This window comes from Taudactylus pleione, unplaced genomic scaffold (genome assembly GCF_031769625.1).
Source record: "Taudactylus pleione unplaced genomic scaffold, aTauple2 ptg000117l, whole genome shotgun sequence".
NCBI lineage: Eukaryota > Metazoa > Chordata > Amphibia > Anura > Myobatrachidae > Taudactylus > Taudactylus pleione.
Window position 1 is genome coordinate 12,943,724 of NW_028284519.1, and position 72,089 is coordinate 13,015,812.

The following is a 72,089-nucleotide window of genomic DNA, read 5'->3' on the forward strand; positions in this document are numbered from 1 at the left end:
ATTTGGATTGGAGGAAGGTAGTTCCGCTCTGCCTGTTTTCTACCTCCATGGCCATTTTGGAGTCTTAAGCTGGCCACACACTAGACAAACTTACATCCAACCATCCAACTAGTTGATTGGTTGGAATGAAAATCTAGTAAGGTATAAAAGCAAATGACAATCAGCAGTTTGCTCCCAAATGCCGGAAAATGGACTAAAAACTGTTGTTTGAACAAATTGTTTAGATCAAACATTTAACAAACTTGTCTGACGATCATTTTCATCTGTTTTCTGGCATTCAGGAGCAAATTGCTGATCATCATTTACTCCCATACATTATCAGATTTTCATTCCAACTAAAGATATTGGAGGTTTGTACTGAAGTGGTGTATTGAGTACACACTTAGTGGTTCTAGTTGCAATGCTGGCACAGGAGATTAGCACTAGGGGAAAGTACTTGGATAATGTACTGAGTACACACTTGATGGCCTCAGATGCAGAGCTGGCACTGGAGAATGATTTAGTAGATGATACTTGAATGATGTACTAAGGGCCTGATTCAGACCCGTTCGCAAGGGCATAGCACTCACAAGCGGGTCGATGGTGGCCCAGTGCACGAGCCCCATAGCAAGTGAAACCTTCACTCGCTCTGGAGCTCGCAGCAAAATGGGGCAGATGTTGATCGACAGCTTGCCACGTTTTGTAGGTGGGTAGGGGGGCTGGCTGAACAAATGGAGGCTTTCCGGAAGAAATGCCTGCCTTTTGTGGGCAGCTTAACTGACATCACTCGTGATGTCAGTAGTGGACTTCCGGCTCTATTAGAGCTGGAAGTCCACTTGGCATTGCGAGTGCTGAGACCCTCACACAAGGGTCTCATCGCAATGCCGATGGTCGTGATAATCGCGACCATTGCCAGATTGCTCGCATAAGCTGTGGGTGGTCACCCACAGCTGTGTGAGCAGCCTGGAGGCCGGAATTAAAAAAATAGGGACGCCCTGATTCAGAGCGAGTGCACGCAAATAGCTTTGAAGACTTCGAAGATGATAAAGAACCTCCCTGACATGTAGGCGATGAGATTGCAGGTTCTCTGAAAACATTAAAATGTCATCCAGGTAAACTACAACTTATTTGTAAAGGACATCTTGGTAGATTTTGTTGACATAACTTTGAAAGACTGCTGGATAATTACACAAGCCAAAAGGCATCACCAAGTATTCATAATGGCACTCTCACATATTAAAAGTGGTTACCTACTCGTCCCCTGTCTTAATACAAATTAAATTGTAGACTCCCCGGAGATCCAATTTTGTGAAAATGGATGCTCCATGAATCTTCTCAAAAAGCTTTGAGATGAGTGGTAAAGGATACCTAATTTTTACGGTGATTTGATTCAGCCCACGGTAGATTATGCAGGATTTGAGACCTCTATCTTTTTTCTCGACAAAGAAAAATCCGGCCCCAGCAGGAGAGGACGATGGTCTTATAAATCCCTCGGCTAGGTTTTCTTTTATGTAGTTGAACATAGCAGCTGTTTCCGGAACAGATAGAGGATAGATAGGGCCACAAGGTGAAAAGATCGATGCCACAGTCCCAGGGCGATGGGGAGGCAATTTTTCCACCACTCGTTCACAAAAAACATCAGCAAAATCTTGGTATGGCTTGGGTAAATGAGAATCTGGTTTGGAAATTAATTGATCAGACATAGGAAGCTACGAGGATGATTTGGTAGTGACTTGTTCGTACTGGAACAACATGAGGAAAACACTGATGAAAACAATGGGATCCACAGGCCAGGACATATATGGTGGACCAGCCCAGTGTGGGGTTTTGGGTTTTCAACCAAGGCAGACCTAAAAATAGAGCATGGAGAGTCTTAGGTAGAACCAGGAATTCTAACTCCTCTTGATGTAGGCAACCTACTCAAAGTGAAACAGGTAGAGTAACTGAAGATATAACATCTCCAAGGATAACCAAAAGAGCCAACTTGTTTGAAAGAGGTAGAACTGGGATTCCTAGTTTGTTTGTCAGAGATTCAGAAATAAAATTTCCAGGGCACCTGAGTCCACCAAGGCCTTAATATTTTTTGTCTGAGTCTTGAAACAAATAGACATTGGTAAAAGACAATCCATCAAATGGGAAGACTTGGTTAACACCCCCAACCGGATGCTCCAAGAGCCAGTTAGAGTCTCCCATTTCCCAAGAGGAGAGGACAAAGTTTAATAATATGATCAGGGGCCGCACAATAAAGGCAAAGCTTGTTCTGGAATCAGCGGTTTCATTCAGCTGGAGTTAACAGAGACTTGTTAATCTGCATAGGTTCCTCTTTAGTTGGTGCAGGAGAGGAAGAATGTGCAGCTGGAAGAAATCGATCCTTGAAATGATCTTCAAGCCCTTTACTAACCTGCCATTCTCACTGGCACAAGTCTGTCTTGATACTTAATGATATTACTGTTGATAAAGATTCAGGAACATCTCAAGAGGCCAATTCATCCTTCATTCTTTCGGATAATCCATGAAGAAATGCTGCCCTAAGTGCCTCATCATTCCACTTCAATTCGGAAGTGATTGTCTGGAATTGAACCACATATTGCCCCATTTTCCGTGTCCCTTGTCGAACTCTAAAGAGATCAGTGGAAGCCGAGGCTGTCTGGCCTGGCTCACTGAAAATTCTTTTGAAAGAGCAAATAAAGTTTTCATACTTAGAGACGAGAGGATCAGCTCGTTCCCATAATGGGGAGACCCAGTCCAAGGAGGTCCCATATAGTAAAGAAATAATGATCTTGGAGTGGGGAAATTCTGGGATAGGCACTCGAACTGTATATCGCACTGATTGTCTGAGGTTTCCATCAAAACTCTCAGGAGAGGCCAACTACAGACAAGATTTTCGAGTTACTGCTACTGGAGGATTTACAGGAGCAGATCCAGAAAGATTAGGAAGTATATTGTCCAGAGTCGACTGAATGGAGAGTAATTGACCGGAAAGTTCCTGGAGATATTGAGCCACCTGGTGTTGTGCTGCCTCCTGATTCTCAATGTGAGAGGTGAGATCTTGCAATTCCCCCAGAACCCTGCGATCCAATGGCTTCCATAGGGCCTGAACAAATTGTAATGATCCTGCTAAGGTCATTCTCTGCCAGGGGATCAGAAGACATGGACCCAGTTTGAGGAGGGAACAGGAGGTGAGCGGCCTGGATTAGTACTGGATGTTGGCGAGACCAGACCAAAGGTGCAGAGTCTAACTTACTGGGAGGTGTTCACCAGTGACCCCTCCAAGCAGGATTTGGACTTAAGCTGCACCCAGCAAGCAGGGCGCGGCCCTTTGGTCAGGTAACCAGCACAAGTGGGAAAATGGAAGAGCACTATCACAGGGAAAGCACAGGAGAAAGATATTGTAGGTTTATACTGAAGTGGTGTATTGAGTACACACTTAGTGGTTCCAGTCGCAATGCTGGCACATGAGATTAGCACTAGGAGAGAGTACTTGGATAATGTACTGAATACACACTCGTTGGCCTCAGAAGTAGAGCTGGCACTGGAGAATGATTTAGTAGATGGTACTTGGATGATGTACTAAGTACGCACACTGTGGCTTCAGACGCAGCACTGACACAGGAGACCGGCATTATGAACTGGCACTTGGACGATGTACTAAGTATGCACACTGTGCCTTCAGACGCAGCACTGACACAGGAGACTGGTATCACGAGAAGTACACACGCTGAGGATTCAGCCACTGAGCTATCATAGAAGATGACTCTAACAGATTGTACTCAGAAGACGTTCTGAGTACACACACCGTGGAAAACACTAGGAACAAGTCACTAGAAGGAACAGAGGGCCTGATTCAGAGCCGGACGCTCTTTCAGAGCTCTCGCTCTGAATCAGTGCCCTCCCTCTCTTTTTTTAGAGCGGCCTCCTGGCCGCTCGCATAGCTATGGGTGACCACCCACAGCTATAGCGAGCGGCCAAAAAGATGGTAGCAATGGTCAAGACCATCGCGACCATCGGGCTTGCAATGAGACCCTTGCGGTAGGGTCTCATCTGCCGAAAGCCCTGGAGTGCTTTTGGCTCAATCAGAGCCAAAAGCACTCCCACTGATATCACTTGTTATGTCAGTGGGGCCAGCCCCAGAAGGTAGGCGTTCCCATGGGAGCACCTCCGTCTGGGCAGCAACGCCCCCAGCATGCCCACCAAAGGGGGCGTGCTGTCACTCAACATCGACAGCACGCCCCCTTTGTAGCGAGACCCATAGCGACGGTGTTGAAGCTGGATAATTGGGTGAGACAAGATCAGTTTAAAATTGGATCGCAGCGACGCCATCTTGTGACTGGCCGCAAGACGCCATCTTAGAAATGAGATCGCAAGACGTCATTTTGCGAATGGCCGCCTAAGCACCATTTTAGATAAACTCACACTTTAGTACATGTGGCGATATTACTATTAGCATCATGCGATTGCATATTTCACCATTTCTCATACACACATTAATACGCACAATTGCGCTGTTAACTAGTCGCATATTAGCGAATGCATAAGACCCTGTATGAAACCGCTGAATATTAGCTCCATGCACATGCATCTGCCCCAAGTTAACTAGCATCTTTACATCAAACCCCACATACTCACACATTACATATTCACATACAAGGTTCCATAAGCTATAAGGTATAAGATTCGAGTATGCACATTTATTATCATTGCTAGGAAATAAAGGTTATTTATACGTGATAAGTAAGCCATGTTTGGTATTGTACTGATGCATACTCTCTCAACAGTATTCCGGTAATATCGATGGAGAGATCGCAACATGCATTCTCAACTTATGGACCGCAGAGACTTCAAGCAACAAAATGTACATTATATGAACAACTGTTAGGATTTGCATGAGGCGGGAAACCAGAGACCACCAGTTGTTGGAGGCTGGGCTGTGTCTATTTGAACCAACCTGTTAAATGCCTTGTAACATATGCCCTCTCCTTTAGGACCAATGGTATTAGCAACAAACTTCTCTATTGTGTTGTTTATTTCTGGGGGGTATAAATATGTGTGCTCTGACCCTGGGTTCCTAGTCTTCGTGCTGAATGCTGATTGACGAGGGGTTTCTTGCTGATGCCTACATCTGGACCAGAGAGCGCTGCGTATGTATAATTGTACTTGGGTCTGTATAATCTCTTTGCACTAAGATTATATGAGGATCATAGCGTGTAACTGCTGTACTTTTACTTGAATAATACTTTGTGTTTTGGAACCACAGGTTTTAGGTCTGGAGTCTTTATTTACTGTATGACTGCGTACGCAAATTAGTGTCATCCTTAAAGGTTTATAGGCAGGATATTAGAAGGTATAGGCAGGGGTATATAGAGGTTCAAAGGCAGTATTGTTAATGGCTTGCCCGTCGTTATGCGGGTCTCATGCATGCGCACAATGGAGTCAGCTCCCTCGTGCGCATGCGCACTTGGCCAACATCGACCCGCTTGCGGGCGCTCAGCGCTCGCGAGCGGGTCTGAATCAGGCCCACAGCTTGGAACCTGGAACGCTGCAACAGCAAGTTTACACTGGAAGTAACAACATTGTACAGGCAACTTCCTGTTATCCAGAGCCCGGTTATATACCCTAAGGTAGCAGTCCTTTGGAGAACACTGTCAGCTGGTAATTACATATTGGGCACTTTTGTGTGATATAATTATATAATGGCCAATTATCTGTAGCATATTATGTTTTGGGGGCACTGATGTGTAGCACATTACTGTCCAGAGTGTACACACAAATGTTGTTTAATACGTTTGTTAAAAGCATGTGAGTGAGGTTTTATCTAGATTGCTGGGGGGAGCAGGGGGGTAAGGTGAATGTTTGCGTAGGGCACCCAGAAAAATTGCACCGGCCCTGCTGCCTGATCTGCATTCGATGTTTCTGAATTTGTGTGAGAGCGGCGAATGTGAGGTGCTTTCAGTGGGGGTCACGAAGAACTGAACAGTGGGTGAATCATTAACATATTTACACAATTGCAATCTGTGAGATATAGCAGCTGCGATGGCATTTAAGTGCAGATCTGAATAAGGCCCAATGTGCTGGACAGAATCAGACAATTATTCTAAGGGAGAAGTGGAAGTTGGGTAAACCTTTCATTTAATGGACATACAGATGTGTCCTCATGGACTATTACTCAAGTAAAGGCAAATAGCCCTGTTTGTCACGCCAGATCCGGACGACTTGACAACGTCTTTTTCAGGGCGGTGAAAGGTTTACAGTCGCCCTAGGCAACATTTCACCAAATGCCCCTGCTCCCTCCAATTCATAATATGCCACGCATCAGTCTCTTCAGTTAAATAACATGCCAACAGCAGTGTCCCAAATTCATAACATATACTATATAGCAGTGTTGGCTAACCTTGACAGTCCAGCTGTTATGGAACTACATAACCCAGCAAGCACTGCTACAGTTTTGCTATTAGGGCATGCTAAAACTGTGTCAGGGCATGCTGGGATATATAGTTCCACAACAGCTGGAGTGTCAAGGTTAGCCAACACTGCTATATAGCATATTACACACAGCAGAGCGCCAAAATCATAATGTACCTCATAACACTGCCACCAATTCATAATATGTCACACAGCTGTGCCACAAATTAATTATATGCCACTCAGCCATGAATTACACTATTCATATTTTTTTGTGAACTCAGTGGCACCCTCCAGTGGCTGGCGCCCTTAGGCAGCTGCCTAAGGTTGACTAATGGTAGCACCAGCCCTGGTCTTTCTTGCTCAAATTGTGTGTCTTATTTGCATAAATAAAACAACTGGGAGTGACAAAAGTACTGCACTGATCAATTTAATGTGCAACATTTGTACATCTGTATGTGACTGACTGGTTAATTCAGCAAGGATCACAATTGCAAAGTTGCACGCAGGGCATCTTTGCAATTGCGATCCTTGCAATAATGCAAATGCAGCAGGATGTGTATGAAACCCACTGATGCATTTGCAATCACTGCACTGCAATGGATTTCGCAGGCTGGGATCACTGTTGCGACCATCAGTGGTCAATGGTCACGATGGTGGACGACGCTGGGTGGCTGGACAGCTGAGTAAGCCTCAGCTTACTCAGGCTGGCCGGCTTGTGAGCCCAGAAGACTGCATACGTCCACGCAGTCTCTGGGCTGGTCACTCGCGGAAAGTGGGGCGGACACACCACGTTTCAGGAATGCCGGCCGACCGTGCCCTTGCACCACCCCTTAAATGCCTCTGCCTGTCAATTAGACAGAGGCATTCAAGGACTTGCGTGCGATAAAGCAAGACCCATTTTGATAATGGCACATTGGGGGGTGAGTAGGGAGAGAGTTTGTCAAGCAGGACATTTGTAAAACAAGGATGGTCCAGTTGATAGCAAACTTAGTAATTTTTCATTCTATGAAGGAAATGGAGGGTAAGTGTTGGTGTTTATATACATTAGTGACATGTTTTCTCTTAAGCTTTGATAATTACAGTGTCAGAATGGGCTCTTTTTGGACAACTTTCTGAAGCACTTTTTTGCAAATCCTAACAAGATGCCTTAAAATGAGGCGTGATCACATAGGCCAATAGGAAACTCTGTGAGTGTGGCTTCATACTGTAGTAGAGCATGTGGCCACACACCTTTCTGTAGTATCAGATACACCTGACTAAACCCCAGGATTCTCTGGGTTTGAAACTGCATGGAGCAGCTCTTGAGGCTTTGATGAGATGTGAGTTCTGCGGACATTGCTATGTGGAGGGTGGGTTTCAGAGAGTTTACAAAGGTGTGCATAGAAAAGGAGAGGTAAAATGAATAATTCTCTTTTTTATTTGATTGGTCTAAGCTTGAATTTAATTAAAGTCTAACTAATCAGGCCATATTATTTCAGTTGTCAGGAAGGTGTTTGTTTCGCTATTACGCCCACACATAGAATCCATTCGCAAAGTGAGTGACAAGTAGTTAGTATTTGGGGGAGGTAATGGGAGGTGATTGGGCAAATGCTGACATGTCTGACCATTTAAATGCCATTTCATGGGCATGCATAAATTAGCTATAGCGATCTACTATGTGGCATGAGAGCCCTCGGTGTGTCATGAGAGCTGTGGTGTCTGTGGCTGGTCAGTCTTACTGCATATGCTGCATGCCTGCCTGATCTACATCGATGTTACCAATGTTTACGCTGTTGTAGATCATCAGACATATATGAGAAGGCAGCAGTGGGCATCCCTATGCTCGGGTAAGCTTTGGAATCATTAGCATATTTAGCATATTGTCGCAGCTGCATTCCGTGGCAAATCGCAGATGTGATTTCTTTAGCGTACATCTCTGAATTAGTAGCTGAGTTCTCTTAGCAGGGAGCAGCAGCGCGTTTCGGACCATTTGAAGCTGTGGCGTTCCCATTATCCTTAGAATTAAATAGTAAAGGTCTCTACGCCATTGGTTAATTGTTTCTGTAAGTTAACACTTTATCATTCACATTGTCCATAGTTAGTGTTAGATCTCATTCGTTATACTAGATGTCACATGTGTAACCACACTGGCGTCTGAAATGCGTTGCTGCTCCCAGCTAAGAGAACTCTGCAACTACTTCAGGCTATTTGTTGGGCTGATGTCTCCTGCTGCTACCCCGCTGTCTTACGCCAGTGTCAATTTAACCAGGAACCCGGGCCTACAGTGCTGTGATACAATGACCAAAGCAGTGAACACATCTCTCACTGACTTTTACAGCGCACGGAGCACCCGGTGTCAGCTGCTGGTGTAACCAGAAACCTCGGCTGACTGTAGGGGATCACACTGATAGCAACAGGTAGCCGATCATCAGATTGGGTATACAATATTAATCATTGTGAATATAGCACATGGAGTAAATTGGCATGTGTTCTTAAAGAATCACTAGTGGCACTTTATTCTTTCTTATAAGAGAACTGAATGCCTACTACAGGTGCATACTCAGGAATAATCATTGCAATCACTGAACCTACATTTACCAATTTAAGAGCCTGATCAGCTCCTTATGCATGATATAGTGCTTTGGGATAAAAGGAGACTGTCACTTTTTTATGCCTACACCTTTAGTACCAGATGTTGAGATATTTTTGTACATGCAAAACCGCTGTGACATCGTACTGTTATATTAATGTGATGTGTTTTCTAATTTAATTTATTGTTTTCCAGTTTTATGCATATTTACTTAATTTTAATAAATATATGAGTTATTACTAAGATTATTTGTTGTCCCAACATTGGCACACTAGCACAGTTATTTTGTTTGTTTTTTAAAAATCCACAAACTGACATTGACGGTATCAGCTACGGCTAGGAAGAGTGTGCTCCAGGCCTGAATACAAACTGCTCCCCCCTCCAAATTTCTATTCTGACAAAAACTGTACTATATTTTCCATATGGACCCTTGTAGAGGTCTCCAACACAGAGAAAAGTTTTCATCACTTGTGAGAGCTTTATAAATATTTGATCTCCTCCAATTACAGAACAAATCTGGACCTTTTCTTTTATTTTAAGAGGACTTGGTGCAAAACTTGTGTATGTGATGAGGACCATCTGATTTCTTTGTGAATATTTATTTAGCTATCTTCTTAAGGTGCCCATACATCTGCGACGGATCGTCGCGATGCAGGGAAGCGATCGGAAATTTCCGATCGGCCATCGGAAACTTCTGAACGCCGCCATCGATGGTCTGCGATCCGTCGCCGGATCGCAGACATTTTCCATGTTAAATGTCGGCGATTTGACGATTGCAATCATTTTTTGATCGCGATCGTCAAATCTGGAAAATCCAGCATGTTGGATTTCTGCAATCCCGCGATGCCGGGTTGCAGCATCGCGGGATCGCGGCAATCCATTGCAGATGGAAAGGGCCCATTAGGTATGGGGAAACCTGGAAACCTCTATTAATTACACCTGGAAACCTGTATCAGTTACAGTATGCCGTTAAGATGTTATTCCATGTCACTGGCTAGTAAGTTGCTCTTTTCTGCTTGTTCTCAAAGTTTGTTTACTGTTCTCTAGAGCCACATTTATTATATGACTCGAGAGGCTCTTGTTCAGATTATATACAATATGTACAATTGTTGCGTACCATCTCTGTATTGGAATTTGTTTTACATGTTTTGACAAATAAAAAAACTAGTATATTGGACCCATCAATTGCCGGGTCTCGAGCAGAAAAGTAGTCTACCTTTGAAAATTCCCAAAAAATCCACATCATATAACCCCAATATTATTATGTGTTAAGTTCTTAGAGTGTGCAATACTAAATGAACTTGCGGGTCTCCTATACACCAGTTCCAGGGCTGCCTATAAATGCATGGTACACATGACTGCAGACATATTATATTCTTGTACTTTTTATTTTCTAATGCGTAGTTTTAGAGATGTGCGGTTCGGTTCCTCAGCAATCCGAATCCACCCGAATTTCATGAATCCGGGTAAATCGGAGTTGCGGTTCTAATCTCCTGAGGAGATCCGGGTAAATACGGATCGCGGTTCTGATCTTTTTGCAGTTCGGAATTTGGATTTTAAATCCAAATTTCAGGTTTTGGATTGCATAAAGTACATGTCTTTAGCTGTTTTTAAAACTTGTTATCTACAGTATTTTTTATTTAAAAGATCCAGATCCAAAACCAAAACACTTGAGAGTGGTTTGCAAAACCAAATCCAAATCCAAAACCTTGAAGGAGATACAGATCCAAAACCAAAACATGGGGTCAGCGCACATCCCCACCTATTTTAATTACTTCGGTGTCCCAGGTAATCACGTATCCAGCCAAAACTACGAAAAAGTGATGAAGTTTGGTGCACCGTTAAATTGACTACACAAGTTGCAATGCTTGCAGTCAGCTGCATAATGATCAGCTTTTAGTTTGGGCACACTAATTCTGGATACAATTTTTCAGTACTCCCTGTCGTGCCGACGCCAATCAGCCATGAAACACAATCGGCAGACATCGATGATCAGCGATCCGTCAGGCAATTGGGGAAATTCAACATGTTAAATTGCCCAACTCACTTATTCTAACGATTTTCGGGTTGGAATCGGAGAATTGAGATGGTTCAAAAGGTTGGATTTTTCCGATCCCCGGAGCCTGACAGCAGCAGAATAGGGAAATGCCCTGATAGAGGCTGGATCCATGGGCCCCATAAGACAGCACAAGTACAAAACATAGGCCCTCATTCAGAGCCGTACGCTCTGAGCAGAGCGCACGCTCTGAATGAGGGCCGGGCTCCATTTTCATGGAGTGTCCTCCTGGACGCTCGTATAGCTGTGGGTCACCACCCACAGGCTATACGAGCGTGCTTTGTGATGGCCGCGATGGTCGAGACCATCGCGACCATCGAAATTGCGAGCCGGAGCCTGCGGTTGAGGTTTTCAACCGCAAGCTCCGGAGTGATTTTGGCTCTATCAGAGCCAAAATCACTCCCACTGACATCACTAGTGATGTCAGTGGGCCGGATTCTGACGGGAGGCGTTCCCGTGGGAACGCCCCCGTCAGGGAGGCACGCCCACCAAAGGGGGCGTGCTGTCAATCAACATTGACAGCACGCCCCCTTTGATCGGACACAACGAGCGAAGGACTTTCCTTCGCTCGTCGCGTCTGGCGCATGCGCACGACGGAGCTCCCTCCGTCGTGCGCATGCTCAGTGCATAACATCGACCCACTTGCGAGCGGACAGCCGCTCGCGAGTGGGTCTGAATCAGGCCCTTAGCCTTGAATGTATGATCACATTAAGTATTAACATCGCTGAATGGGTATACTATGACATATCATAAAATGCTATTGATCAGTTCTTTGAGACAAGTCGCACAGGAAGCATACGGTCTGGTCTTCTGTAATTCATACACAAAATTAAAGCAATGCTGCAAATGAAGCTCCAGGGGAGACATTTTCAAAGGTTAGTTAAGTTAGAGGAAGACAGGAAAGTTCAGCAATTGGCCTTTAACATTTTTCTCAATTACAACTTTTCTGGTTATTTTTAAATGTACTGAGCAGCAAATGTTCTATGGGCAAACTGATCTGCATATCAATCACATCTCATAATTGATGTGAAATCTAAACTCTGGGATTTAAATATATTATTTAAGTTAATCAGGCCCCATGTCGTCCCTCCTGTGTACATTTGGTTTAGCTGAGTATTTTATTTATCAAGTTTAACAGATTAAAAAGTGAAACAGAGTAATTGATTTGATTAACACAACCTTTGATGTCTAGTGATGTATTTTCGATACCCACAACAGTGGCACCTAGGGGCATTTAGCTTCATCCTCTGTTGTTAAGATACATATAGCATCATCCACTGGCATGTTGGACATTGTAGTGCTGCAATAGCTGGAGAATCCTGTATTGCCCGATCTTGATGTTGTGACAGTGAACACCCAGTTTTCAGTTCAAGTGGACAAAATGCAGATCTCTGTTATCTCTTCTTAGCATAGCATACACACATACTGTACAAGAGGGCTATTAATTAACCAGAATAAATGACATAAGCATAGGTCATATTTTGAGGCACCTTGTTGTCTGACACTTACAAAAGCTGCAACTTCTCCGTGTCTCTAAGCTCTAAATTTAAAAGTGCAATGATATATAGTAAAACATGAGCTATGAAAGGCATTGCCATTTTAAACACACCGGGAAGCTTTGAATTTATTTTAAATAAAATACTTTTTATTGGTTCTCATTTGCGTCTCACATAAATCATGGTCAGAGCACACAGTACACTAGACAGTGGTGTAACTAGGGCAGGGTGAGCGGGGTGCGTGCCCTGGGAGATGTGGGACCGGCGGCGCGGTAACGCCCCGCCCGCCCTAGTTAGCCAGTGTAGCGCCGACCGCAATGAGTGCGGTCAGCGCTACACATTTACACAGGACCGGCACTAGGCTTCCAGCGCCGGTCCTGTGCTTCACAGCTGAGCCCGTTCCCTCCACCTGAGCGCTTGCCCAATAGCGCCAGGAGGAGGGCTCAGGCTGTGCATAACACACGCATCGCCGCCAGCGCTGGCAGCGATGCGTGTGTTAAACAGCAGCCAATGAGAGTCAGATAGACTCTCATTGACTGCTGCAGCACCCACTGCAAGAGCCGGGCTTCCGTCCGGCTCCTGCAGTGGGTAATGGGACAGACATCATGACATCATGACGTCTGTCCCATAATGCTGAGCGCGCCAGCCCGGGAGGACTGGCGGGCGGCGGCGGGTGCGGCGGCACGGGGCACAACGGGGGAGGGGGGTGGCTACTACTGGGGGACCTCTACTGGGGATGGGGGCACAACGGGGGAGGGGTGGCTACTACTGGGGGCACCATTATTGGGAGGACCTCTACTGAGGGGGCTACTACTGGGGGCACTTAATCGGGAGGGGAACCTCTACTGGGGACTACTACATGGGGGGGGGACTACCACTGGGGGCATTATAGAAGGGGCCTACTACTAGAGGCACTGCACTCGGGGGACCACTACTGGGGGCAATAATAGGAAGGGCCACTACAGGTGGCAATGGATAGGTGGGATCACTACTGGGTGCCTGCTTAAGGGGACCACTACTGGGAAAACTGCTTGGGGGGGACTACTGCTGGGGGCACTATATAAAGGGCACTGCATAGGGGGGGACTACTACTGGGGGCACCATATAAAGGGCACTGCATAAGGGGATACCGCTACTGGGCGCACTGCATTGTGGGGACTGCTACTGGGGGCACTGCATAAGGGGGAACACTACATGGGGCACTGCATTTGGGGGGGCCACTACTGGGGGTACTGAGTAAGGGGAACTACTATGGGCCTGCATAAGAGGGACCACAACTGCATACTGGGGGTACTGTATAAGGGGTACTACTGGGGTTAAGGTGCATATGGATAGGAATGCTCAGTGTGAAAATAAAGGGGTGTGTCATGTTGACACTCCCCATTTTTAAGTGACCACGCCCATTTTTTTGCCGCACGCGCGCGCACATCAGGGGGGGTGGGGGGCTCCCTTTTCAAATTTGACCTGGGCTCCAAATACCCTAGTTATGCCACTGACACTGGATCTCCATTTTGGTTTAAAAACTTTTTATAAATCTGAAAAAAGTTGATTCAAAACAATTTCTAACAGCCCTGGGTCACATTTTCTGGGCATATTCTGTTTTTTGCTCAGAAATAAATCCAATAATCCACCTGTATGCAGAGTCAGACACATCTGTGCGAAGGAACCATCACCCTCCAGCTGCTAGGGAAAGTAGCTGTCATCTCTATCCCCTTTCTGCCTACATGCCAATGGCATGCTTATATGCCCAGTTGGCACCCAGTTACACCCACTTAGCCGCAGCTGGAAATACGGCTAAGATCCTTACGACTCAAAAACACCCATAATTGCTAAAAGTTGCACATGCAGGCTCCAACCCGTTGTCAGTTACTAAATATCACTAGATCCAACTGCAGACAGACTTGTCTGCAACTCTGAATCATGCCCAATATGTCACTTGAGTGCCAATACTTGGAGAGACTCTGGGGTACATTTAATAAAGGTTGATTTTAATCTATTATAATCGATTTAAAATCAATTAAAATAAATAAATATCGATGTTGTGTTTCTGGGGATAGATCACACATTTAGTAACAGACAATTATTGATTTGTTTTTTTGATTATTAGTAAAAGTGTTATTTAGCCCCAGACTCACAACATTGATGTTGATCGATTTTTATCGATTTTAAATCTACCATAATGGATTAAAATTGATGTTTAATAAATAAACCCCTTGGAGTGTTTGTGTTGACCTTGAGTGTTGTTTTGGAAAAATTAGAACATAAAGAACTATTGCTATTTTAGATAACAGAGTTCTGTGCTATTACATAAATAAAAAGTCTACATATATTAACTATGCAAATTACTTTTAAATCATATTTTTAGCATATGACCATAAGAAAAAGAGTGCGATTAAAAACTATTACTTGTACAGGATGTACAGAACATATAAACACATAACATAAAACAAATACACAAAGATGCAGAGATAAAAGCAATAATTTATAAGGGGGCTGTCTTGTGGTTATCATCCTTCCAAATATTCATACGATTATGCAGAGCAAAAATCTCAGATCCTATTGGGGTGGAGATCAAAGTTAAGATTCTTCAAATGAAGCCTGGATTGCTTTGAACTGACTTTAAACTTTGCAGTTCTCAAGAGACTAGCCACACTGGCACTAAAAGGGTTAAAGTAACCCCTTTTTTTAACAACATATGCAGATTGCCAAATGGTATTCGATAAACTGGAACCAGGGATTTAAACATATGTATCTTTTCCATTCTGAGTGTTATATCGTTAGTAACATCCCATCTTGACTTCGCTGTTTGAAATGTGAGGATAAAGCTTTTGAAATTAAATGAAAAAATAAATAAAATAAAAGTGAATGAAAGGTGGTCGCTGTAATAGATATCTGTATAGAAAGTATTTGCAAGCTTTCGTTGCAGGTCTGTTCTTCTGGCAGATTATAAATAAAGTTAAGATGGCAAGACCATACCGCCCAACTGTCGCTGGGACTGTTCCGCTGTCAACTGATAAGGACATTGCAGTAGGTCGTGGGGAATTTCCGTAAAAAAACCGTCTGCCCTGATCATCGTAAACATCTAGCCCCAGGTAACAGTACAGTTTGAGTGCTAAAAAGACATGAGGAGTATTGAGACACATCTCCTGGTTCAGCGTGCTGTCTCTCATGGCCATCAGTCCTTCTGTTGGTCACCGCACCGCAGACATCCCTGAGTTCCAAATTCTGGCAGATCATTGGTGCTGCCATCTTGGCCAATATCACCTGACTGTCCATCTGCCCACTAGGTTTCACTATCTGCTCACCTGGTCCGCTCAGTCTATCAGGGATCAGGGCATTCTATTTAAAGCAGCTTTGGCAGTACACCCATTGCAAGAACAACTGCTCTCCATAAGACCTGCCTCCTGGTTCCTGGCTCAGTGTGCATTTATCTGTTCCAGTCCAATCCTGGTTTTGCTCTGTGCTGACTCTGGGCTTGATTCAGAGATAGAAGCTAATGTGATTTTCATGCAGATTGAGCGATTATTAGCCATTGCGCATGCGTATAAGCCAGACTGCGGTTGCACGGCGATTGCAGACGTGCAGTGGATCATGAAGTGAGTGACAGGTTGTCAGCGTATGGGGGTGGTAACGGGGAGTGGTCAGAAAAACGCAGGCTTGTCTGTCCGTGTAAACACATGGGGCATACTTGCCTACTTTTGAAAATGACTTTGAGGGAGATTGTAGATGGCTGCAGAATGCGACGCGCCTTTGTGGGGGCGTGGTCTGCTCCACCCAAAGGGCGTGTCTAACTCCACCTATGGGCGTATATATTCCTATAAGCTGACGCCCTAGCTCCCCCACTGACATTAATACATCTCTACCCTGCCATATTGAAATTAATAGATTCCCCCCCAGACGCACACATTCATTTATATGAATAGATTCACACACACACAGACAGTTTCACACACATCACATGAATAGATTCATACACACAGTCACACACACACAGTCTCATACACAGTCACACACAGACAGTCTCAGCACATCCCATGAATAGATTCACACACACACACAGTGTCTCACACACAGACACCCAGTCAGTCACACACATCATATGAAGATTTCACCTCCACACACACACACACACACACACACACACACACACACACACACACACACACACACACACACACACACACACACACACACAATTACATCACATTAGTACACACACACATACATCACATTACTACACACACATACATCACATTACTACACACATACATCACATTACTACACACACACACATCACATTACTACACCCACACATACTGTACTACACACACACATACATCACATTACTACAAACACATCATATTACTACACCCACACATACATCACATTACTACACACATACATACATCACATTACTACACACATACATACATCACATTACTACACACACACATACATCACATTACTACACACACATACATCACATTACTACACCCACACATACTGTACATCACATTACTACACATACAGCACATTACTACACCCACACATACTGTACATCACATTACTACACACACATACATCACATTACTACACACACATACATCACATTACTACACACACACACATCACATTACTACACCCACACATACTGTACATCACATTACTACACACACATACATCACATTACTACACACACATACATCACATTACTACACACACACACATCACATTACTACACCCACACATACTGTACTACACATACATCACATTACTACACACACACACACACATACAATTACACAGTAATAGATCGCCCTCCCTCCCCCACGGCACTGACATGAGTTATACATGTGGCAGGAGCTGCAGTGAGCTCTACACTCACAGTCTCAGGCTCAGGCAGCTCCTCTGTTTTCAGTGTCCTCCGGCGTCGGCTCCTCCCCCCTCTGTCATCACAGGCTGGCCAGGGAATGCTGGGAGCATCAGTCTCTCCCAGCAGCAGTCTGTGAGCAGGGGAAGGCGTGCCCAGGAGACCTCACAGCAGCCACACTCCTGCCTCCCTGCACCCGGTGAGTGCGCCCCTGCGTCTTAAGCTTTGGGCCCCGCCCCCTTTACCTCCGGATTCGCGCATGCGCTGTCCGGATTTTTAGACAGGGCAGAGGGAATGCGGGGGATTCAACCTACTTTACGGGGTAGCGGGAGCTCCCACCTGTATTCGGGAGACTCCCGCGAAAATCGGGAGGGTAGGCAACTCTGACATGGGGGTGCATAAAATAGTCACTGCTATTGCATACACAACTCTGCATGCTAGAAGAGCTCCCAAGGCTGCCGCAGGTCAAACCTGCTGCAAGGGTGATATGGCTGCTGATGTGCTTTGATGTTACCGATATTTACGCAGGTATGCGTCGTCACATGCAGGTAAGGAGGCAGCAGTTGGCGTCTTTATGCTCCAGTGATCCAGTTAGCATATTTTTGCTGTTCCATTACAGATGTAATCGCAGTTACTGTCACATCAAGTTCCAGCATTTATTCCAGGCTGAGCACTATACACAGCAAGTTCCAGCATCTATTCCAGGCTGAGCACTATACACAGCAAGTTCCAGCATCTATTCCAGGCTGAGCACTATACACAGCAAGTTCCAGCATTTATTCCAGGCTGAGGACTATACACAGCAAGTTCCAGCATCTATTCCAGGCTGAGCACTATACCCTGCAAGTTCCAGCATTTATTCCAGGCTGAGGACTATACACAGCAAGTTCCAGCATCTATTCCAGGCTGAGGACTATACACAGCAAGTTCCAGCATCTGTTCCAGGCTGAGCACTATACACAGCAAGCTCCAGCATTTATTCCAGGCTGAGCATTATACACAGTAATTTCCAGCATCTATTCCAGGCTGAACACTATACACATCAAGTTCCAGCATCTATTTCAGGCTGAGCATTATACACAGCAAGTTCCAGCATTTATTCCAGGCTGAGCAATATACACAGCAAGTTCCAGCATCGATTCCAGGCTGAGCAATATACACAGTAATTTCCAGCATCTATTCCAGTCTGAGCACTATACACATCAAGTTCCAGCATCTATTCCAGGCTGAGCATTATACACAGCAAGTTCCAGCATTTATTCCAGGCTGAGGACTATACACAGCAAATTCCAGCATTTATTCCAGGCTGAGCAATATACACAGTAATTTCCAGCATCTATTCCAGGCTGAGCACTATACACATCAAGTTCCAGCATCTATTCCAGGCTGACCACTATGCACAGCAAGTTCCAGCATTTATGCCAGGCTGAGCACTATACACAGCAATTTCCAGCATCTATTCTAGGTTGACCACTATGCACAGCAAGTTCCAGCATGTATTCCAGGCTGAGCAATACACACAGTAAGTTACAGCATTTATTCCAGGCTGAACACTATACACATCAAGTTCCAGCATTTATTCCAGGCTGAGGACTATACACAGCAAGTTCCAGAATTTATTCCAGGCTGAATACTATACACATCAAGTTCCAGCTTTTATTCCAGGCTGAGGACTATACACAGCAAGTTCAAGCATCTATTGGAGGCTGAGCTCCATACATAGCAAGTTCCAGCATCTATTCCATGTTGAGCACCATATGTAGCAAGTCCCAGCATCTATTCCAGGTTGAGCACCATACATAGCAAGTTCCAGCATTTATTCCAGGCTGAGCTCCATACACAGCAAGTTCCAGCATCGATTCCAGGCTGAGCGCCATACTTAGCAAGTTCCAGCATCTATTCCAGGTTGAGCACCATACATAGCAAGTCCCAGCATCTATTCCAGGCTGAGCACTATACATAGCAAGTTCCAGCACCTATTCCAGGTTGAGCACCATACATAGCAAGTCCCAGCATCTATTCCAGACTGAGCACCATACATAGCAAGCTCCAGCCTCTATTCCAGGCTGAGCGCTATACATAGCAAGTTCCAGCATCTATTCCAGGCTGAGCACTATATATAGCAAGTTCCAGCACCTATTCCATTGTGAGCGCCATACATAGCAAGTTGCAGCACCTATTCCAGGCTGAGCGCCATATATAGAAAGTTCCAGCATCTATTGCAGACTGAGCTCTCAGTATTTCCCTAATGTGTATCACATCTTCATGCATTGTTTATCCCACCCATTAAAACCTATGTAGTGCCCCCAAAATGGCTGCTTCACTTGATACTTTCATGAGAGGGATGAGCAATCCATGGATCTGACAGTTTCTTTATTTATCTCATTGTTTGTTTTTTATACTTTGTGTGCATTGTATCTTGTATATATTTTATATTTAAACCTCACCATATTACTTATCTTGTCCATTGTAACCGATGTAGTGCACCCAATATGGCTGCCTTGCCTGGTACTTTTGTAGGTAGGATCATACATGCCTATTCTCCCTGGATGGCCGGGAGTCTCCCTAAAATCGGGTGGCACTCCCGGCAGTATGGGTAGGATGAGCAATCGTGGAACTGATAATTCTGTTTGTGTACTGTTGGTCGTATTTTGTATTTTTCTCCAGTACTTTGTATCTCCACATATTTCTGTGTATTGCTTAACCATCCATTGTAACCTATGTAGTGTGGCCAAAATAGCTGCCTCACCTGGTACTTTCATGACTAAGATGAACAATTTCCGTCTGTATTTTGCACTTTTCATATTTTTTATATTTCACCCACTGTAACCATTTATCTAATATGATATTTTCCTGCAAATGTACAGTGCTTTGAGTCCTCTTGGAGAAAGTCGCTATAGAAATAAATGTTGCTGTCATTACTGGCATTATTATCATTATTGACAATATTAATATTGTCCCACTTTGGGTAAGAAAGTCAGTCCCGCCTTTTGGGACTGTTCTACCCTCCCACCTGCAGGGGGGGGAGTTGTGGGCAGTGCTCTATGCAGAGCAATGGGTGAATAGAATGCATGTGCGCCAGAGCCTAGGGGCAGCTCAGCATCTCTGATAGAGAGCTACGCACACCACCAGAGTGATGAAAACAAAGGCTATATCCCCTTCCCCCATGAGGCCACACTACTTTTTTATTGTGCGGTTTTGATGTCCACAAGGAGTCACTCTAGTCCCATACAAAACCAAACACACACACATACGTGCAAAAAGTCACACACTTATACAAATACTGTACATACATACATACAGTAAATAAATACTGTCACACACATAATCATACACATTTACAGTCACACACATATACACATACAGGGCCTGATTCAGACCCGCTCACAAGTGGGTCGATGGTGGCCCAGTCGGCTCCGTCGTGCGCATGTGCGAGACCCGGATAGCGATGGGCAAGCCGTCGCACCGGGTCTTGTACCAAAGGGGGCGTGCTGTCAATGTTGAGTGACAGCACGCCCTCTTTGGTGGGCGGGCCAGGGGCGTGGCTGCCCAGACGGAGGCGTTCCCATGGGAACGCCTACCGTGTGGGGCCAGCCCCACTGACATCACATCTGTTATAGCCGAAAGCGCTCTAGGACCACAAGGGTCTCGTCGCAAGCCCAATGGTCACGATGGTCTTGACCATCGTGACCATCTTCCTGGCCGCTCGCTATAGCTGTGGGTGTTTACCCACAGCTATGCGAGTGGCCAGGAGGCCGCTCTAAAAAAACAGAAGGCCAGCCCTGATTCAGAGTGAGCACTCTGTCAGAGCGTCCGACTCTGAATCAGGCCCACAGTCTAACACATGCACACATAAATACAGTAATACACCTATACACATACATACAGTATACACAGTCACACATTCACATACATCATAGTCACACACTTATACACATGCATACATACAGACTCCTTGAGTCTCTCTTACTTTATAGTCTGGCTGCAGGATATAATCCTCATCACCCTGGTCCCTGCTGGAATCCACCATTACAGGTGCCTCTTTAATTTTTGGATGTAATTGGTGTTAAATGTGTTCCACGTGGAATTTGTAGTTCATTTTGATGAACATCATCTTTTCCACATTTTGAGTAAGTAGCCTCCTACACTGATTGCTGACAAGGTTCCCTGAGTACACACTGGAGGGTGGGCAGCTAAAGTTAAGGAAGGCCAGTTTGTGCAAGGGCCTCTAAAATGCCTTTTTTTTTACCAGTAGTCAAACGGACTGTCTCACATGCCTATTTGGATGCTAACATTAAAATAGTCCTCAACCATTCTTTGAATGATGACCACATCAGATGGATTCACGGTAGAGGTCTCATTAATTGTAGGCAATTCTTTTATACCCAAAGACCAGTGGGTCTTTTGCGAAAGTTAAATTTTTACTGGCAGCCACACTTGCTGGAGAAACTGAAGGAGGAGCCATCACTGCATCACATGCCACTTGAGCTGACAATTTGCTTACCAACAGATCTTTGCATCTCTTCAGATCTGCATCTGCTGGGAAGAAAGACATGACATATGACTTAAACCTAGGATCGAGAATGGTCACCAAAATGTATTAATCCGATTGGAAGGTCCTGAAAACTCTTGGATCCTGGTGAAGCCAATACAGGACTTGATCTACAAGTCTGACATACTTAGCAGCTTAGTTCAGCTCCTCCTTCAGTTTCTCAAGCTGCTTTTCCAACAGTCTAATTAGGGGAATTATCTGACTCAAGCTGGCAGTGTCTGAACTCATTTCACAGGTGAATACTTCGAAGGGTTTCAGCATTTTGCACAACATGGATAGTATTTTCCACTGAGCTTGAGTAAGGCACATTCCCCTCATCTTCCTATTTCATAGTTCGTTGTGTAGCTTTGGATGGCATTTTGCTGTTCCTCCACCCGCTGAAGCATTTAAAGGGTGGATTTCCAGCTTCAGCTGGTGGTAGGGCAAATTCTACATTTCTTGCAGGTGCTGCAATCTTCTACATGCGCCTGCTGAATGGCGAAAATGTCCAGAAATTTTTAAGTCCACAGAGAGCATCTCCTGCACAGCCCTGTCATTTTTAAAAAAATTTGGCACCATCAAGTTGATTGTGTGAGAAAAACATGGGATGTATTGGAATTCACCCACCTGTAATGCTCTCATAAATTTGGTGGTGTCAGAAATCACAAATTCCGTGGAGAATCCAAATGGGGTAAGCCATTTTGCAATGACTTCCCTGAGGTCAGTGGTAAGCCTCTTAGTGAAACCGGTGAAACACAGAGTAGCCTGCCTCTGAATGAGCTGCTGTTTCTTTGATGCTGCTTCTGTTGGTGCCGCTAAAGGCAATACACCCACAAAGTGGGCTGTTACAGTCATGTAATCTTGGGTTTGCCCTGTCCCGATTGCTACAACAGAATTTTAGAGGACACTAATTAAGTTTTTTTTAATGTCCCTGTACAAGCTGGGAATTTCTTTTCTAATGAAGTGGAATCTAGATGGGATTTGGTAGCAGGGACACAGGACCTCAATTAACTGTCTAAACCCACTGCATTAATGATGAATATTGGTTGCACATCTAATACCAGCATAGATGTTATGGCATCAGTGATCCGCTGTGCAACTGGGTGACTGCTGTCATCCTTGCTCCCCCTTGCAAAGGATTGTTTAACAGTCAATTGTTTTTTTAACTACTACTAGTAGTCTTCCTGGTCCTTTTCTGGGATGAAGATTCACTCCCAGCAGTAGCAGACGTAGCACTCAAGTATTATTATGAGGAATCCTGGATGCAGTACTACTTACGATCATGATTGAGGATATTGTTGATGAAGGTGTTGGTGGTGTAGATGGCAGGTGCTTGGATCTAGCAGAGAGAAGAGAGCGAGCTGATGCTGGACTGCTTGTTGTTACTGTTTTAGCCAAAGTCTCTGAATTTGGTAAACACTTTGGATGGATGCGCTGCAGATAAAATAACAGGGAGGAGGTTCCTAGATGGTTCAGGTCCTTACCTCTGCTTACTCTGGCTTTACAAATTCTATAGATGGCTTTACAATTGTTGTCTGAATTTGAATAGAAATAATTCCACACATAAGAAGTGGATTTTTTAGTCTTATGCCCAGACATGACAATGGGCAACAACTGTTTCCACTGGTGCCTGATTTACACAAACAAATCCTCATCAACAACATCCTCATCATTAACATCCTTATTAGCGTAAGCTACACAAATATCCTCCTCATCCTGGTGCACTTCCACAGCAGCATCCTCAATTTCTATGTCAGTATGTTGACTTGTGCTGCTTATCCCCACATTTGCAGAAGGTGCACAAATGGTGGAATAAGGCTCCTCTTTGAGTACAGTATTTGAAAGGTCAGGCTCAAACATGGCACCTGCCGACACACTTAGGGGTAAATTTACTAAAGTGAGAGTTTTAGAAGTGAGTTTTAGAAGAGATGTTGCCAATAGCAACCAAACAGATTCTACTTAACATTTAACTAGCACCTTCTAGAAGATAATAGCTAGAATCTGATTGGCTGCTATGCAAGATCTCTTCTAAAACTCACTTATAAAAAACTCTCACTTTAGTAAATTTACCCCTTAGACTCTCCTAAGGGATTTGTGACATTTCTGAGCACACAGTTGGTTCCAGTGCCTTAATGAACAGGGAGAAGAGCTTACATAATCATAAGAGACAGAACCACCAGTCATAAATAAAGGTCAAGGCTTTTGCCTTTCCTTGCCACTTTGTGTGGTGATTGGCTAATTACCATTTTTATGTCTTTCTGCAACTAACTTTCCCTTTGATCTTTTTTTCTTTACCACTGTAAAAGATTGGTTCTTTGATTTTAGATGCTCTGACTAAAGCTCTCTATGCCCTTTGGCATTGGCTTTGGTAGATGATGTTGACGGACTATTATTGTCATGACTGGTGGCAGGAGCTCCAGCACTAGTATGTGGTTCCTGCTCTCCTCTCATCTGATCATTCTCCATATCAATAAACACGAACAAATTGGGTACAGCACTCACCGCAATTTGTACCAAAAATGTTTATTTTTAACTTTAACTTTATTTTACTTTGTTCACAAATGACACTGCGGAGTCACACCGCTTATGTGAATGCACTGGGGTAGAACCTACAGCGTCGAATACTTGTATGAACATTACACTGCAGTATGAATAACTACAGCATCACAATACTTGTATAAATATTACACTGTAGTATGGATGGCAGCGTCACAATATTTTTATGAATAATACACTGCAGTATGGCCAGTAGCGTCATGGTGATTATATGGATACACTGGGGGGCTACGCCATACAGTGTCACAGTGCTTATATAGTTACACTGGGTTACACCACAAAAAAAATAATTTTTACTTTTTTCTAACTTATTATTTATTTATTTATTTTTACTTTTAGTTACTTGTTTTTATTTACAGCCAATGGACGGACAGCACACACCCGGCTGGATCGGACACACAGCCTCCTGCTGGACGGAGCACAGCACACTGCTGGATGGGCAACACAGTCCCCCTTGGACAGAGCACAGCACACCCCTGTTTTGGACAACAGCCCCCTGGACAGAGCACAGTGACAGCACACCCCTGGATTGGACACACAGCCCCTCCCCAGAGGAGGCACAGCACACCCCTGTATGGGCAACACATCTTCCCCCCCTGACAGAGCACAGCACATCCCTGTTTTGGACAACAGCCCCCTGGTCAGAGCACAGTGACAGCACACCCCTGGATTGGACAACAGCCCCTGGCCTGGACACACAGCCCCCCTGAAGTGGATGGAGTACAGCACACAGCACAGTGACAGCAGCAGTGCACACCCCTGGATTGGACAACACCCCCCTTGAACACAGCCCCCCTGGAGTGGACGCAGAGCACAGCACAGCCCTGCACAGCCCAGCCAGACAGCACGGGACTCATTCACCATGGGGAGGGATTTATATACAATCCAAAACCCACGAGAATTAGAGTCTGACTCGGATCCATCATATTTGCGTGGGTCCGGCTCTCAGAGAACTCGACTTGCTCATCTCTAGTGATAATACAAATGCATGTATGACTGTAGGCGTATCTGAGGGAATCAAGTGCTTTATTCTAGCTATGTTCCTCTGATGAAAGAATGAGGGTTTGATTGTGGCTGATAACTGATGTTTAAAGGTGCCCACACACATACCGATGTCCTCACGTTACGATTTTATGGCCAATTTCCTCATGAACTTTCACGGGAGCTCCCTTGCCATCGTGATCATGATTTTGGAAAAAAGACACCCAATCTGTCTTACGATCTCACGATCTATCGGATCGTACGCATCGTGAGATTAGCCATAACAAATCGTGAGTTAAAAAAAAAAAAACAGGCTCTTGACTATTGGTGGGAAATTTAAATAGCCATAACAATGGGAGGGGCTATCTAGGGAGTATAAACAGTAGGAACCCTTTAAACTCTGTGTACATTCTGCTCTGCTACTAGATGAGGCTAGGTGTATTCCTGCTGAATCCTGTACATTGCAACTGTGCTCTTTGTATTTGGCTTGCCTTTTACAAAGTTTATTCTACCTGCAAGTGTGTGCTACCTACCTGCATTCTATCCTGTTCCTGAATTCTGTACTGATGCATCCCTATCGGTATAGAGTGTTGGTCACTGAAGCTGGGGTCCGGGAGATTAGGAAGAGGGCCCAGCGAAGAAGGACGAGAGCATGCTGGACCAAGGAGTGGCTGCTACAAAGGGATACCCGCTCTCACATGTCCCTGCTGATGGAGATCAAGGAGAACAATCCGGAGGACTATCGCAACTACCTGCGCATGGATGACGCCAGCTTCTAAGAATTGCTGCATCTGGTGACCCCCCACATCCAGAGACAGATCACAAGGTGGCGGAGGGCAATCCATGCTGAAGACAGACTGGTGGCTACCCTAAGGTACCTGGCTACAGGAAGGTCACTGGAAGACCTAAAGTTTGGGACACTCATCTCACCTCAGTCCTTGGGCGTCATCATTCCGAAGACCTGCAAAGCCATCGTAAAAGTGCTACAGTACCAGTATTACAAGGTAAGTTAAAAAAAAAGACCACGCATTGGTTTCTTGTGCAAAGAAAAATTTTTATTTTTATTTTTTACTCAACATAAAGCAAAAAATTGCCTTCTTTTAGTACAATGTGCACTGACCTGCAGGCAACTGAAAGTGTGCAATAAACTGTGTGCAATATACTTTTTTTGTAACAAGTTCACAAATGAACATTATCACCAAATTTTATGACTCCCAATAGGTAGCCGGCTGTATGTGATAGGGTGGGTCAGACGCCAGTTTGAACAGGCCAATACACACATGGCGCAAGTATACATTGTGCGGCTTCCAGCAATGTGTACTTGTGCCATGTGCGTAGTGACCTTGTCCAAATGGCGTCATCACCACCCTATCCCATGCAGCAAGCACCTATTAGAATTCATAAAATTTGGTGACATTAAAAGCAAGACAGAAAAACAACCAAATTAAATATCAAATAAATTTACATCTCTGTATATTGGGGCGACTCATCTGCTGCATCCAGCAGAGCATTATACAAGGTCATGCTGGTGCTTGGGGTGCTTGGTGGGGGAGTAATATCTAACTGGGCAGGGGGGGGGGGACGGACATACCTATTTGGGGCAGGGGAAAATAGCATTGGATCTGCAATGTATGTAGAATTTGTGAGATTTTTGCACATACAGTGACTCAATAGGTCGTGGGTTAACCTTAGAAAATTTCTTTGGATATCTGTATCCAGATTCTCAATGTGCTGTTCACATGAGCTGTGAAATCAACTATTGCATCTGGGGGTTTCTGCAGTAGCCATTCTGCGTTTTGTAAAAAATGGTCCTCACGTTCAGTAAGATTCTCCTTTCTCCCTTTTTTTTTTTCTTTTTTTGGGGTTGTTGAGAAGATGAGGGTCCAGTTGGAAGTGGAGTTTCCACTTGTGTGCTATTCTCTGGATCACTGTCACCACCGAGCAGACTGAGGTCCGGTGTGGATGCTAAATCAGGGTCTTGGGTGGGAGTCTATATAGGGAAAAAAGATATAAAAAAAAATTATAGTCATGTTTTAACCCCTTTTTTACAATTTTTACAGTTTCCTAACACCGTGGAGGAGTGGACCAGCATAGCAGAAGATTTTGAACAACGTTGGAATTTCCCTAACTGCGGAGGAGCCATCGATGGGAAACACATCCGCATCAACCCACCTGCCAACACCGGATCATACTACTACAACTACAAAGGATTCTTTAGCATCGTTCTCATGGCAGTGGTGAATGCCAACTATGAATTTCTGTTTGTGGATGTCGGCAAGAATGGCAGTGCTTCGGATGGTGGGTCCTTCAAAAAGACGGCTTTCTACCAGAGACTCGCCAACAAAACCCTCAACTTGCCCTCACTGGACCAGACAAAGCACGGCCTAAATTACGTTTTTGTTGCAGACGAGGCTTTTGCATTACATGAACATGTGATGAAGCCATTTGCACACAGGGGCCTGACCAGAGAGAAAAGGATCTACAACTACCGTCTATCCCGGGCACGGCGCATTGTGGAAAATGTGTTTGGAATAATGAGCAACCGCTTCCGCATTTTCCACACCACCATCAATCTACATGTGGAGAAGATAGACTGGGTCGTGATGGCGTGCTGTGTGCTGCACAACTTTCTGCAAAGAAAATCTACTCAACGAGGACCTGTCCCAGCTAGACCAGAAGATGTAGAACCCCTGGAGGACATTGAACATTTGACATCTGTGTCTGCACCACCAATTACAACAACATCCACCGCACGTGCCAAAGAAGTGAAGGAGGAGTACATGACCTATTTCAATGACCAGGTGCTGTACCATGGCAGAGAGGACTGTCTGTGAACTACTGACTACTTGGACATTTGGGATTTAACAACAAAAACATTAAGGATTTTGGTTTAAACAGTGTCACTACTTACCAAGACTTCTGCAACCTCCTCATCTCCCTCACGCTCAGACATCAAGATGATTGATTCCTTTTGAGGCTCTTGTTCACTGATGAATGACATCATTTGGTAGTACCACAGCGCAGGACTATATATTTCATCTGTGCCCGCTCCTGATGTTTTGGAGTCATCCACCTTCTTTTTTTCTTTCATGTACACTGTCCTGAGATTTTGAATCTTTTGCCGTACAGTTTTCAGGTCTGCATCAGATATGTATTTTTTCGTATACACCAAAAGTTGCTCTAGTGCGGCCAACTTGTGCGACTTATTGTGGTACTTCCGAGAACTGATCTTCCACAGACACTCTTTCAAGTGCAGGATTTCAATGAATCCTGTAACGAATTCACGTTCAGAATCCATGGACATTATCTATGAATAAGAAAAAAAGGACATTTAAATATTTGTGTATATAGTTTTGTTAAATGTAATGTTGTTATAGTTCACATTTTTAATGTTTTAATATTTTCTTTTTTACAGGTTTTTAAAGGTTTGTTATGGTATTCTAATCATGTTTTCTTTTACAGGAATGTTATGTGTTTATTGCTTGGTAATATAATGTTTTTCTTTGTTTGACAGTATGGGTTTTCCACCTTTGGGCCTGTCGTTGTGGTAGAACTACAGATCCCAGGATGCCCTAAAAACAGTTTCAAAGGTGGGTGGCAGGTCATCCTGGGATCTGTAGTTCCACAACAGCTGGAGACCGAAAGGTAGAAGACCCCCAGCTTTAAATAATGTGTGTTTTTAAATGTAATGTATGGTGATTTTTTGTAAAATATGTGTTTATTTATTTATTTTTTGTTATATTACACACATTGGTGGGCAGTGGGGGAGCTTAATGCATGACCCAGCCACCACCTGCCTCAATACAGTGGGCGGTGGCTGGGTCATGCATTTATTACCTGGGGGCACACATTGGTGGGCAGTGGGAGCTTAATGCATGACCCAGCCACTGCCCGCCTCAATACGGCGGGCGGTGGCTGGGTCATGCATTTATTAACTGGGGGCACACATTGGTGGGCAGTGGGAGCTTAATGCATGACCCAGCCACCGCCCGCCTCAATACGGCAGGTGGTGGCTGGGTCATGCATTTATTACCTGGGGTCACACATTGGTGGGCAGTGGGAGCTTAATGCATGACCCAGCCACCGCCCGCCTCAATACGGCGGGCGGTGGCTGGGTCATGCATTTATTACCTGGGGGCACACATTGGTGGGCAGTGGGGAGCACATATTGGTGGTCAGTGTGGTTACATTTAAGCTGTACAAATACTCACCAAATATCCAACAAAATAAGACGTCAGTGTGCAGGCTCCCAAAGTGCGACTGTCTTGCTCCATACACGATGCTGCACAAGATGGCGATGGGGCGTGTCCAGGCTTCTGTCAGTCAAATTCCGCATTGTGTGATGAATCGTACGATTCATCATGAGGGAAAAGACCCTCACAATCCGCTTCCATCGTGTTCATGGTTGGCTAATCTGCCCTACAGCACGGCATATCAGAAGATGCAATATACGACGAGCGGGGACGCGCATCGGCATCGTGCTCGTGAGTATAAACTCACGATTTGTACTTTTTTCACCTGATTCATCATCACAATTCGTCGAAATTGGCCAGATCGTGTAAAATGTCGCTATGTGTGTCAAACCACTATCCAGGACAGCATCAAGATTCTTCACATGTTTTGTGTTTTGTAATTCTGAACCCCCAATCGTAAGTCCAGTTGGTAGTCCATAATATGGCAAAAGCAGCAGAGATAAACAACAAGACATTATTATTATAGGAACTCATCATCAGTCATTTGGCGAATCTTACAAAAACTGTATCATTTCATTCAAGTGCAGTGGCAAAAACTATAATGCACTCTGATGAGGATCACCAAAGGAAAGGCAGGCCAAGAGTTACCAGTGCTGAATGGTTCATTTTTATTTAGATGGTTGGATGAAAGTCCCTTTATGGGGCCTATCCATTAGCAGATCTTATTGAAAGACAAAAGACAAAAGATTTATCTATTGAAAATTCATGGGGCTGCTGTGATAGATATCTGTCATGTACATGACTCATTTTTGCAAACGATGACGAACGATATTGCGTGACATCATGTTGGGAGTGGATTTTTTTTAATGCTTCTATTCATTTTCATTAAAAAATCATTCGTCGTTCGTCTTTTACCGCAACAGATATTTCTAATATCTAACAGCAATAAACAATAATAGACCAACATGTTGGAGAGATAAAAAACCCAATTTGTCGCCAGCAGGAGTGCGCATTTTTATCGTTCAGAGCCTATCAATGAGCAGATAAATTGAACTACTGAAAGATAAAGCGTTCATCGTTCAAATTTATCTGCTAATGGATAGGCCACTTAACTGTTTGTGAAAGTGAATAATGTCAAATTCAATACCACTCCATATACTCAGAATACCATCAACACTATAGCTGAAGTTTCTTAGAGGACCTGGTGGCACGAAGAGTTTATATTGTGCACTCAAGTTGTCGCCTAACAACTCATCGTGTTATGTTTCCTCGTCAAGTTATATGATCCCATCAAATGGAATGGGTATGAAATACCGCCGGCCGCAGGTTCGACTCCGGTCAGCGGCAGCCCGACAAGAGCAGAGTTAGAAGCAGCGGAAGCCCGACAGCGCTGGAAATCCCGATCGTGGATAGGTAAGTATCTACTAACCTAACCCCCCTAACCCTAACCCTCCTTAGGGGTGCCTAACCCTAACTTCCCCCCCAAGTGCCTAACCCTAATCCCCCCTCTAAGTGCCTAACCCTAACCACCCCCTTCCCCGCTGCCTAAACCTAAGTCCCCCGGGGGGGTGCCTAACCCTAAGTCCCCCCCGGGGGTGCCTAACCGTCCCTCCCCCTAGCCTAACCCTAACCCTCCCGGGGGGTGCCTACCCCTAAGTCCCCCCCGGGGGGTGCCTACCCCTAAGTCCCCCCTGGGAGCCCTAAACCAAACTCTCCCCCCCGTGGCTGTCCGCTCGCGGCGCCCGGCATCACTACGATCAGGATGCCAGGAGCCGGTCTCCCGGCGTCGGGGAAATGCGGGCGTCTACATCTAGACGCCCGGCATTTCACCCTTGCCGGGATATGACAGTCGGGAAGCCGGCTGCCGGTATTTAGGCAGTCGGCTTCCCGATTGCTTCCCCATCAAATGTGTGCACTCTTCTGTATTCTCCCCCTATGTTTTTCCTTTTGCATTTTAAATGGTGCATGATCTGTGGATAATATGACATAACAAGACATAAAACCGATTCTACAACTCCCCACAGAGCAATTAAAAAGCAAAAGCACAATTGGTATTATTAAACCGAAATTTACATGTATTATAAAATGCAATGCACTGGAGTACAATATCAAGTGATCAAAAAGAACACAGACAGAATAAAATGAAAGATAAAAACAATATTTTCCATGTACTGTAGCTGTATAGTTATTCTTCAATTTAGAGGTACAGCTTTCAAGAAATATCTAATTTTAAGAAATGAGTTACTTATAGCAATGTCAGTGTATGCAATTGAAATATATATTCAGCCAAACTGTACCATGATCGGGGAATCGGTATGAAATACAGACAGTCTGGATACTGGCAGTCAGAATCCTGACACCGGGATCCCGACACAGTTAACATACCAACACTTGTCGGTCAGTATGCTAACCCTCCCCCTCTCCCTACCTTAACCCTCCCTCATTGGTGCCTAACTCTAACCTCCCCCCCCAAGTGCAAGAACCTAACCTCCCCCTCCCCGCACCCTAAACCTAACCATCCCCCCTCTCTCAATGTTGCAACTGTACAGCTTGTATAGTTCAATTAATAGACACATCACAAGAAATCTAAAGGGCAGTTATGTATATGTGCAGTGTTAATCTATCTTAACACAAATTACAGAATATGATGTTAGCCAATAATTGCGCTATCTAAGCTGCTAAAGAAGTGGTATATATCTCCCTGATGTTACCCTCACCAGAAAATAGAATGCAAAGAAAGAAAAATTGGAGAATACCACTTCGCGCTTTAAATATAATAATATGATGTTACTTATCTTATAAGATATCCCAATATATGAAAACTGGAGAACCTCTTCACAATAGATCCTCAATGTGATAAATGGGAGGTATATACTCCGGTGATAATGAACATGTAAAGATGAAAAACAAAAAATTTGAGTGCAGACACTTCAACACATTATCTCAAAGCATATAGTCTATTGAAATATAAATGTCCGTGATGGTATATAACAGAATGTCACAGTTGGACTCAAAGTGATTTCCAAACAAGGAATATTTTTAATGAATATTTTCCAAATAGTAAGATCCTCAAAGTCAAGTACACATAACAATTTCCATAGCTGGTACATCCAGAAATAATTTAAAAATGATGAAGGTGGAATCCTACCAGAATCCAGTGATTATTGTGCATGTAGAGATTTTTAATGGATGGTCTCACTGCCCACAGTAGTCCTCCAAGCTCACAGATGGAAACAGCACCTTCCTCCCTTGGTCTGGTCAGAAACACCCTTGTCTTTGTCGCCAACGCGTTTCAATCAGCACTCTGATCTTCCTCAAGGCTTCAATGTTCATAGTTCCCCCACTGGGTATTTACACCCAGTGAAATTCAGTACACCTGATTGCTGGGAGGAGCCACCCTCATTAACAATCATATAAAACACATAAAAAACAAATACAAAATGACCTCTTTCTAATAAATATTAACATTGTTATGTCTTATGGAGAAAAAAAGACAAACACAAGCTTATAACCTTTATTAAAAGACATAAGTGACCACTTTCAGTCCGGCTATTACTTCCGGTCCGGCTAATAAATATATCCCTCCGTAGATGCATTACTGTGGTTCCCCCTTCATTATCATGCATGCAGTGCATGTTCTCAATAGCACTGACGTGGAAGACATTCAACATCCGGTCCGGCTTTCATATCCGGTCTGCTACGAAAACCGTCCCCGAGTCCTCCTATCACATCCGGTCCCATCAAGGAAAAGTTTCCCGCATTACCTTAATAATAAGGTTCCTACCTTATTTGTAGGTCATTAACCACATCTAATTGCGGGGAATCTAAACATCCGCCCCGGCTCTTCTGGTTTGGATGAATCAATAGTCCTCGCAAAAAACCTCCAACATTAGAGTTCCTCCATATGAAATGGAGGATATGTATACACAACAGGGATAATTATTAACATCTCCATAAAACCGTGTTATAAGGTTTTGCCACAGGTAACTGATCGCTTACATAAAGAGTTCAATAGGAGCCATTTTGGATCCTGGCAACCCAATCTTAACAAATCTAAAAATTACATATAAGGCATTAATAAATAATACATACATAATATTATGAATACAGAATACAATTTCATAAAAGAACATAAATCATAAATTCTAAAATTATTGAAAATAATGAAGAATAGACATTCTTTTTCTTCCATGATTGACAGTAAATCTTCTATATGTATAATGACCCTTTTATAAAAAAGAAAAGAAAACAAAACAATGTATAAGAGTTAGGTATCAAATATCTCTATAGAAAGGGACCTTTCTTAATAAAAATAAAAAATATACTCAAATTCTTAAACATAAAATGGACCACTATCATAAACTTTTGAACTATCATTAATCTAGGAACCAGTTAATCTCAAAATCTTTATTAAAACCATTTGGAGTTAAACTTTTCAGTGAATATATATATTCCATTTCTGTCTTAGCCAAGATTCTCGCTGTATTATTACATCTCCAACTTCCTTTTACTAATTTTAATGCCCCAAAGGCTGTTATTTTTTTCTGATTTCCCTTATGGTGTTCCTTAAAATGTAGGGAAAGGGCATGGGTTTCTAAACCATTTTTTATATTCCGCAAATCTTCCCCGAATCTCACTTTGAGGCTCCTGGAAGTTCTTCCCACATAGTATTTGTCACAACTACATTTTAAAAAATACACAACATTTTTGGAGTTAAAAGTTATAAAATCCTCTATTTTCCGAGTGTGGCCATTTACTGTTACGTCAACACATTTACTGATTCCCTTAGTGTATTTACACATACAGCATACACCGCATCTAAAGAAACGTCTAGATAAAATAGTAGTCTCCATTTTGCGTGGAATCATCGCGCCCTTTACTATATTATCTTTTATATTTTTGGCCTTCCTATATATGAATTTCGGTTTATTTGAAATATTTTTTTTTAATAGAGGGTCCCCCTTTAAAATAGACCAATGTGACCTGAAGATTTTTCTACTTGTTTGAACTGAGTGGTATAACCCGAAATAAATGCTATAGACAAATCCTTTTTGATAGTGTTATCATCTTTATTCACCTTTGGGATCAATAAAAGATCCCTGTCCATGTCATCACATTTCTTTTTTGCTTCCTCCAGATTTTTTTGTTTATAACCACTACCTCTAAATTTCTTTAACATATCTTCCGCTTGGTTCTTATAAACTTTGTCATCTGTGCAATTCCTTTTCAACATTTGTAGTTGGTTCTCTGGAATAGAGTCTAACCAATTACTGTGGTGACAACTAGAAGTATGAATATATGCCCCTGAATTGGTGGGTTTAATGAAATTCCAGGTTTTTAATACACCTTCTTCAACATAAATACTAAGGTCCAGAAAATTAACTCCAATATTACTGATGTCAAAAGTTAATGTTATGTTATAATTATTTGTATTAAGATGGTCACAAAAGGAGGACAGTAATTCCCTGTCCCCCTTCCATATGAAGAGGATATCATCAATGTAGCATGACCAGGATACCAGGCTCGCCCCAAATTGATCGTTCTGCCAAACATATTCTGACTCCCACATACCCATGAACATGTTGGCATAACTTGGGGCAAACCTGGTACCCATAGCCGTCCCCATTTTTTGCAAGTAGAACTGATCTCCAAAATGGAAGTAGTTATTGTATAAAATAAAATGTATACCCTTAATCAAAAAGTCACAGAGTTCTGACTCATAACCACTGTCTTCCAAGAAGGAGACAACTGCTTCCACTCCTAAGTCATGATTTATTATCATGTACAGAGAATTAACATCTGCTGTCACAATATAGTAATTCTCTTCCTAGTGTATTTCTTTTAAAATATTTAAAGCATCCCGTGTATCCTTAAGATAAGATTTAATTTTGACTACCAAGGGTTGCAAATAGTGATCAATGAACTCAGAGAGATTTGCAGTTATTGAATTACACCCTGAGACTATCAGGCGGCCCGGAGGATAACTGGTATACTAGGGTCCTCAGGCATTAAGAACTTCCCTTCTGATTCTGTAATGGTACCATTTCTTACATAGTCAGTAATTAGGGAGTTCAGATTAGTTTGAATCCTTTTAGTTGGGTCTCCCCTTAGTTTTTTATAAACCCTAGTATCATTTAATTGTCTTAAAACTTCTCTTTCATATTTATCTATATCCATAATCACTATTCCCCCCCCCTTGTCGGAGGGTTTTATTATAATGTTTTTATTCAATTTCAGATTTTTTAATGCTTCATTCTCTTTCTTTGTGAGATAAAAATTTTCATACCTGGGTGTTAAAGATTCTATATCCCTACTAACAAGTTGACCAAAGGTTTCCACATAATTCCCCTTCATATATGAGGGATTTAATATTGACTTAGGTCTAAATTGTTTAGTGGAACAAATATCCACATCATCAGACTTTACTTCAGAAGGATTCTTTGTTTCAAAGAACCTTTTTATAGATAATTTTTGCAGAAACTTCTGAAGATGCACATACAAATTAAATTTATTAAATTTTGCTGATGGGGCAAACTTTAAGCCCTTCTCAAGTAAAGATAATTCATGCTCATTTAAAATATGTTGACTGAGATTAAAAATCTTTATTTTTCCTTGTGGATCAGAAGTACCTGCATTATCAATAATTTTTTGCCGTAAAATTATTCTATTCTTTTTATTTTGTTTTTTTCTTTTGTTATTTCGTTTATTTCTCATCCTTTTATCTCCTCCCCTTTTTCCTCTATGGGAGTGCGGTTTTACGTATGATGTTTGTGGTTGTTCCCATAATCTAAAAAATTCTCCTCTAAGGTTTCAAATCGATTATTAGTTCTAACAGTGTTCTAACAGTGTTCTAACATTGTTCCTCTGTCTATCCCAATTCCTTGTTGGTGTTTCTGCTCTCTTCCACTTTTTATTGGTGTAGTCTGCTGTTCTCCAGCTTTGCTGTTGATATCTGGGTGATGAGTCCCTTTACAGCCACTATTAGAATTATAATTCTGTTCTAAATGATTACGGGATTTTTGATGATAATAAGGCCTATAGTCCATTTCCCTCCCTGTAGCCCTAGAGTATCTAGATATTTCCTGATCATTTCTTATAATTTCCCTTTTAGGGGATCTTCTAAACATATCCTGAGGAATTTGATTATTTCTTAGTCTAGAGGTATTTTTATTATTATTATTACCCACATATCGTATAACATAAGTAACATCATATTATTATATTTAAAGCGCAAAGTGGTATTCTCCAATTTTTCTTTCTTTGCATTCTATTTTCTGGTGAGGGTAACATCAGGGAGATATATACCACTTCTTTAGCAGCTTAGATAGTGCAATTATTGGCTAACATCATATTCTGTAATTTGTGTTAAGATATATTAACACTGCACATATACATAACTGCCCTTTAGATTTCTTGTGATGTGTCTATTAATTGAACTATACAAGCTGTACAGTTCCAACATTGAGAGACCACCTGACATCAGAAAATCTTAAAAAATGGATTAAGATATTATTGGTCTCTAACTACTTAGCTGACATTTTGTTTTAATGTTACTATCCGTATATATTTTTATATATATATTTAGCCCTTCTGTTTATTTTTATTACACCTAAAAAAAGAATTGTAGGTTTAACTCATTATTTTGCTACCAGTGTATTCACAAACTATTAGACTTTTCCATTTATACCTAGATTATTTGTAATTCACTGGAAGGTTATTATTGTAGAGAGGGAGACTATAGTAGTCTTTCTACTTATTTTGTAATAATCTGATAATACTTTTCCTTAGGCTACACAACATACTGATTATGTTATGCATTCGGCATCCCGGCGGTCGGAATGCTGACGCTTACATTACCGGCGCCAGAATACCGACGCTGGGGACTTGGGGGTGGGTTAGGGTTAGGCACAAAGGGGGGATGGTTAGGTTTAGGGTGCGGGGAGGGGGAGGTTAGGTTCAGGCACTTGGGGGGGAGGTTAGAGTTAGGCACCAATGAGGGAGGGTTAAGGTAGGGAGAGGGGGAGGGTTAGCATACTGACCGACAAGTGTTGGTATGTTAACTGTGTCGGGATCCCGGTGTCAGGATTCTGACTGCCAGTATCCAGACTGTCTGTATTTCATACCAATTCCCCGATCATGGTACAGTTTGGCTGAATATATATTTCAATTGCATACACTGACATTGCTATAAGTAACTCATTTCTTAAAATTAGATATTTCTTCAAAGCTGTACCTCTAAATTGAAGAATAACTATACAGCTACAGTACATGGAAAATATTGTTTTTATCTTTCATTTTATTCTGTCTGTGTTCTTTTTGATCACTTGATATTGTACTCCAGTGCATTGCATTTTATAATACATGTAAATTTCGGTTTAATAATACCAATTGTGCTTTTGCTTTTTAATTGCTCTGTGGGGAGTTGTAGAATCAGTTTTATGTCTTGTTATGTCATATTATCCACAGATCATGCACCACTTAAAATGTAAAAGGAAAAACATAGGGGGAGAATACAGAAGAGTGCACACATTTGATGGGGAAGCAATCGGGAAGCCGACTGCCTAAATACCGGCAGCCGGCTTCCCGACTGTCATATCCCGGCAAGGGTGAAATGCCGGGCGTCTAGATGTAGACGCCCGCATTTCTCCGATGCCGGGAGACCGGCACCTGGCATCCTGACCGTAGTGATGCCGGGCGCCGCAAGCGGACAGCTGCGGGGGGGAGGGTTAGGTTTAGGGCTCCCGGGGGGGACTTAGGGGTAGGCACCCCCCGGGAGGGTTAGGGTTAGGCTAGGGGGAGGGAGGATTAGGGTTAGGCACCCCCGGGGGGGACTTAGGGTTAGGCACCCCCCCGGGGGACTTAGGTTTAGGCAGCGGGGAAGGGGTGGTTAGGGTTAGGCACTTAGAGGGGGGATTAGGGTTAGGCACTTGGGGGGGAAGTTAGGGTTAGGCACCCCTAAGGAGGGTTAGGGTTAGGGGGGTTAGGTTAGGTTAGTAGATACTTACCTATCCACGATCGGGATTTCCAGCGCTGTCGGGCTTCCGCTGCTTCTAACTCTGCTCTTGTCGGGCTGCCGCTGACCGGAGTCGAACCTGCGGCCGGCGGTATTTCATACCCATTCCATTTGATGGGATCATATAACTTGACGAGGAAACATAACACGATGAGTTGTTAGGCGACAACTTGAGTGCACAATATAAACTCTTCGTGCTACCAGGTCCTCTAAGAAACTTCAGCTATAGTGTTGATGGTATTCTGAGTATATGGAGTGGTATTGAATTTGACATTATTCACTTTCACAAACAGTTAAGGGGCCTATCCATTAGCAGATAAATTTGAACGATGAACGATTTATCATTCAGTAGTTCAATTTATATTTTTAACGATAAAAATGCGCACTCCTGCGGGCGACAAATTGGGTCTTTTGTCTCTCCAACATGTTGGTCTATTATTGTTTATTGCTGTTAGATATTAGAAATATCTGTTGCGGTAAACGACGAACGACGAATGATTTTTTAATGAAAATGAATAGAAACATTAAAAAAAATCCACTCCCAACATGATGTCACGCAATATCGTTCGTCGTCGTTTGCAAAAATCAGTCATGTACATGACAGATATCTATCACAGCAGCCCCATGAATTTTCAATAGATAAATCTTTTGTCTTTTGTCTTTCAATAAGATCTGCTAATGGATAGGCACCTTAAAGGGACTTTCATCCAACCATCTAAATAAAAATGAACCATTCAGCACTGGTAACTCTTGGCCTGCCTTTCCTTTGGTGATCCTCATCAGAGTGCATTATAGTTTTTGCCACTGCACTTGAATGAAATGTTACAGATTTTGTAAGATTCGCCAAATGACTGATGATGAGTTCCTATAATAATAATGGCTTGCTGTTTATCTCTGCTGCTTTTGCCATATTATGGACTACCAACTAGACTTACGATTGGGGGTTCAGAATTACAAAACACAAAACATGTGAAGAATCTTGATGCTGTCCTGGATAGTGGTTTGACACTTAAGGTGCCCACACACATAGCGACATTTTACACGATCTGGCCAATTTCGACGAATCGTGATGATGAATCAGGTGAAAAAAGTACAAATCGTGAGTTTATACTCACGAGCACGATGCCGATGCGCGTCCCCGCTCGTCGTATATTGCATCTTCTGATATGCCGTGCTGTAGGGCAGATTAGCCAACCATGAACACGATGGAAGCGGATTGTGAGGGTCTTTTCCCTCATGATGAATCGTACGATTCATCACACAATGCGGAATTTGACTGACAAAAGCCTGGACACGCCCCATCGCCATCTTGTGCAGCATCGTGTATGGAGCAAGACAGTCGCACTTTGGGAGCCTGCACACTGACGTCTTGTTTTGTTGGATATTTGGTGAGTATTTGTACAGCTTAAATGTAACCACACTGACCACCAATATGTGCTCCCCACTGCCCACCAATGTGTGCCCCCAGGTAATAAATGCATGACCCAGCCACCGCCCGCCGTATTGAGGCGGGCGGTGGCTGGGTCATGCATTAAGCTCCCACTGCCCACCAATGTGTGACCCCAGGTAATAAATGCATGACCCAGCCACCGCCCACAGTATTGAGGCGGGTGGTGGCTGGGTCATGCATTAAGCTCCCCCACTGCCCACCAATGTGTGTAATATAACAAAAAATAAATAAATAAACTAGGGGTGTGCACCGGCCACTTTTCGTGTTTTGTGTTTTGGTTTTGGATCTGGATCTTTCTTCGTGTTTTGGATCTGGATTGGTTTTGCCAAAACCACCCTTCCGTGTTTTGGGTTCTGGGTTTTGTGTTTTGGATCTGTATTTTTTTTAAAAAAAGCATAAAAACAGCTAAAATCACAGAATTTGTTGGTTTCTCTGCTCCTATGCTATTATTAACCTCAATAACCTTAATTTCCACTCATTTCCAGTCTATTCTGAACACCTCACACCTCACAATAGTGTTTTCATGTCCAAAAGGTTGCACCGAGGTAGCTGGATGACTATGCTAAGCGACACGAGTGGGCGGCACAAACACGTGACCCATCTAGGAGTGACACTGCAGTGGCAGACAGGATGGCAGTTAGAAAAACTAGGCCCCAAACTGTACATAATGCAAAGAAAAAAAAGAAGTGCAAGATGGAATTGTCCTTGGGCCCTCCCACCCACCCTTATGTTGTATAAACAGGAGATGCACACTTTAACAAATAAATCATTTCAGCGCCAGGGTCTGCCACACAACTGTGGCTGAAATGATTGGGTGGTTTGGGCCCCCACAAAACATGCTGGCAATTAATGTGTCCCTGCACAAACTGGCTCTACGGAGGCAAGATGTCATCCTCATCCTCCTCATCCACCGATTCCTCACCCTCTTCAGTGTGTACATCCTCATCCTCACAGAGTATTAATTCGTCTCTGCTGGAACCACAGGTCCCTCTGTACGTTCTGGAGGCTGGTCTCCCTGGAAGAGTTGATAATTCATTTTATGAACATCATCTTCTCCACATTTTGTGGAAGCAACCTCCTACGCCTTTCGCTGACAAGGTTCCCGGCTGCACTAAACACTCTTTCGGAGTACACACTGGAGGGGGGGCAACTCAGGTAAAATAGAGCCAGTTTGTACAGGGACCTCCAAATTGCTTCTTTTTCCTGCCAGTACAGGTACGGACTGTCTGACATGCATACTTGGATGCTGTCACCGATGTAATCCTTTAACAGACAGACGCACGCTTGTCGCTGCTGCTTTGAGGATTCAAGTGCGGCTACAGCCCACACAATTCACAAAGACAGAAAAAAAAAAAGAATATTTTTATTGTTTGTGGAGCACACTTTGAGGGTTACACCACCCTTTAACAGACAGACGCACACTTGTCGCTGCTGCTTTGAGGATGCAAGTGCGGCTACAGCACACACAATTCACAAAGACAGAAAAAAGAAGAAGAATATTTTAATTGTTTGTGTAGAACACTTTGAGGTGTCACCACCCTTTAACAGACAGACGCACGCTTGTCGCTGCTGCTTTAAGGATGCAGGTGCGGCTACAGCCCACACATTTCACAAAGACCGAAAAAAAAAAGAACAATATTTTAATTGTTTGTGTAGAACACTTTGAGGTGTCATCACCCTTTAACAGACAGACGCACGCTTGTCGCTGCTGCTTTAAGGATGCAGGTGCGGCTACAGCCCACACAATTCACATAGACAGAAAAAAAAAGAACAATATTTTAATTGTTTCTGTAGCACACTTTGAGGGTGTCACCACCCTTTAACAGACAGACGCATGCTTGTCGCTGCTGCTTTGAGGATGCAAGTGTGGCTACATCGCACACAAGTCACAAACACATTAAAAAAATAGTTTTTTATTTTTTGGAACACTTTGAGAGTTACACCACCCTTTAACAGACAGACGCACGCTTGTCGCTGCTGCTTTAAGGATGCAGGTGCGGCTACAGCCCACACATTTCACAAAGACCGAAAAAAAAGAACAATATTTTAATTGTTTGTGTAGAACACTTTGAGGGTGTCACCACCCTTTAACAGACAGACGCACGCTTGTCGCTGCTGCTTTAAGGATGCAGGTGCGGCTACAGCCCACACATTTCACAAAGACCAAAAAAAAAAGAACAATATTTTAATTGTTTGTGTAGCACACTTTGAGGGTGTCACCACCCTTTAACAGACAGACGCACGCTTGTCGCTGCTGCTTTAAGGATGCAGGTGCGGCTACAGCCCACACAATTCACAAAGACAGAAAAAAGAACAATATTTTAATTGTTTGTGTAGCACACTTTGAGGGTGTCACCACCCTTTAACAGACAGACGCACGCTTGTTGCTGCTGCTTTAAGGATGCAGGTGTGGCTACAGCCCACACATTTCACAAAGACCAAAAAAAAAAGAACAATATTTTAATTGTTTGTGTAGCACACTTTGAGGGTGTCACCACCCTTTAACAGACAGACGCACGCTTGTCGCTGCTGCTTTGAGGATGCAAGTGTGGCTACATCGCACACAAGTCACAAACACATTAAAAAAATAGTTTTTTATTTTTTGGAACACTTTGAGAGTTACACCACCCTTTAACAGACAGACGCACGCTTGTCGCTGCTGCTTTAAGGATGCAGGTGCGGCTACAGCCCACACATTTCACAAAGACCGAAAAAAAAAGAACAATATTTTAATTGTTTGTGTAGAATACTTTGAGGGTGTCACCACCCTTTAACAGACAGACGCACGCTTGTCGCTGCTGCTTTAAGGATGCAGGTGCGGCTACAGCCCACACAATTCACAAAGACAGAAAAAAGAACAATATTTTAAATGTTTGTGTAGCACACTTTGAGGGTGTCACCACCCTTTAACAGACAGACGCACGCTTGTCGCTGCTGCTTTAAGGATGCAGGTGCGGCTACAGCCCACACAATTCACATAGACAGAAAAAAAAAGAACAATATTTTAATTGTTTCTGTAGCACACTTTGAGGGTGTCACCACCCTTTAACAGACAGACGCACGCTTGTCGCTGCTGCTTTGAGGATGCAAGTGTGGCTACATCGCACACAAGTCACAAACACATTAAAAAAATAGTTTTTTATTTTTTGGAACACTTTGAGAGTTACACCACCCTTTAACAGACAGACGCACGCTTGTCGCTGCTGCTTTAAGGATGCAGGTGCGGCTACAGCCCACACATTTCACAAAGACCGAAAAAAAAGAACAATATTTTAATTGTTTGTGTAGAACACTTTGAGGGTGTCACCACCCTTTAACAGACAGACGCACGCTTGTCGCTGCTGCTTTAAGGATGCAGGTGCGGCTACAGCCCACACATTTCACAAAGACCAAAAAAAAAAGAACAATATTTTAATTGTTTGTGTAGCACACTTTGAGGGTGTCACCACCCTTTAACAGACAGACGCACGCTTGTCGCTGCTGCTTTAAGGATGCAGGTGCGGCTACAGCCCACACAATTCACAAAGACAGAAAAAAGAACAATATTTTAATTGTTTGTGTAGCACACTTTGAGGGTGTCACCACCCTTTAACAGACAGACGCACGCTTGTTGCTGCTGCTTTAAGGATGCAGGTGTGGCTACAGCCCACACATTTCACAAAGACCAAAAAAAAAAGAACAATATTTTAATTGTTTGTGTAGCACACTTTGAGGGTGTCACCACCCTTTAACAGACAGACGCACGCTTGTCGCTGCTGCTTTGAGGATGCAAGTGTGGCTACATCGCACACAAGTCACAAACACATTAAAAAAATAGTTTTTTATTTTTTGGAACACTTTGAGAGTTACACCACCCTTTAACAGACAGACGCACGCTTGTCGCTGCTGCTTTAAGGATGCAGGTGCGGCTACAGCCCACACATTTCACAAAGACCGAAAAAAAAAGAACAATATTTTAATTGTTTGTGTAGAATACTTTGAGGGTGTCACCACCCTTTAACAGACAGACGCACGCTTGTCGCTGCTGCTTTAAGGATGCAGGTGCGGCTACAGCCCACACAATTCACAAAGACAGAAAAAAGAACAATATTTTAAATGTTTGTGTAGCACACTTTGAGGGTGTCACCACCCTTTAACAGACAGACGCACGCTTGTCGCTGCTGCTTTAAGGATGCAGGTGCGGCTACAGCCCACACAATTCACATAGACAGAAAAAAAAAGAACAATATTTTAATTGTTTCTGTAGCACACTTTGAGGGTGTCACCACCCTTTAACAGACAGACGCACGCTTGTCGCTGCTGCTTTGAGGATGCAAGTGTGGCTACATCGCACACAAGTCACAAACACATTAAAAAAATAGTTTTTTATTTTTTGGAACACTTTGAGAGTTACACCACCCTTTAACAGACAGACGCACGCTTGTCGCTGCTGCTTTAAGGATGCAGGTGCGGCTACAGCCCACACATTTCACAAAGACCGAAAAAAAAAGAACAATATTTTAATTGTTTGTGTAGAACACTTTGAGGGTGTCACCACCCATTAACAGACAGACGCATGCTTGTCGCTGCTGCTTTAAGGATGCAGGTGCGGCTACAGCCCACACATTTCACAAAGACCAAAAAAAAAAGAACAATATTTTAATTGTTTGTGTAGCACACTTTGAGGGTGTCACCACCCTTTAACAGACAGACGCACGCTTGTCGCTGCTGCTTTAAGGATGCAGGTGCGGCTACAGCCCACACAATTCACAAAGACAGAAAAAAGAACAATATTTTAAATGTTTGTGTAGCACACTTTGAGGGTGTCACCACCCTTTAACAGACAGACGCACGCTTGTCGCTGCTGCTTTAAGGATGCAGGTGTGGCTACAGCCCACACATTTCACAAAGACCAAAAAAAAAAGAACAATATTTTAATTGTTTGTGTAGCACACTTTGAGGGTGTCACCACCCTTTAACAGACAGACGCACGCTTGTCGCTGCTGCTTTGAGGATGCAAGTGTGGCTACATCGCACACAAGTCACAAACACATTAAAAAAATAGTTTTTTATTTTTTGGAACACTTTGAGAGTTACACCACCCTTTAACAGACAGACGCACGCTTGTCGCTGCTGCTTTAAGGATGCAGGTGCGGCTACAGCCCACACATTTCACAAAGACCGAAAAAAAAAGAACAATATTTTAATTGTTTGTGTAGAACACTTTGAGGGTGTCACCACCTTTTAACAGACAGACGCACGCTTGTCGCTGCTGCTTTAAGGATGCAGGTGCGGCTACAGCCCACACAATTCACAAAGACAGAAAAAAGAACAATATTTTAAATGTTTGTGTAGCACACTTTGAGGGTGTCACCACCCTTTAACAGACAGACGCACGCTTGTCGCTGCTGCTTTAAGGATGCAGGTGCGGCTACAGCCCACACAATTCACAAAGACAGAAAAAAGAACAATATTTTAATTGTTTGTGTAGCACACTTTGAGGGTGTCACCACCCTTTAACAGACAGACGCACGCTTGTCGCTGCTGCTTTAAGGATGCAGGTGTGGCTACAGCCCACACATTTCACAAAGACCAAAAAAAAAAGAACAATATTTTAATTGTTTGTGTAGCACACTTTGAGGGTGTCACCACCCTTTAACAGACAGACGCACGCTTGTCGCTGCTGCTTTGAGGATGCAAGTGTGGCTACATCGCACACAAGTCACAAACACATTAAAAAAATAGTTTTTTATTTTTTGGAACACTTTGAGAGTTACACCACCCTTTAACAGACAGACGCACGCTTGTCGCTGCTGCTTTAAGGATGCAGGTGAGGCTACAGCCCACACATTTCACAAAGACCGAAAAAAAAAGAACAATATTTTAATTGTTTGTGTAGAACACTTTGAGGGTGTCACCACCTTTTAACAGACAGACGCACGCTTGTCGCTGCTGCTTTGAGGATGCAGGTGGAATCTAGACGGGATTTGGAACCGAGGACACACTACCTCCATCAATTGTCTAAATCCCACTGCACTAATGTCGGATACCGGACACACGTCTAACACCAACATAGCAGTCAAGGCCTCAGTTATACATTTTGCTTCAGGATGACTGCTGTCGTACTTCATCCTCATCGCTAGGGACTGTTGGAGGGTCAATTGTTTAGTAAAAGTAGTGATGTTCCTACTTCCTCTCTGGGATGATGAACAACTCCCAGCAGCAGCAACAGCACTAGGAGGAAGAAGTTCTTGATCTTTCCCTATTTTATTTTTATCGGAGAAAGTTTGGTCCTCCATTTATGTTATATTGATATATATACGTGCGGCTAAAGCGCACACAAACACAGAAAATATTATTTTATTTTTGCTGGAGAGTAGTGCACTTTGTGGGTTACACCACCCTTTAAGAAATGAGCCAGCCGGCTCTTTACTTATGGGACACAGGCGCACGCTTGGCGCTGCTCCTTTGTTGATGCACGTGCAGCCACAGTGCACACAATTCACAAACACAGAAAATAATTTTTTTTTTGGTTTGGACTGGAGTGTACTTTCGGGGGTTACAGCACCCTTAACGGTCAAGCCAGCCGGCCCTTTACTTATGACACAGGCGCATGCTTGGCACTACTTTGTTGATGCACGTGCGGCTACTGCGCACACAATTCACAAACACAGAAAATAATTTTTTTTTAGGTTTGGACTGGAGTGTACTTTCGGGGGTTACAGCACCCTTAATGGTCAAGCCAGCCGGCCCTTTACTTATGACACAGGCGCACGCTTGGCACTACTTTGTTGATGCACGTGCGGCTACTGCGCACACAATTCACAAACACAGAAAATAATTTTTTTTTTGGTTTGGACTGGAGTGTACTTTCGGGGGTTACAGCACCCTTTAACGGTCAAGCCAGCCGGCCCTTTACTTATGACACAGGCGCACGCTTGGCACTACTTTGTTGATGCACGTGCGGCTACTGCGCACACAATTCACAAACACAGAAAATAATTTTTTTTTAGGTTTGGACTGGAGTGTACTTTCGGGGGTTACAGCACCCTTAACGGTCAAGCCAGCCGGCCCTTTACTTATGACACAGGCGCATGCTTGGCACTACTTTGTTGATGCACGTGCGGCTACTGCGCACACAATTCACAAACACAGAAAATAATTTTTTTTGGTTTGGACTGGAGTGTACTTTTGGGGGTTACAGCACCCTTAACGGTCAAGCCAGCCGGCCCTTTACTTATGACACAGGCGCATGCTTGGCACTACTTTGTTGATGCACGTGCGGCTACTGCGCACACAATTCACAAACACAGAAAATAATTTTTTTTTTGGTTTGGACTGGAGTGTACTTTCGGGGGTTACAGCACCCTTAACGGTCAAGCCAGCCGGCCCTTTACTTATGACACAGGCGCACGCTTGGCACTACTTTGTTGATGCACGTGCGGCTACTGCGCACACAATTCACAAACACAGAAAATAATTTTTTTTTTGGTTTGGACTGGAGTGTACTTTCGGGGGTTACAGCACCCTTAACGGTCAAGCCAGCCGGCCCTTTACTTATGACACAGGCGCACGCTTGGCACTACTTTGTTGATGCACGTGCGGCTACTGCGCACACAATTCACAAACACAGAAAATAATTTTTTTTTTGGTTTGGACTGGAGTGTACTTTCGGGGGTTACAGCACCCTTAACGGTCAAGCCAGCCGGCCCTTTACTTATGACACAGGCGCACGCTTGGCACTACTTTGTTGATGCACGTGCGGCTACTGCGCACACAATTCACAAACACAGAAAATAATTTTTTTTTGGTTTGGACTGGAGTGTACTTTCGGGGGTTACAGCACCCTTTAACGGTCAAGCCAGCCGGCCCTTTACTTATGACACAGGCGCACGCTTGGCACTACTTTGTTGATGCACGTGCGGCTACTGCGCACACAATTCACAAACACAGAAAATATATTATTTTTTTAGCACTTGGGGGGAGCACCCCTGATGGACAGAGCACCCCCTGGACAACACTACAGCACTCCTTTAGGACTGGGACACTGCACAGGACTTTGGAGTGGACACAGCCCCTATGGAGAACTGACTGCACAACACAGTCCAGCCAGCCCCTATGGACTTTGAAGTAGTGGACACAGCCCCTATTAACAACAGCAGCACAGCACAACACAGCCAGCCCCTATGGACTTTGAAGTAGTGGACAACAGCAGCACTACACTACACTACACTACACTACACAGCCCTAACTCCCACCCTCCCTCTTCACTGTCCACAGCCGAGTGAGAAAATGGCGCCGACGCGGGTACCTTATATAGGATCCAAAACCCGCGAGACTCGGAAGGCGGGATGATGACGTTTTGCCTCGATTTCAGATCCGAGTCAGGCGGGAAAAGTCGAGCCTGATTCGGATCGGACTCGGATCGGGGGGGCTCGGGGGGGTTCGGATTTCAGAAATCCGAACCCGCTCACCCCTAAAATAAACACATATTTTACAAAAAATCACCATACATTACATTTAAAAACACACATTATTTAAAGCTGGGGGTCTTCTACCTTTTGGTCTCCAGCTGTTGTGGAACTACAGATCCCAGGATGACCTGCCACCCACCTTTGAAACTGTTTTTAGGGCATCCTGGGATCTGTAGTTCTACCACAATGACAGGCCCAAAGGTGGAAAACCCATACTGTCAAACAAAGAAAAACATTATATTACCAAGCAATAAACACATAACATTCCTGTAAAAGAAAACATGATTAGAATACCATAACAAACCTTTAAAAACCTGTAAAAAAGAAAATATTAAAACATTACAAATGTGAACTATAACAACATTACATTTAACAAAACTATATACACAAATATTTAAATGTCCTTTTTTTCTTATTCATAGATAATGTCCATGGATTCTGAACGTGAATTCGTTACAGGATTCATTGAAATCCTGCACTTGAAAGAGTGTCTGTGGAAGATCAGTTCTCGGAAGTACCACAATAAGTCGCACAAGTTGGCCGCACTAGAGCAACTTTTGGTGTATACGAAAAAATACATATCTGATGCAGACCTGAAAACTGTACGGCAAAAGATTCAAAATCTCAGGACAGTGTACATAAAAGAAAAAAAGAAGGTGGATGACTCCAAAACAACAGGAGCGGGCACAGATGAAATATATAGTCCTGCGCTGTGGTACTACCAAATGATGTCATTCATCAGTGAACAAGAGCCTCAAAGGGAATCAATCATCTTGATGTCTGAGCGTGAGGGAGATGAGGAGGTTGCAGAAGTCTTGGTAAGGAGTGACACTGTTTAAACCAAAATCCTTAATGTTTTTGTTGTTAAATCCCAAATGTCCAAGTAGTCAGTAGTTCACAGACAGTCCTCCTGCCATGGTACAGCACCTGGTCCATTGAAATAGGTCATGTACTCCTCCCTCACTTCTTTGGCACGTGCGGTGGATGTTGTTGTAATTGGTGGTGCAGACACAGATGTCAAATGTTCAATGTCCTCCAGGGGTTCTACATCTTCTGGTCTAGCTGGGACAGGTCCTCGTTGAGTAGATTTTCTTTGCAGAAAGTTGTGCAGCACACAGCACGCCATCACGACGCAGTCTATCTTCTCCACATGTAGATTGATGGTGGTGTGGAAAATGCGGAAGCGGTTGCTCATTATTCCAAACACATTTTCCACAATGCGCCGTGCCCGGGAAAGACGATAGTTGTAGATCCTTTTCTCTCTGGTCAGGCCCCTGTGTGCAAATGGCTTCATCCAATGTTCATGTAATGCAAAAGCCTCGTCTGCAACGAAAACGTAATTTAGGCCGTGCTTTGTCTGGTCCAGTGAGGGCAAGTTGAGGGTTTTGTTGGCGAGTCTCTGGTAGAAAGCCGTCTTTTTGAAGGACCCACCATCTGAAGCACTGCCATTCTTGCCGACATCCACAAACAGAAATTCATAGTTGGCATTCACCACTGCCATGAGAACGATGCTAAAGAATCCTTTGTAGTTGTAGTAGTATGATCCGGTGTTGGCAGGTGGGTTGATGCGGTTGTGTTTCCCATCGATGGCTCCTCCGCAGTTAGGGAAATTCCAACGTTGTTCAAAATCTTCCGCTATGCTGGTCCACTCCTTCACGGTGTTAGGAAACTGTAAAAATTGTAAAAAAGGGGTTAAAACATGACTATAATTTTTTTTTATATCTTTTTTCCCTATATAGACTCCCACCCAAGACCCTGATTTAGCATCCACACCGGACCTCAGTCTGCTCGGTGGTGACAGTGATCCCGAGAATAGCACACAAGTGGAAACTCCACTTCCAACTGGACCCTCATCTTCTCAACAACCCCAAAAAAAGAAAAAAAAAAAGGGAGAAAGGAGAATCTTACTGAACGTGAGGACCATTTTTTACAAAACGCAGAATGGCTGCTGCAGAAACCCCCAGATGCAATAGTTGATTTCACAGCTCATGTGAACAGCACATTGAGAATCTGGATACAGATATCCAAAGAAATTTTCTAAGGTTAACCCACGACCTATTGAGTCACTGTATGAGCAAAAATCTCACAAATTCTACATACATTGCAGATCCAATGCTATTTTCCCCTGCCCCAAATAGGTATGTCCGTCCCCCCCCTGCCCAGTTAGATATTACTCCCCCACCAAGCACCCCAAGCACCAGCATGACCTTGTATAATGCTCTGCTGGATGCAGCAGATGAGTTGCCCCAATATACAGAGATGTAAATTTATTTGATATTTAATTTGGTTGTTTTTCTGTCTTGCTTTTAATGTCACCAAATTTTATGAATTCTAATAGGTGCTTGCTGCATGAGATAGGGTGGTGATGACGCCATTTGGACAAGGTCACTACGCACATGGCACAAGTACACATTGCTGGAAGCCGCACAATGTATACTTGCGCCATGTGTGTATTGGCCTGTTCAAACTGGCGTCTGACCCACCCTATCACATACAGCCGGCTACCTATTGGGAGTCATAAAATTTGGTGATAATGTTCATTTGTGAACTTGTTACAAAAAAAGTATATTGCACACAGTTTATTGCACACTTTCAGTTGCCTGCAGGTCATTGCACATTGTACTAAAAGAAGGCAATTTTTTGCTTTATGTTGAGTAAAAAATAAAAATAAAAATTTTTCTTTGCACAAGAAACCAATGTGTGGTGTTTTTTTTTAACTTACCTTGCAATACTGGTACTGTAGCACTTTTACGATGGCTTTGCAGGTCTTCGGAATGATGACGCCCAAGGACTGAGGTGAGATGAGTGTCCCAAACTTTAGGTCTTCCAGTGACCTTCCTGTAGCCAGGTACCTTAGGGTAGCCACCAGTCTGTCTTCAGCATGGATTGCCCTCCGCCACCTTGTGATCTGTCTCTGGATGTGGGGGGTCACCAGATGCAGCAATTCTTAGAAGCTGGCGTCATCCATGCGCAGGTAGTTGCGATAGTCCTCCGGATTGTTCTCCTTGATCTCCATCAGCAGGGACATGTGAGAGCGGGTATCCCTTTGTAGCAGCCACTCCTTGGTCCAGCATGCTCTCGTCCTTCTTCGCTGGGCCCTCTTCCTAATCTCCCGGACCCCAGCTTCAGTGACCAACACTCTATACCGATAGGGATGCATCAGTACAGAATTCAGGAACAGGATAGAATGCAGGTAGGTAGCACACACTTGCAGGTAGAATAAACTTTGTAAAAGGCAAGCCAAATACAAAGAGCACAGTTGCAATGTACAGGATTCAGCAGGAATACACCAAGCCTCATCTAGTAGCAGAGCAGAATGTACACAGAGTTTAAAGGGTTCCTACTGTTTATACTCCCTAGATAGCCCCTCCCATTGTTATGGCTATTTAAATTTCCCACCAATAGTCAAGAGCCTGTTTTTTTTTTTTTAACTCACGATTTGTTATGGCCAATCTCACGATGCGTACGATCCGATAGATCGTGAGATCGTAAGACAGATTGGGTGTCTTTTTTCCAAAATCATGATCACGATGGCAAGGGAGCTCCCGTGAAAGTTCATGAGGAAATTGGCCATAAAATCGTAACGTGAGGACATCGGTATGTGTGTGGGCACCTTTAAACATCAGTTATCAGCCACAATCAAACCCTCATTCTTTCATCAGAGGAACATAGCTAGAATAAAGCACTTAATTCCCTCAGATACGCCTACAGTCATACATGCATTTGTATTATCACTAGAGATGAGCAAGTCGAGTTCTCTGAGAGCCGGACCCACGCAAATATGATGGATCCGAGTCAGACTCTAATTCTCGCGGGTTTTGGATTGTATATAAATCCCTCCCCATGGTGAATGGTGCCATTTTGTTGCTGAGTCCCGTGCTGTCTGGCTGGGCTGTGCTGTGCTCTGCATCCACTCCAGGGGGGCTGTGTTCAAGGGGGGTGTTGTCCAATCCAGGGGTGTGCACTGCTGCTGTCACTGTGCTGTGTGCTGTGCTCCATCCACTTCAGGGGGGCTGTGTGTCCAGGCCAGGGGCTGTTGTCCAATCCAGGGGTGTGCTGTCACTGTGCTCTGACCAGGGGGCTGTTGTCCAAAACAGGGATGTGCTGTGCTCTGTCAGGGGGGGAAGCTGTGTTGCCCATACAGGGGTGTGCTGTGCCTCCTCTGGGGAGGGGCTGTGTGTCCAATCCAGGGGTGTGCTGTCACTGTGCTCTGTCCAGGGGGCTGTTGTCCAAAACAGGGGTGTGCTGTGCTCTGTCCAAGGGGGACTGTGTTGCCCATCCAGCAGTGTGCTGTGCTCCGTCCAGCAGGAGGCTGTGTGTCCGATCCAGCCGGGTGTGTGCTGTCCGTCCATTGGCTGTAAATAAAAACAAATAACTAAAAAAATAAAAAAAATAATAAGAAAAAAGTAAAAATATTTTTTTTTGTGGTGTAACCCAGTGTAACCATATAAGCACTGTGGCACTGTATGGCGTACCCCCCCAGTGTATCCATATAATCACCGTGACGCTACTGGCCATACTGCAGTGTATTATTCCTAAAAATATTGTGACGCTGCCATCCATACTACAGTGTAATATTTATACAAGTATTGTGATGCTGTAGTTATTCATACTGCAGTATAATGTTCATACAAGTATTCAACGCTGTAGGTTCTACCCCAGTGCATTCACATAAGCGGTGTGACTCCGCAGTGTCATTTGTGAACAAAGTAAAATAAAGTTAAAGTTAAAAATAAAAATTTTTGGTACAAATTGCGGTGAGTGCTGTACCCAATTTGTTCGTGTTTATTGATATGGAGAATGATCAGATGAGAGGAGAGCAGGAACCACATACTAGTGCTGGAGCTCCTTCCACCAGTCATGACAATAATAGTACGTCAACATCATCTACCAAAGCCAATGCCAAAGGGCATAGAGAGCTTTAGTCAGAGCATCTAAAATCAAAGAACCAATCTTTTACAGTGGTAAAGAAAAAAAGATCAAAGGGAAAGTTAGTTGCAGAAAGACATAAAAATGGCAATTAGCCAATCACCACACAAAGTGGCAATATTGAAACTGTTGTAATTCCTACACCGTTCACACGGTTTGGATGAAATTACCCTCAAATTAAATCTGAAAGTCTGCAGATAAAGCACATCTTGTTTGTTTCATTTCAAAATCATAGTGGTGGTGAATAGAGGCCAAAATCTGAAAATTCTGTCAATGTCCCAAATATTTATGGACCTGACTGTATGTTAAAGAAATTTAGAGGTAGTGGTTATAAACAAAAAAATCTGGAGGAAGCAAAAAAGAAATGTGATGACATGGACATGGATCTTTTATTGATCCCGAAGGAGAATAAAGATGATAACACTATCAAAAAGGATTTGTCTATAGCATTTATTTCGGGTTATACCACTCAGTTCAAACAAGTAGAAAAAATCTTCAGGTCACATTGGTCTATTTTAAAGGGGGACCCTCTATTGAAAAATTTTATTTCAAATAAACCGAAATTCATATATAGGAAGGCCAAAAATATAAAAGATAATATAGTAAAGAGCGCGATGATTCCACGTAAAATGGAGACTACTATTTTATCTAGAGGTTTCTTTAGATGCGGTGTATGCTGTATGTGTAAAGACACTAAGGGAATCAGTAAATGTGTTGATGTAACAGTAAATGGCCACACTCGGAAAATAGAGGATTTTATAACTTGTAACTCAAAAAATGTTGTGTATTTTTTAAAATGTAGTTGTGACAAATACTATGTGGGAAGAACTTCCGGGAGCCTCAAAGTGAGATTCGGGGAAGATTTGCGGAATATAAAAAATGGTTTAGAAACCCATGCCCTTTCCCTACATTTTAAGGAACACCATAAGGGAAATCAGAAAGAAATAACAGCCTTTGGGGCATTAAAATTAGTAAAAGGAAGTTGGAGATGTAATAATACAGCGAGAATCTTGGCTAAGACAGAAATGGAATATATATATTCACTGAAAAGTTTAACTCCAAATGGTTTTAATAAAGATTTTGAGATTAAATGGTTCCTAGATTAATGATAGTTCAAAAGTTTATGATAGTGGTTCATTTTATGTTTAAGAATTTGAGTGTATTTTTTATTTTTATTAAGAAAGGTCCCTTTCTATAGAGATATTTGATACCTAACTCTTATACATTGTTTTGTTTTCTTTTCTTTTTTATTAAAGGGTCATTATACATATAGAAGATTTACTGTCAATCATGGAAGAAAAAGAATGTCTATTCTTCATTATTTTCAATAATTTTAGAATTTATGAATTATGTTCTTTTATGAAATTGTATTCTGCATTCATAATATTATGTATGTATTATCTATTAATGCCTTATATGTAATTTTTAGATTTGTTAAGATTGGGTTGCCAGGATCCAAAATGGCTCCTATTGAACTCTTTATGTAAGTGATCAGTTACCTGTGGCAAAACCTTATAACACGGTTTTATGGAGATGTTAATAATTATCCCTGTTGTGTATACATATCCTCCATTTAATATGGAGGAACTCTAATGTTGGAGGTTTTTGCGAGGACTATTGATTCATCCAAACCAGAAGTAAGAGCCGGAGTGGATGTTTAGATTCCCCGCAATTAGATGTGGTTAATGACCTACAAATAAGGTAGGAACCTTATTATTAAGGTAATGCAGGAAACTTTTCCTTGACGGGACTGGATGTGATAGGAGGACTCGGGGACGGTTTTCGTAGCAGACCGGATATTGAATGTCTTCTGCGTCAGTGCTATTGAGAACATGCGCTGCACGCATGATAATGAAGGGGGAACCAAAGTAATGCATCTACGGAGGGATATATTTATTAGCCAGACCGGAAGTACTAGCCGGACCGAAAGTGGTCACTTATGTCTTTTAATAAAGGTTATAAGCTTTTGTTTGTCTTTTTTTCTACATAAGACATAACAATGTTAATATTTATTAGAAAGAGGTCATTTTGTGTTTGTTTTTTATGTGTTTTATATGATTGTAAATGAGGGTGCTCCACCCAGCAATCAGGTGTACTGAATTTCACTGTGTGTAAATACACAGTGGGGGAACTATGAACATTGAAGCCTTGAGGAAGATCAGAGTGCTGATTGAAACGCGATGGCGACAAAGACAAGGGTGTTTCTGACCAGACCAAGGGAGGAAGGTGCTGTTTCCATCTGTGAGCTTGGAGGACTACTGTGGGCAGTGAGACCATCCATTAAAAATCTCTACATGCACAATAATCACTGGATTCTGGTAGGATTCCACCTTCATCATTTTTAAATTATTTCTGGATGTACCAGCTATGGAAATTGTTATGTGTACTTGACTTTGAGGATCTTACTATTTGGAAAATATTCATTAAAAATATTCCTTGTTTGGAAATCACTTTGAGTCCAACTGTGACATTCTGTTATATACCATCACGGACATTTATATTTCAATAGACTATATGCTTTGAGATAATGTGTTGAAGTGTCTGCACTAGAATTTTTTGTTTTTCATCTTTACATGTTCATCATCACCGGAGTATATACTTCCCATCTATTGTGAAGAGGATCTATTGTGAAGAGGTTTTCCAGTTTTCATATATTGGGATATCGTATAAGATAAGTAACATCATATTATTATATTTAAAGCGTGAAGTGATATTCTCCAATTTTCCTTTCTTAACACAAATTTGAATACCATGCTCTATACATATACAGTATCTCATAGATCTTAAAATACATCAAACCTCTCCATATAAGGTAATTCACTTATATATATTATATGTGGGCAACACTCCGTAGTATTTCTTATACTGTCTATAATTTGGGATGAAATAATATATACTGTGTCTACAAACGGGATGCAATCAGGAAGCCGGCTGACATTACAGTCATATACGGCGAGGGTAAAATGACCGGCGTCTAGATGTAGACGCCGCTCATTTCACCAACGCCGGGCGCCGCGAGCGGACAGCCGCACGGGGGGGAGAGTTAGGTTTAGGGCTCCCGGGGGAAACTTAGGGTTAGGCACCCCCCGGGAGGTTAGGGTTAGGATACGGGGAGGGACGGTTAGGGTTAGGTACCCCTAGGGGGAGGTTAGGGTTAGGCACCCCCCCGGGGGACTTAGGTTTAGGCAGCGGGGAAGGTGGGGTTAGGTTTAGGCACTTAGAGGGGGGATTAGGGTTAGGCACTTGGGGGGGAGGTTAGGGTTAGGCACCCCTAAGGGAGGGTTAGGGTTAGGGGGTAGGTTAGGTTAGTTCATACTTACCTGGGGATGATCGAGATTTCCAGCACTGTCGGGCTGCCCCTGTTGGGATCTGTTCCACTGTCGGCCTGACGCTGCCGGCAATCGAACTGCCGGCCATGTGGCCGTCGGTATTACATACCGATTCCCTACAAACATATAATTAATCCAGATATGAATAAAGTTTATATTCTCCACTCTCTGGATGTCCTAACATGATTTCCATAGTCTCATCAGAATGCTTAGGTATTAGTAGTACCATTGAGAAGTGCACAGTGTGAAGTATATTACACCATATTCATAATGAGTGATTTATCCATTCTTAATGGAAAATGTTAATGAGAATGCACATCATTAACATATACAGGTCCACAAATAATAACCATGTAACAACACTTCCTGTTTAAATGTATCTCTTATTTTAGGGGTCCGCACTTTACGAGGATTTCCAACCCTGGGCTGACTGGTTTGGGGCTGGTTTTACATTGTGGCAGAGTGACCCCATGCTGTGTGTCTCCCTATTATAGACCCCAGGTTGGTTTAGCCTGGTGCTGTTTATAGGGAAATAGGGGGACCCCATGGCATTTTGTTCTCTATTTCCTGTAGCAGATCAGTCTGAGAGGTCCAGGGCTGGTTATGGATTTAGGGGGAGACACCACACATTTATTTTGTATTCACTTTTAACTCTTTAATTAGTTTTAAACCTAAGAAGCCTGCAGAGATCATAGTGATCTGTGTAGTGCTTCTGTTTGGACAGAATTGCCATTGCGTTTTAACTTGTATATGCTGTCAGGCTTTTATTGAAAGATCAAAACTGACAGCATTTAGAGCTGCAAAACAACTACAGATATCACCGATGGGTTTCAACTGAAGCTGAAACTTGATGGATGATAAATCTGCACTTTTTAGAGAGTGACATGCCATAATTAGCAGTTGGTATCCAATAGTTTTGTAACTGACGACAAACCAATCTTTGGTAAACTTACCCAGAGGAGTCCAAGGACAGGGAGCCTAATTCAGAGTTTTGCACTATTCTCCTCGCAGCTGCATCATTGGACGCATGAATAATGAGAAATTATTTTAATGCTGCAGGAGGTGCCTGGGAACAAAATACGCCCCCTAACAGCATTGCAGATCTGAGTGCTGCATTCAAAGATGCAGCATTTGATCACCTTCACGACCATTGGTCAGGAGATGCAGACCTTGGCCTCGCCACTCCCAGAAAAGAGGGCAATGGCATAAACATGCCCTCCTGAAGCTGTGGCCCTAGAGAACTCTCCTGGGGCTGTGGCTCTAGAAAACCCTCCTGGGGCTGTAGCACTGGAGTTCCCTCCTGGCCTGTGGCACTGGAATCTCCTCCTGGGACTGTGAACCTTGAGTCCCCTGTTTGGACTGTGGAACTGGAGTCCCCTCCTGAGGCTGTGGACTTGGAACCCCCTCCTTGTGTTTGTAGACAGGATTTCCCTACTAGGACTCTGGACTGGGCAGCAGTTAAAGGACTTTGAAGCTGGGCAGCAGTCACTGGTAACATCGGACTGGTGGCAGATGAAACTGGAGCCACCCGACTGGGTGCAACTCAAAAGTATTCACTTGTTTTCAATTTTGTACATATGTATCTTTCACCCCCAAGTATGCCTCTGACACACACACACACTTTGTATGTCTGTGCATCTGTCTCATCTTTGTGTGCATGTCCCTATCTTTCTTCATCTGTTTGTCCCCTTCCTTCTATCATTTTCAAAAATGCCCACTTTTCCCTAGTGCTTCTCAAAAACCTTGCACCATGTCTTCCTCCCAGTTCTTATTCCTTTTCTGCTCTTTTCACCCCTCATGTTTCCTTCTCTTCTTCTGAAGTTGGCTGTGTCCTGGTGGCTGCTGAACAGAAGAGATGTAGACAACCGGAATTACAGCTGTGTCCAACACCACATAACTCAATCCAAATATGGCAGGTAAGCATACTTTTTTGATTTTAATAATTATGCTGAGGTACAGAATAGGAACCTATTAATACATTATATTGGTTATATTAATCAAGATGAGCATGCCAATAACAAATGCGCCAATGGTTTTTTGAGACAAAGACGCAAATGGATTCCTCATTGAATAGGCATGCACTAAAGGACGCCTGGGTCACAATGGATGGGGGCCCAAATGAGTATATTGCCTAGGGCCCCATGAGGTTTTAATCCAGCTCTGGGACCCAGCGGCTATCCATGAAGACACAACTTCATTAAGAAACTTGAGAACCTTCAAATGTGTACACAATACACAGTAAGTGCAACCCAGACTCTCAAAAACAAGCAGAGGCCTGTGCCGTTTGCTAGTTATAGTCATGTCCTTTTATTTCCCCTTGACATGTACAGTTTAAAAAACTGTGTTATTTTGTCCACCAAGACACAACACTGAGCAAGCTAGATCTTTCTGTCAGCTAGGCTAGAAATCGCAGTACTGTATCTGCCCTCATACACAATATTTACTGCAGTGTAGATAGAGATACCCTTGTGAAAAACAATTATAAGTGCAGCTCACTGCAAACAAACATACACAGGAGGAACCTGTATTCCAGATTGCTTGCTAGTGTCTAACTCTCCCAGAAACACTGATTAAAGATACTTTATTTTCCACCCACTCCAACCACCTACTCTCTCCAATAGTGACTATTTCAGCACAGCTACAGCTAACAACCTTCTCCATGCACTCTCCTATCTAAAATGGCACCTGAAATCACGAGAGAGAGGGACTTATATGCAATCTAAAACATGTGAGATCCAAGATTTCCTGGAAAATTTAATTTTGTCTCATTTTGAGAACCATATTTAGCGGGTGAACCCGAGCCATGACTCAATACCCTAAAATGTGCTTTTGGCAGATTGCTCTGAATGCGAACCACTCATCTCTATTATAGATGCAGCTATGATCCCGCTCATTGCCCGTGGTTCTCTTTAATCAATATTAATAGTGGTTTATCGGGTGTCATCTTTTTACAATGTGGATCGGAGTCCCGGCTTAGATCTTCCCACCAAATTCGAATCCCAGAACAAGGCAAAATTTAATTTTCCAGAAAAGTCAGATCTTGCGTGTTTTGGATTATATTTAAGAGTTGCTCCCCCATGATCAGGCGCCATTTCAACACAGGAGAGTAGAGTGAGAGGTTGTGGGCTGTGTATAGAAAGGTTATAAACACTCGTAGGACCATGAGGTTACCAGATTAAGGGGTCTATTTACTAAGCAGTGTTATGAGACAGAGTGAAAGTGATAAGGTGCTAGCCAATTACCTCCCAACTGTCATTTTTCAAACACAGCCTGGGAGATGGCAGTTAGGAGCTGATTGGCTGGCACCTTATCTGTCTCCTAACACTGCTTAGTAAATAGACCCCTAAGGCAGACAGAGTTATAGAAGGTAGATGCAGTGGGTGGGAAAGGTGACTGCATCTTTGTCACTGTGTTTGTGTGTTTGTTTGTCAGACACATGTTGCAGCTGCAAACATACTGGCTACTATGTGCGGTGTATGTGCTGCTACAGAAAAGTGAGATAGATAGATAGTATTGATTCCTACCTATTAGTACACTCTAAAATTGTCGCTGTTTAGCATTATTAGTTGCACAAGAAATAATTGCTTTCAGATTTTCATTGTGGTTCCAAAGCACAAAATGTTATTATTCACCATAAAAACAGATAGTTACACGATGTGATCTAAATACATTTAGCGCAAATAAATTATACAGTCACAAGGTACAGTCGTTACATACGCACGCGCTCTGAATCCAGATCCCGGCATCAAAGATGAAACCTCCGTCAACAGCAAAGCAAGAAGACTAGCATCTAGTTTCAGAGAGCCTACATATATACTCTTACAGAGATAGGCAATACAATAGAACAGGTTGGCATGATTCCATTGGTTCTTCTTCCTGGTTCTTCTGTTACAGTACAGTTCATAGGTCAATTCGTATGGTCACAGTCCAGCCTCCAACAGCTCTTTGTGTCCATTTTCCCGCTGCATAACAAATCTAAACTGGCTGCATTACAGGATACATTTTAATGCCTAACTCTCTATGATCCATAATTTGCAGACACATGTTGCGATTTCTTCCCCGTTGGAACCGGAAATCTGCAAAGACACAGTAGTTTAGAATGACACCAAACACGGTCTGCTTATCATGCACTAAACCTTAGATATCAAATAACATGTATTTCACAACATTACTGATAAACCTTAAATATTAACCTTAATGCTAGGGAACCTTTTTATGTAAGTGTGCAGTGTGTAAGTATTGGGGTATTGAGAAAAGACGCTAGTTAGCGTTGTGCGACTACGTGTTTTGTGGCGTACAAAGTGGTATGTGTTTTGCAGGGTTGATCATATTATATGTTTTAGTAACTGTCTGTATTTATATAATGAGGACTTAACATCTTTCTATTGTGTGGGAATCGCACAATGCTAAATAACAGCATCGCCGTATCTACTTATAATGTGTGAGATTCGCTAAAATTGTGCTGGGCGGCCGTTCGCAAAATGGAGTCTTGCTGCCGTTCGCAAAATGGCATTGTGCAGACTTAATTTTAAACAGATTTGGTCTCAGCCAATTATCCAGCTTCGACAGTACAACCTTTGATAGCAAACAACATGCTATCACACTCTGATTTTAAAATTAATTTAGGCTTACACTATGACATACTATTTTATGTTATATTATGGGATGGCACAATGTGGTTCCTAAACCAACAATAATGTGTCTCTGGGAGGGACATAAAACTACCCATATACGCACCCCGCAGATCTTGGGAGATCATGGGAAAGATGCTGGGATGCACCAATCCCATAAAGGAAGTCTTGAAGGGGAATAGGGGCTTACATTATTTAAGATGTTTTAAAATAACATTTCATAATACATTTCATGCATGTCTAAATCTTATACATCATCTGATGGTACCTTCTAGTTCAGGGTTGTAATGCAGTCCTACATTTACCTCAGTATTCACATTGCTACTTCTAACCACCATCAAAATTTCATTCTTTTGGTTTACCTTATCTTTACATTTTCCATATTTCAACATAGTAGGAATACACCTGACACATATGCCAATTACTATGATGACAACCAATATGATGATCAGGAGTTTACCTATACTAGCAACCATTTCTTGGACCCACTTTCCTAGACTGGAGAACCATTTCACTGGGTTCAACCATGAAACCCATTCCTCTACCTTCTCCTCTACTTCAGCCACTGAAGCATTATGGTTCTTCCGGAATTCCCATTTCAGATGCAGAATTTCATCCATCTTCTCGTCTATCACCTCCTTGGGGTCACTAGTGTTATTTGTAATATATGTGCAACACTTTACACCAAATTGGGTGGCCAAAGTTACGCAATACCCTCCAGTGACAGCTGTTAAATAATTTAACACTAGTCTATGTTGCACAAGTTCTTTCTTGTAAGCTTGCAACTCCCTACCTGTATAACTAAACATGTCATCATACTTCTCAGTGATATTATCTATTGATTTAGCAAGATCTTGGATATATCTAAAATTTTGTGTACCCCGTGCGATCCTGGTGGGATCCAATGCCACCAAAACTTGAAAGCCAGTTGTTTCACTAATTAACTGTGTGGCTTTATGTACGTCACCAGGTATCATATTTATTTTGTCTCTGTGTTCATAATGTGTGTGAAGATATGGTGATGGTGTGTTTCACCATGTGTAAGGGTCATAACCTCTGGGACTACTCTTCCCAGGTAACACAAACCTTCAGAACTCAGAGAGAGCCACTTGTACGCTTTCCTTCCACATATAAAATATACATCATCGGGGAGAACATAAGGAATAGTAAACATCAGTAACCCACACATTTCCCTAGCAAGTGATCCCACTTCAGGTTCTCCCATTTGACTCATACAAGTTTCTCGTTGTAATATCTTGGCACAATATCCTTCTGGTACCCTACCAATCATTTATTTGGTGTTACTTAGTGTATATTTATACCGGAAGTGTCTTCCACCCAACCTAATTTTGCGTAACAGTTCAAAATTTATAGGTTCATTATTAGCTCTTAGTGAGAAGGTCGTTGTCTGGTTATTCCCAGTCACCTCCCAACTTCCTGGCTCATTGTAGTTGGTGATGTTCAAACATAAAAGTGATTTATCTACTTGGTACTGGTGGAGTTTAAAATGAGGTGGTTTGGACTTAAGAAATTTTCCATCCAGTGCATGCCCTCTTTGTGATTCAAAAACCTCAGAGACATTTAATGGAAATGGCACTAACCCTACATTATGCTGTCCTTGAGGGACGTGTATATCTAAAGTTTAATGTACCCCGAGCGATCCTGGTGGGATCCAATGTGACTAGAACTTGAAAGCCAGTTGTCTCACTAATTAACTGAGTGGCTGTGTGCACGTCACCAGGTATCATATTTCGTTTGCCTCTGTGTTCATACTGCATGTGAAGATATGGTGATGGTGTGTTTTTATGGATACCAAGCATTTCAACATGTGTGAGGGTCATAACTTCTGGGACTACTCTTCCCAAGTAACACAAACCTTCGGAACTCGGGGAGAGCCACTTATACGCTTTTCTTCCACATATAAAATATACATTATCAGGGAGACCATAAGGAATGGTATGCATCATTATCATTAAGCACATTTCCCTTGCAAACAATCCTATTTCTGGGTGTTCCATCTGGTACATGCAAGTTTCTGGCTGTATTATTTTAGTACAATAACCATCTGGCACCTTACCAATAATTTCTTTGGTGGAACTCAATGCATACCGGTACCTAAAATTTCTCCCACTAGATTTAATTGAGCATAACAGATCATGGTTTATGGACTCAGTATCAGCTCTTTGTGAGGTCATCATCTGATTATTCCCTGTCCCAGGTTTATTGGGGTTGGTAACGTTTAAACACAAAAGTGATCTTTTACTTGGAATTGATAGAGTTTGAAATGAGGTGGTTTGGATGAAAGGAATTTTCCATCCAAGGTTTTCCCTTTCTATAATTCTAAAATTTCCATGAAATTTAGTGGAAATGGCACCAACCATACATTATGCTGTCCCTGTGGCACATGTGAACACACCCAACAGTCGGTTTGGTTTAAAACTTTGCCCACCATAGTATGATAATCCTCTAAAGGATACCCACCCCAATACTGGTTATACTTAGGTTGGCACTGTTGGATGCATCTCTCATTAACTACAGACCCACAGAACTCACACATACAATAATCCTCAGATGATAGACCTTCACACTGTCTCTGAGTATCCAGAATAGCAGATCTCTTAGCAATTACTGTACTGGGTTTGGTCAGATACTCCCCCGGTTGGTTTAGCACTCCTTCTCCCAACTCTACTCCATTGATATCACCATCAGCTCCTCTCTCCATCCTCTGTCCTCCGTCACAGAAACCAGAAATCCCAAAACAACCCAAGATAATGAGGACTGGGAGAAAACACAAAGATAACCACAGCAGACCAATCCATTGCTGAAAATACAGATCTACAAATTTTTTAGCTCAGGTATCTCACTGTAACCTTTAACCCTCCCAGAACAGGCTTGCAATTGACAGGTCTATGTTATCTGCCTCGATTACGCCTTGTCTCTCCACCGGTTGGTTGACCTTCTTACAGTGAGTGGAATGGACCCAGGTGTCTCTCTCCGCCACCTTCAATGAAGTTGTACTCGTCAGCAACAGCTGGTACGGATTCCCACCAATCTGTCAAACACCCTGAATGCAAGAAATTTCTGATCATAACAAATTCTCCAGGTTCAAGATCATGACAGTTTGTTTCAGGCATATCCTGTAACAACAGTTTCAGTTTCTGCTGTTGCTGTTTTAACTGTTTACTCATTGTTATAAGATACCTTACAGTTACCTCGTTGTTACTTTTCAAATCTTCCTGCAGACTTATAATCAAATGAGGTTGTCTACAAAACAGTATTTCAAAGGGGGACAGATTGAGAGGGGGTCTAGGAGTTGTCCTGATATTATGAAGGACAAGTGGTAGTGCTTCTGGCCAACCCAGTCCAGTTTCTGCCATGATTTTACTTAATTTATTTTTAATAGTACCATTCATCCTCTCCACCTTGGCACTGGCTTGCGATCGGTAGGGGGTGTGAAGTCTATTATTAATACCCATCAACTTACACATGTTTTGGAACACATCACCTGTGAAATGAGTACCCCTATCACTTTCAATAATTCTAGAAATACTGTATCTGCATACAAACTCCTGAACAATCTTCTTAGCAGTAAACGCAGCAGTATTAGTGGCAGCTGGGTATGCCTCAACCCAATTAGAAAACACATCAGTGCACACTAATACATACTTGAGATTCCTGCAGGGTGATAATTGGATGAAATCAATTTGTATTACCTGAAAAGGTTCGTCGGTCGGAGGAATGTCGGATGGTTCGGTAGGGATCGTTTTCCCAGTGTTTTTCCTCAAGCAGGTCAGACAGGACATTGCTCTCTTTTCTGCTTGAGAAGAAAAACCCGGTGCACACCAGTATGCTCTCACCAATTTGCCCATCTTTTCAGAGTCCAGAGGAGTCTTGCCCACATCCCTTGGACCTCCAGACTGCCTTTTCCTGAATGGAACACAAATTTTGCATCTCAATTAATTTCTACATGTCAATCGTTTGGAACATCAATTGGTTAATTGGCACATTTACTTTTAACCCTGCTGCCCATTTGGCAGCTTCATCTGCCCTGTTATTGCCCAGTGACATTGGGTCATCCTCACATGTATGGGCTTTACACTTAATTACTGCCACTGTCTTAGGCAATTGGATCGCTGTCAGTAGTCCTTTTTTATGTCTGGAATGTGCGATTGGTGTGCCTGCTGCTGTCATAAAATTTCTCAGACGCCATAGAGCACCAAAATTATGTACCACCCTGAAGGCGTACCTAGAGTCAGTGTAGATATTAGCAGATTTACCTTCTGCTAACTCACGCGCTCTCCTTAATGCCACCAGCTCCGCCACTTGGGCTGAATGAGGTGGACCTAAAGGTTCGGCCTCTATGATATCTTCGTCATTTACCACAGCATAACCTGTACATAACTCTCCAGTGTCAGTTTGTCTATGACAACTCCCATCCGTGTAAAATGTCACCTCTACATTTTCTAAAGGTGTATCCCGTATGTTAGGTCTTGCAGTAAAGGTCTGATTCAGATATTCCATACAGTCATGTGCATCAATATACCTGCAGAACTCCCCTTCCGCCAGCGACTCACCTCTCTCCACCCATTGTGCATCCTGTTGCACATATGGTAAATATGTTGCTGGATTTAACGTACTGAACCGTTTGATGGTGATGTTTGCAGGTGCTATTAGGGCTAGTTCCCATTTTGTGAATCTAGCTGAGGAGACATGTCTGGTTTGGGCAGAGTTTAGCAAAGGAGAAACAGCATGGGGGGTATAGACAATCATATCATGGCCTAATACTACATCCTCACTCTTACTGACCAATAGAGAAGTTGCTGCTACACTTCTTAAACACGTTGGGAGTGATCTTGCCACAGTGTCCAATTGTGCACTGCAGTATGCTATGGGCCTACTGGCATCACCATGTTTCTGTGTGAGGACACCTGCTGCACAACCATTAGCTTCCGTACAATACAAATCGAAAGGTTTTTCATAATCAGGTATTCCCAATGCAAGTGCTCTTCTCAGACTATCCTTAAGATTAAGGAAAGCCTGCTCTGATTCCACTGTGTGTATGACACGATCGGGCTTTGAGGAAGAGACTAAGGACCTCATTCAGAGCCGGTCGTAAGCGGCCGCTCGGTCGTACGCATCCGATGTTTTCAAACCACGCATGCATACGGTTAGTTGTGCGCATGTTCGTACGAGACCTTGCGGTCCAAAATGCTGTAGATCGTATGGCGTGCGAGCAGGAAGTGGCTTCCGACAGTTGATTGATATAAAAGGACGTTTGTGGGTGTTGACGTGGGTGGTGGTCTAAAACTGCAGGCATTCCTCACCATTTTCAGGGCATTTTAGGGGCGTTCATAAATTACCTGCTACGACCGACATAGAAGGCCGGAGGTAGTAAAACGTCACTCTGCAAGCAGGATCGAGGTCTGGCATATCGTACAGCTTGAGGTTGGGTAGGAGCTCCCGCAAACCACACAGCAAAATCGAAACTATCAATTGTTATTGATGTTAGGATTGATGTTTCTATTTTGAGCCACACAATGCAAGCAACTAATAATCGATTGATGAAGCTAATAACGCTGCTAATTGGCTTGTAATTGATTCAGCTGCGTTTGCATTAATGAATAATAAGAATAAATACATTTCATGGGGTTGGCTTTTTCTATGCGTTTTTTTTTTTAATTTTGTGGGCATCAACACAACACAAGCGGACGCAACCATCAGAAGAAAATTAACATACAGCAACTAACAACGACTGACAACGATTGACTCGATCGCTAGCTGCTATCACTCGTTAGCTAGAGGAGGTGTATTGTTCATGTATGGGCGTCACTTTGGTTGCGACCAACCAGCCGAGCGATTGCTTCCTTTTTCAGTTATGCAGTCGTTATGCAGGTGTATGACCGAGCGGCCGCTTACGAACAACTCTGAATGAGGCCCTAAGTCCTGTAATGGCAAGGCCAAAATAGAAAAACCTGGGATCTACATTCTGCAGTATCCACACATTTCCAAGAAGGTACGAATTTGCTGTTGGTTCTGCGGCAGTGTCATGATCTGTATGGCTGTGATTCTGTCATTTTTCAGATGTCGTAACCCCTGGGTTAGGCAATGTCCCAAGTATTTAACCCTGGACTGGCATGGCTGTAGTTTGTCCTTAGCAACCTTGTGTCCTGTTTGCGAGAGATGGAGCAACAAAAGTTTAGTACCATTTAAACGTGACAAACGAATCAGAACATAACAATAAATCGTCCACATATTGTATTAGAACAGATCCATTGGCAGGTTGAAAAGATTGTAAATAGTCGTGTAAGGCCTGGGAGAAGGTACTGGGGCTGTCTATGAAGCCCTGGGGCAATCGTGTCCATGTGTAAACCTTTGGGGAGTGTCCAACATATCCCTCACCTCATGCGCAACTCTCTCTGGGATATCTAGAATTATACCATCAGGGGTACAATATATGACACATCCCATCTTACATAACAAATCCCTTCCCAGTAGGTTAGAAGGAGCCGCTTGTCAAAGCTGGATTATTGGCTGAGACAAGATCAGTTTAGAATTGAATCGCAGCGATGCCATCTTGCGACTGGCCGCAAGACGCCATTTTGGAAATGAGATCGCAAGACGCCATTTTGCGAATGGCCGCCCAAGCGCCATTTTAGATAGACTCACACTTTAGTACATGTGGCGATATTACTGTTAGCACCATGCGATTGCATCTTTCACCATTCCTCATATACAGATTAATACACACAATTGCGCTGTTAACTAGTCGCAGCGAATGTATAAGATCCTATATGAAAACGCTGTTTATTAGCTTTATGCGCACGCATCTGTTCCAAGTTAACTAGCGTCTGTATATCAAACCCCATAAGGTGTGTTCCTATTGTGTTGAAGTGTGGAAAGTTTAAAAATAGAGTAAAATGCAAGAAACTATGATGGTGGTCAGTAATGACAATATGAATACCGCGGTAAATATAGAACTGCATTACAACCCTGAACTAGGAAGTACCATCATTTAATGTATTATATTTAGACGTGCATAGAATGTATTATTGGAATGTTATTTTTAAAACACCTCAGATAATGTAAAGTCTCAATTCCCCTTCAAGACTGCCTTTATAAGACTGGTGCATCACCACACCTTTCGCATGATCCTCCAAGATCCGCGGTGTGCATATAATGGTAGTTTTATGTCCCCACCCAGAGACACATTATTGATGGATTAAGAACCACCTTGTGCCATCCCATAATAACACTAAATAGTATATAAATGTAAGCCTAAATTATATTTTAAAAATTAGATTGTGATAGCATGTTGTTCTCTATCAAAGGGTGGACTGTCAAAGCTGGATTATTGGCTAAGACAAGATCAGTTTAGAATTGAATCGCAGCGATGCCATCTTGCGACTGGCCGCAAGACGCCATCTTGGAAATGAGATCACAAAATGCCATTTTGCGAATGGCCACCCAAGCGCCATTTTAGATAGACTCACACTTTAGTACATGTGGCGATATTACTATTAGCACCATGCGATTGCATCTTTCACCATTCCTCATATACACATTAATACGCACAATTGCGCTGTTAACTAGTCGCATATTAGCGAATTCATAAGATCCTATATGAAAATGCTGTTTATTAACTTTATGCGCACGCATCTGCTCCAAGTTAACTAGCGTCTGTATATCAAACCCCGCATACTCACACATTACATATCCAAATACAATGTTCCATAAGCTTTAAGGGATAAGATTTAAGTTTGTTCATTTAGTATAAATGCTGTGAAATAAAGATTATTTGGTAACTAAGGTTTTATACATGATAAGTAAGCCGTGTTTTGTTTCGTCCTGATGCATACTCTTTCCACAGTATTACGGTATCACCGGTGTGGAGATCGCATCATGCATTCTCAACTTATGGACTGCAGAGAGTTTTCAAGCAACAAAATGTATAATATATATGAACAACTGTTAGGATGTTGCATGAGGTGGGAATCCAGAGACCCCCAGTTGTTAGAGGCTGGGTTGGGTCTATTTGAATCAGCCTGTTAAATGCTCTGTAACAGATGCATCCCCCTTGGGAACCAATGGCATCAGCAACAAACTTCTCTATTGTGTTGTCTATTTCTGGGGGGTATAAATATGTGTACTCCAACACTGGGTCTTAGTCTTCGTGCTGAATGCTGATTGATGAGGGGTTTCTTGCTGATACCTAACATCTGGTCCGGAAGCGCTGCGTATGTATACTGTACTTGGGTCTGTATAATTCCTTTGCGCCTAATTGTGTATGGATCAATAGCGTGTAACTGACTGTACTTTTACTTGAATAATACTTGTGCTTTGGAACCACAGATTCCAGGTCTGAAGTCTTTATTTACTGTATGACTGCGTACGCAAATTAGCGTCATCCTTACAAGGTATAGGGAGGATATTAGAAGGTATAGGAAGGAGTGTATAGAGGTTCTAAGGCAGTATCATTATTCTGCTGCCAGGAGAAGAGAATGCCTGGTATGCAATGGCCCGATAGTAATCTCTGTGGATTTGGTTAAAGGATAATGTTGCACTTTACCCGTTACACCCATTGCTGGTACTGTCTCGCTGGTCACCTGTAAATTAGCTAGAGATTTTATCACTGATCTCATCACCCCTGTGTCTACAAGAAAAAGATGTTTAGTACCAGCTACATCACCCATCATCACCAGTTCTTCCCTAGTACTTCCAGTTAACCTGACTATCTGTAGACTGCAGGTATGACCTGACCCCTGGCGTTGACTCTCACTCTCCAATACAGCATTTAAGGCTGCAATTGGAGCTGGTGACTGTGGGAAATTTCCTGCATTCTGTGTATATCCTTTATGTGGATATACAGGTACTCCCTGGTTAGGGGGTCTGACCTTCTTCACCTTGCAGTTCCTACTTACATGTCCCACTTGGTTGCAGTTAAAGCACCTTCGTGAGTGGGGTGGGTGATAGGATTGCTGTGTGGGTTGAGTGGAAGGGAAAGATGGTGGGTGTGGATAAGGATATTGAGGGAAATATGCTGGCTGTGGATAGTATGGGTTTTGTGGCTGTGTGTGATAAGTGGGGTAGGGCTGTGTTTGTGGCTGAACAGGATTTGTGAGGGCGTTTAACTGTGCAGGTGTATATGTGTCTGGTGGCTGTGATGTTACATTCATTCCTTCTAGAGCTTGAATACTAACAGCCATTAGCTTCTCGCTCTGGATCTCTCTCTTCTTGAGGATGTTTTTATCATGCTCAGTAGCGGATTCCCTGAGTGTGTCTACAGTAACTCCTCTCCAGCCAGGTAGAAAGGTCTGAACTCGGGTCTTTAAGACCATCCTTAAGCACCGTGATGACCATTTCCCTATGGTCAGTGCTATCTTTAATATCTTCTATCCCAGTGTACTGGGTGATAGCCTGCAGAGCTCGGGTATAGTAATCCTCTGCAGATTCACTCTCTTTTTGTTTTATGGTGAAAATTTTAGTCCAGTTAACTACTACTGGAAAATATACACCCAATTGAGTTATTATGCGGGTAATGTTACCTTGGTTACCCTCGTCTGTTAAAGGACCATTTCCCTCCAATATGCAATCCGTGATAAACTTTTTCACATCGGCATTGTGTGGAAGACACACCCTTAACACAACTCGCCAATCTTTATTGGTCGGCTCTTGAGCATTACCCAAATTTTTCAAAAATCTTTGGCATTTTGCTAATTCCTTTTTAGGGTCAGGGAAGTCATTCATTATGGAATTTAGCTCCGCTGTCGAAGGACAATGCATTGCTACCTCCCTTGTGGGCACTACACCATTCGCATCCGCATTCCCATTTGGAACAGTTATTGTCCGGATGGGATGGATACCAACCACACTGTTACCTTTGACCATGTTACCTGGCTGGGGAATTAGCCTATTACTGCTATGTAGAGGGTTAACAAATTCCTCTATGGGTGCAGTGGATGTTAACACTTCCTGTACTACCACTGATGAAGATGGGGCCACCACTCGTGCTTGTTGTGATGACGCATCTAATATGTGTACAGCATGGGAAATGGCAGACATAACGACAGGTTCATCATCCGCATCATAAACATTTTCCTTGTGATTACTCAAGAGAGGGTACAAGTTACATGTTACATTTTTCTGGGTTATTATATCGACTGTACCTCCAACCCCATCCGCATAGGGCGGTGGTGGTGTGCGTGAACCGCTGGCATTCCCTTCCACGATGCTACCTTGCTGTGCGTGCATGCTATTTCGTGGCGCACACGCACCACAGTTTAGTGCTGAGTGTGCACTCCCCTGCATCGTTAATGCGAAGCTGGTTTGTGTTGCAGGCACACCCCTGTGCCACATATCTCCTTCATGCTGCCATAGCTTTAAACAATCGTTATACTTTATCTTTTTCATTCGAGAGTGCACCATATAGATTCTATCTCGGACATTGTTCAATACCTCATCAAAGCTGCCAATTCTGGGAAACGGTTTCACACTCTTCCTCATCATTTTAAACCATACATCACAGTACCTAATTGCATAAGCACCATACCTAGTATGCATAGTATGCCGCGCCAACCCAAGCGGCGCTTCCAACAGCAGTACATCATCTAACATCTCTACCGTTTGTTTGGCTCCTAACCTTGGGAAAATAACG